The following is a 64,432-nucleotide window of genomic DNA, read 5'->3' as shown; positions in this document are numbered from 1 at the left end:
AGATGCAGTTTTTTTAGATAATGGTGAAACTCTCCGCTTCTGAGAAACTTTATAGCTAAGATGCCTTTTCATACCTATTGTTGCAAAATTTTCCTTGAGCTGTTTCCATTCAGTAATGATTATTTGTCCACTCCTTTGTTGTCCCATGTTTCCACTTCTTGAGATAAGTTCATGTAATCAAATTCAAAATTAGCTATTACTTTACATCATTTTTATTTACACTTTGCACAGCTCTTTCTCTACTGGAATCACAGACCCAGCCCATTAATTGTGCTGAGTGTGGTGCTAACCTCACATCTTTCTCTACAAAGAAATTCGGATATGACACAGATAGGAATGCCTGTCAAAAATGCAAGACATTTCTTCTCAACTGAGACATTGGTCTCATTTTATCTTTCATTTCTTATTTAATGTCTTTTCCTGAAATGCTAAGGAAAGAACTGGCAATCGAAAACTAAACTGGACCGGGACCACCTACTAATAAAAGAACACTCAATAAGTTATGAAAAGGATGCATTTGGAATAAGTTAGAAAACAGAAAGAAAGAACTGGAAATGAGAGACAGAATACTTGCATCAACCCCAAGAGCTCAGGTGGTCTAATGATGAAAAATTCTCATTATGAGTACTGTGAGAGCAAAATGTCAGAAATTCTTTTAGATTTTTATAATAACACTGATTATTTAATGTCCATGATCTCATCTTGATGCATGCTCAATCATCCAGGAAAGTAAATCTCCAAAAGTTGATTCTGTTCATCTGGACGTAGCATTTTGTGGGAGAAACGTTTCGTCACTCATCCAAATGACTTCTTCAGTCTCAGCTGACTGCAGGTTTCCCCAAATCTTATAAACAGTACATTTGCATAATGACTGAAACCAGCCCACTGAAGGAACAATGGGCTAGGAGCAATGTTCCCTCTAAGCTGCGCACGTGCACAATTGCGCACTGCTGGCACGGTCTCGGCGCACAGAAAATCTGCGTTGCGCACAAAAAAAAAAATCTAACCTGAATTGAAATTAAAATTGATACTTTAACAATTCTGTTTTGCAGTGTTAGTCAGCAAGTGACTGGCTGCTCCCGTATAGGATTAGAACGATGCCACCTTATCCCATAGTCCAACCAATAATGTGATTCACATTCGTATATACGCAGCTAATCAACGTTGTTGACAGGCTATGGCAGCGTAATCAACGTTGTTGACAGGCTATGGCAGCGTCCTTATGTGCAGACACCGGTGTTTTAGCTAGCAAAGCGGCGTGGCTGATGTGGAGTGAAGCCACGGTAATGACAACGTGTACAACCATTAGAGATGTGAGCAGGACAGACGGAACAACTGACGGAAAAAGTGTGGACTTTATACCAGTTTTTAAATTGTGTTGATAGGCCACGTAAAACCAGAGTTATGATAAAATATGCAATGTTTGGTTTTCTTGCAGAATACTATCGTTGTTTATATTTACTGCGGGAAGAAACAGTAAAAATGGTGTTTTATAAGAAAAAAGGCTTGAAAGCGCTCTCTGCCTGTGAGCAAAAACAAACTCCACCCCCCTCTCCCTTTCCTATTCTTCCAAAAAAGTACCATGTTGACCAATCAAAAAATGATATGGCAACGTGGCATCTAGTTATTAAGAAACGGGGGGAAGTTTTAGGAGTGACGGCGGTGTTTTGAGATGTGGGAGATTTGCGACGTTTAGCGCAAATCTTGTGTAGTTAGTGTGTAGTGTAGTCAATAGTTTTGTTGTGAACAGCTGATTGTTCTGTAAATAGTTTGAAATGTTTATTTAAAAACGCCTTGGCTGCATTTAAAAAAAAATAGCTGCAAAAAACCTTGTTGTTTGCCAAACTGAGTTACTTTTTTGAAGAAATAACTATATAATTAACTGCCCAGCATTGGTCTTTATATGCTGTATTTTACAGACAGAGAGTTACAGGACTCTCTCCCAGACCACAGACTCATAATACAAGTCAGAGCTTTATAAAAAAACAAAAAGAAGAAGAAAAAAGTAAGTTGTGTTTTCGAAATTGGAGTTCAAATTATTTTTACTTCCAATAGTGTTAACATAACACACAGGACAATGACTAGATTTTTTTAAATTTTCATTGTGAGTGGGCTAAAGCAGTTAATCAAAAGTAGTCTAACATAAATGTAAATGCTGTAATTTGATTATTTAAATAAACCATGTAACTTGGATGGATTCCATGCTGGTGTGACCACAGTCCACATGTCTGATGTCGCTCACAGTGGTCCAAGGGATTGCTCAGGGAGTTTGTGTGTTTGCTCAGACATGTGAAAAATTAGAGGGAACATTGGCTGGGAGGTCACTTCCTTAATCTTAATTATGCAAATTCTCATGACCATTGAACAACAACCACTGATCAATGGCCCTGAGTACCATTCACAGAGAGTTGGGGAATGGCTGCAATCACAGCATTGTAAGATGGTGAAAGATGTACCCTTAGGCCCCCTCCTCGATTCAGAGATGGTCTTTCCCTTTTCACGTAAATGGCCTCCTTGACTCTGCGCTCAAACCAGCGTTCCTCCCTGTCCAGGATGTGTACATCCTCATCATTGAATGAGTGTCCACTGGCCTGTAGCTGTAAATAGACTGCTGAGTCCTGGCCTGATGAGGTGGCTCTTCTGTGTTGTGCCATCCGTTTCGCCAGAGGTTGTTTGGTTTCCACCGATGTATAAATCCTGGCAATCCTCCTGGCACTATGTTACTCTGTTTGTGTCGGGGGACCCGATCCCTGGGGTGGACCAATTTTTGGCGCAGCGTGTTTTGGGGTTTTAAAAGCCACAGAGACCTGGTGTTTAGAAAAAATGCGTCTCAACTGCTCCGATACTCCTGACACATATGGGATCACTACAGATTTTCGCTTGGGCAGAATTTGCATAATTATGATTAAGGTACTGACCTCCCAGCCCATTGTCCCTTCAGTGGGCTGGTTTCAGTCATTATGCAAATGTACTGTTTATACGATTTGGGGAAAGTCACTTGGATGAGTGACGAAACGTTTCTCCCCCAAACGCTACGTCCAGATGAGCAGAATCAGCTTTTGGAGGTCCAGCTTCTCCTTTGTTTTATGGGGGTTTTTTTGTCCCGAAAATACATTCTTATATATATATATATAAAATGTTCTCCATTTATACTATGAAGTGTTGACCAGTGTTTGACTAGTTGTTGACTAGTAAAATTAAGTGGGCAGCTGGAAGAAGTAGTCAGCATTTGGCAATAATTTTGGTTTTGGTTGAGAAAGAAAGAAGTGCAGTAAAAGTCTGGCCAGCATGAAATACATAATACACGTGTCATTTTTTTTCAATGTTAGTTCCCTGTTTTGAAACTACAAAGAGACAGAATATAAGACTACACGCCTTTGGAACAGAGGATCACAAGTTCGATTCCTGCCTGGGGTGTCTGTATCCAGTAAGGGTCCTAAGGCTAGACCCCCTATGCTAAGCAAGCCTACCGCAGACATGAGCGAGACAGATAAATATGAAGGCATGCCGGCTCGGACGTCGCCCAGATCAACAAGGTCCGCGTCAGGTGTTGAGGAACCAGGGCACCCTGATGAAAAGTGGGCTACTGGAACAAGAAGGCATCGGTGGGCAAGAGACGAAAACAGGGCGTTGTTGGAATGCTACTACGCAAGTAACCCCGGCGGAAGGGGCTACATGAATAGGCTGAGGGACCTATGGATTCTTCGATACCCAACATCCACAATGACGGCGAAACAACTAGTAGCTCAGTGTTCCAACATTCGAAAGAAGGGACTGCTCTCACAGCTAGAGATTGACGAGGTACAACACAAATGCTACGGCAAGGAGGAGTCAGGACGCCAGGTCAGGGGGGAGATATCATCACCCCCACCCGAGATTGGGTACATAGCCCCAAGTGCGATAGGAGAAGGATCGTTGAGTGCGAGAGGAACTGACCTGAAAAATAGGATCATGGCCAAGCTTGAAACCTGGATCCCCCGTAGCCGGTTACCAAGATTACGTGAAGTACCCTCAGAAGGTCTGCTAGATGATGTTAATGCAGCACTACGGGAAATACCTACAACCACGATTACCGACACTAACAAGCTGATCTACAATACGGCAGCAGTGATCAGTGAGATGCTTGGCTACAAGTTGAACAGCGCCAAGGGGCGGTACCCTCCATGGAGAAGGAGGCTAGAGGGCAAGATCAAAGTAGCACGGAGGGAGGTTAGCCAACTAACGGAGTTGCAGAAAGGTGCGACAAATAAGGTGCCTAAGAAATACAGCAAGCTGTCCATACCTGAGGCCTTGGAAACTGCCAAGCAAAGACTCACAGCCTTGGCCAGCCGCTTGAGGAGGTACACCAGAGAGATCGAAGGCAGGAGAATAAACCAGCTGTTCTCCACAGAACCAGCAAAGGTGTACTCTCAGTGGCAAGGGAACAATAAGAGAACAGCACCACCAAGGCTGGAGACGGAGCAATACTGGAAGAGCATATGGGAGAAGGACGCAACCCATAACGGCAATGCTCAGTGGCTAGTGGATCTGAGGGCAGACCACAGCGACCTCCCTGAACAGGGTCCAGTAACCATCACAGTGGCAGATGTATGAAGAGTTGGACAGCACCAGGGCCCGACATGGTTCACGCCTACTGGCTGAAGAAGCTGACTGCACTCCACGAGCGTCTGGCAGCACAAATGAACCAGCTGCTAGTTAACGAGAGACACCCGGAATGGCTAACCGAAGGCCGGACAGTTCTGATCCCCAAGGACCCCAAGAAGGGACCAGTCCCGTCCAACTACCGACCAGTAACCTGCCTCAGTACTACATGGAAGCTCCTGTCAGGCATCATATCGGCTAAGATGAACAGGCACATGGGTCAATACATGAGCAGGACACAGAAAGGAATTGGCAAGAATACCAGAGGCGCAAAACACCAGCTACTGGTAGACAGAACAATCAGCCGAGACTGCAAGACCAGACTGACCAACCTGTGCACTGCCTGGATTGATTACAAGAAGGCCTATGACTCAATGCCCCACAGCTGGATCCTGGAATGCCTAGAATTGTACAAGATCAATGGGACCCTAAGAGCCTTCATCAGGAACTCAATGGGGATGTGGCGTACAACACTAGAGGCCAACTCCAAGCCCATAGCACAAGTCACCATCAAGTGCGGGATCTACCAAGGAGATGCTCTGTCCCCACTGCTGTTCTGCATAGGCCTGAACCCCCTCAGTGAGATCATTAACAAGACTGGCTACGGATACCGACTACGGAATGGAGCAGTTGTCAGCCACCTCCTGTACATGGATGACATCAAGCTGTATGCCAAGAGTGAACGAGACATCGATTCACTGATCCACACTACCAGGCTATACAGCAATGACATTGGAATGTCGTTCGGACTGGAGAAGTGTAGTCGGATGGTAACAAAGAGAGGGAAGGTATTCAGAACTGAGGGGATTGAACTACCAGAAGGCAACATTGCAGACATAGAGGACAGTTACAAGTACCTGGGGATCCCGCAGGCGAATGGGAACCATGAAGAGGCCGCTAGAAAAGCTGCAACCACCAAGTACCTGCAGAGGGTCAGGCAAGTCCTGAGGAGTCAGCTGAATGGTAAGAACAAGATCCGGGCCATCAACACGTACGCCCTGCCCGTGATCAGGTACCCTGCTGGGGTAATAGGCTGGCCAAAGGAGGAGATAGAAGCCACTGACATAAAGACAAGAAAGCTCCTTACCATGCATGGAGGGTTTCACCCCAAGTCCAGCACCCTGAGGCTGTACGCTAAGTGGAAGGAAGGGGGCCGTGGACTGGTGAGTGTCAGCACCACAGTCCAGGATGAGCCAACGAGCATCCAAGAATACATTGGTAAGATGGCCCCAACTGACCGAGTGCCCAGTGAATACCTCAGGCAGCAGAAACCCAAGAAAGAGGAGGGAGACGAGGAACCATCATGGAAGGACAGGGCCCTGCACGGTATGTACCACCGGCAGATAGAGGAGGTGGCTGATATCCAGAAATCCTACCAGTGGCTGGACAAAGCTGGACTGAAAGACAGCACAGAGGCACTAATCATGGCAGCACAAGAACAAGCTCTGAGCACAAGATCCATAGAGGCTGGGGTCTACCACACCAGGCAAGACCCCAGGTGCAGGCTGTGTAAAGATGCTCCAGAGACAATGCAGTACATAACAGCAGGGTGCAAGATGCTAGCAGGCAAGGCATACATGGAACGCCATAACCAAGTGGCCGGCATAGTGTACAGGAACATCTGTGCCGAGTATAACCTGGAAGTCCTGAGGTCAAAATGGGAGATGCCCCCAAGGGTGGTGGAGAATGACCGAGCTAAGATCCTGTGGGACTTCCAGATACAGATGGACAAAATGTTGGTGGCTAACCAACCGGACATAGTGGTGGTAGACAAACAGAAGAAGACGGCCGTAGTGATCGATGTAGCGGTTCCGAATGACAGCAATATCAGGAAGAAGGAACACGAGAAGCTGGAGAAATACCAAGGACTCAGAGAAGAGCTCGAGAGGATGTGGAGGGTGAAGGTAACGGTGGTCCCCGTGGTAATCGGAGCACTAGGTGCGGTGACTCCCAAGCTAGGCGAGTGGCTCCAGCAGATCCCGGGAACAACATCAGAGATCTCTGTCCAGAAGAGCGCAGTCCTGGGAACAGCTAAGATACTGCGCAGGACCCTCAAGCTCCCAGGCCTCTGGTAGAGGACCCGAGCTTGAAGGATAAACCGCCCACAGGGGCGTGCTGGGTGTTTTTTTTATATGTGTGTGTGTGTGTGTGTGTGTGTGTGTGTGTGTGTGTGTGTGTGTGTGTGTGTGTGTGTGTGTGTGTTTGGGGGGGTATAAAAGTTTAAGCATATACATGGTTTGAAAGACAATTACTTTTTTGTAAATAGCAAAGATAATTGATGTTTGAGTATCTAAGTATTCTTTGCTTGTCCTCAGGAGAGCATCTTGTTGAGAAGAGATCTCCATGTTTTAGGAGCATCGGGGGTTGGACTAGATATGGAAACCGATACTTTCACTTCTTTCCCCATCAACTGACTTGGGCTCAGGCACAGGTAAGAACAATGATTTCGATTTAGCATTTCTCTCTGCTTTAATACTTTTCATATCAAACTTGGTTTGAACTAGACCTTTTGTCCTATAGAGACACTGTCAGTCCCTGAATGCAAATCTGGCGTCTGTGCGCAACCTCGGAGAGTACCAAGCGATTCAGAGTGTCATTTTTAATGGTGCTCGTAATCATGTCCCTACATGGATTGGAGGCTCAGATGCTCAAGAGGTACACTACTCAATATTAGACATTAGTTCTGACACTAGAAGATATGCCTGCCTATCGACATTATTCTCTGTTATTTTTGTGTGTTTTCTAGGAGCGTTATTGGTTTTGGATCGATGGAACCCGTTTCACATATGCAAACTGGTGTCATGGAGAGCCTAACAATGTCGGGGGCAGAGAGAACTGCCTGCATATGAATTGGATAGGTAAAACTTAAAAGAAAGTGTATGAATTCATTTTGAGGGGAACAAAAACTGTTACAGTATCCACATTTTCTCAAAAATGCTTATCATTTGGTGTGATAAATAGCAGTGACTTACAGGAAAATAAAATGAATTCTAAATTTTATTTTTAACAGAGAAAAACTTTGTGTTTTACCATAATGAATAAAATAGATTGCTGTATTTCACGTCTTTAAATTTAAAGTAAATTTACATAGTGCTGTGAAAGTAGAGTCAAAAATGAATATTGACAGGTGCTCCTGCTATTATGCAAACTAAATATTTGTGTCAGTACAGACATCCATGTGATCATGGCTTCACTTAATGTTCATTTTTGGTGCTTACAGGAAACCTCTGTATGAATGACATACCCTGTGACGCCAGATACGCATTTGTCTGCGCCAGGAAAGTCAGACGATCTCTGGAATGAAGGCTTGGTTCACCGGTCTTTAGAGCAAATAATCTCATAAATCCAGCTTAAAATGTTTCTCTTCTTACATCTTTACTTCTTTTAGTTCACCGCAACGCTACATAAGGAATGAGTTGAAAAATGATGCAACCTGTAGTTGGATTGTCTCTTTTAATAAGAACAAACTGAGTGTGTAATGGAAAGAATGCTTTAAGCTTTCACTTTACTTCCCTGAATGAACATCATCATCATTATTAAACCTTTAAGCATTGAATCAAACTGGTCTCTGAGTCTTTGTCACATTTTCATAGGAATGCTCCAAAAATTTCATCTTTTGTTTTTTATGATGAGGTGATGGGAAAGGAAGAATTTGAAAAGAATAGATGTATCATGGTGTGCTGTGTGGCAGGCAGGATGGAGAACCCAAATGCAGGACTCTGAAACAGAAGGTTAAACTTAAAGCGGCAGCGTTTATTAGTGGGAGAATTTTCATAAAATTAAACCTCACAAAAAAACAAAGCACAAAACCACAAACTGGAAAAATAGAAACTAAACACTCAGAAACGAACACAAGCACGACAGAAACACAAAGCATGAAGAGGATACGACACAACAGTGACTGAGAGAAACACAGGGCGTAAATACACTGAGGGAAAACGAGGTTTGAGACTCAGGAGGGAAGCACAGGTGGAAGAATCTAGACTTAATGAGACAAGGGTAATTACAACTAGACTCACTGCACGTAGAACTGGGACTATCAAAATAAAACAGGAAACAAGAGACAATTCACAAAGATGCAGACTTGACACAGAGAAACAGACTGAAAGAATGTGACACATGGAACACAAGGAAGACAGTGTCTGAAACTAGACGCCAGAACAACAACTAATAATAATAATAAAGAGCACAAAACCGTGAATAACCAATAATCAAGAAAAAGAACTCAAACACAAAACACTGGTTAACACACAGGACCATGACAAGATGTAATATTTTATAAAGGGGTGCATTTTATTTAGGCCTTCATCAAGAGGCCTTTATTATTCATGGTGTTCAGTAACATTATTTAGTTATGTTTCCTTAGTTGTTGTTTTTTTGCCCATATAGAAAGTATTACACGTATTTTTGGTCAAGTAACTAACAATTTCGAAATAATATGATGCCACATGTTTCTTTTCTAGCAAATAGCTAAAAAAGAAAGTGCCGCCACAACAATATAAAATGAGGTTGCCATGGTCTGATGTAATGCATTGCTTTTTATGCTAGGTGTGAGCCTGTTGTCTAAGAAGTGTGAAAAGCGTCTGGACTTCTTTAACTTGCTTGAAGACGTTTCACCTCTCATCCGAGAAGCTTCTTCAGTTCTAGGGTCAAATGGTGGCGAGTTCCAAATTTAAGCCCTGTGGGAGTTTCCCCAGAGAGAGACAATGGACCCCCTCATGATCCTCTACCTAATCACATGAGCTCATTGTGAAATTTAGCCCCACCCTATCATGTGATTTCTTGAGGTCAGATGGCCCAGGATGTGAGTGGGCATTAAGGCGTCTGGGAAGGGATCTCAAAACTGGATTATAGATGGCAGACAGTTGGTGTCGTAAACCACCACCTCTTTTCAAAGATGGTCGCTCACAGTGAACATAGATTGCTTATTTCACTCCTCTTTTAAACCATCTGTCTTCTCTGTCCAAAATTGGGGACAACTTTAATATTTTTTGGGAACGCAGACATCTGTTCAAAGCAAATGGATTTAATTTTAACAAGTCAGGGGTGAAACTGTTCACCTCCAACTTGTTTTATTCCATACGTCATCCATCTGTGCTTGGTGCCAAGGCTGAGATAAACGAGGAGTTATCTCATAAAGGGGAACAAACAGTACTCCAAGAACAGACAAAGCCCAGCAGAAACCTTGAGGAGGAGCTCCATTTGCCCCCACCCGGGAAGAGCCTCAGAAAGGAGAGACATCTAAGGCATCTGAGGAAGAGCCTCAGAAAGGAGAGACATCTAAGGCAAGAAGAGGGGTCCCTATTTGCCTCAAACTCTCTCAACAACACCAACGACCAGGACAAGGGACCACGACCTTCCCCAGTCCCCCAAACCCCTGACAGGCCATCACCCTCCTCCCCCTCCCTTTCTCCCTCCTCCCCACACCTGAAATTCACTGAGGAGATGATGGAGCGGGTCAATGCTGGACTCAGATCTACCCCCCGTCCCAATCCCTTTTTGTCCCCCATAAACCCCCCACCAGAGCGGCCAAAGGTTCGCCATCGAGCCCCACCCTCAACAGAGCAATCGAAGTCACATTGCCCAGCCTCGCCCCCCTTAGTTCCTCTTCATGCCCTGTCTCCGCAGTCTGATGTGTGATGTGTGAAGGGTCCGGGCTGTGAGGATTATGGCAGTGGTGACTTTTCCCAGGAGAAGCTGGGACCCTGTTTACTAGAAGGTTTTAAAATTTCTGTACTTTTAGGTGACAGGAGACATGTGGCCTGGTCAAAACACAGAGAGCTGCACTCTAAAAGATCTTTAAACATAGTAAACATACCTTGTGTGCCACAGACTGCTCCCAAACACGAGGGGACAAGTAATACCTCTAAAACACTTAAGTTGGCTTTATTAAACGTTAGATCTTTAGCTGGGAAAACATTTTTAATTAATGATTTAATCACTGAGCACAGCCTTGATTTTATGTTTTTAACTGAAACTTGGTTGGACCAAAGTAACAGTGGAGCTGTTCTCATCGAGACGACCCCTCCTAACTACAGTTTTATCAGTGAGGCCAGGGTGAGCAGGAGAGGAGGAGGGGTTGCTGTCTTATTTAATGAATCATTTCAATGTAAGCAGCTATCTCCTGGAAGTTTTCAGTCTTTTGAATATGTGGCTTTACAGCTGAGGGCCCCATCCAAAGTTGTGTTTCTTAATATTTACAGGCCTCCCAAATACTGCACAGACTTTTTTAATGACCTCAGTGAACTGCTGTCTGTGATCTGTGTTGATTTTGACTGTGTAATTATTGTTGGGGATTTTAACATCCATGTGGACAACCCTCAGGACAAAGGGACTAAAGACCTGAGTAACACTCTGGGCAACTTTGGGCTGACTCAGCATGTAACAGAGGCCACACATAATAGAGGACACACTCTTGACCTACTGATCTCCAAAGGCCTGAGCATTTCAAAGGTTACTGTGTCTGATGTGGGCGTGTCTGATCATTACTGTGTTTTCTTTGAAAGTAAAATCTCAGCCCACACAAATATATCAACAACAGTGATCACAAAACGGTGTATAACTGAACACAGTAGTGCAATTTTTAACCAGGTCTTCCCATTAACACCTGACCTGCCCAGAGGGTCAGTCAATGAGCTCGTCAATAGCTTCAATGCTAACATGTTAAATGTAATGGACACTATTGCTCCCATTAAGGTGAAGGTTATCTCTGGAAGGAAAAAGTCTCCATGGAGAAACTCCACACTAGTGAAAAATGAAAAAAGAGAGTGTAGGAAAGCTGAGCGCAGATGGAGAAAAACAAACCTCCAGGTTCATTATGACATTTATAAAGAGAAACTTCACAATTATAATTTACAACTGAGGAATGCAAGGAGGTCCTACTTCTCTGACATCATCACTAAAAACAGCCATAATGCTCGGGTCTTATTTTCTACAGTTGACAGGCTAACAAACCCTCCTGTGTCAGTGGCAGCTGAACTTCATTCGACCATGGCCTGCAATGACTTTGCCAAATTCTTCACAGAAAAAATCCAAAAAATTAGACAAGCAATTGGTACATCAACAGCAGATCCAGGATATGTACTGTGTCCACCAAAAAACTGTTTAAACACCATGAAACAGTTTCAACCTATTAACAGCAAAGACCTGGAGGACATCTTAGGTAAACTGAACTCCTCCTCCTGCTGTTTAGATGTCCTGCCAACAAGTTTTTTCAAAAACGTCTCAAAGACTTTAGAGTCAGACCTGTTACAGATCGTCAACTTTTCTTTATTATCAGGTGTGTTTCCAGAATCACTAAAAACTGCTGTAATCAAACCTATACTGAAAAAGGACAATCTTGACAAGACACAAATGAACAACTACAGGCCGATCTCAAATCTCCCATTTTTAAGTAAGATCATTGAAAAAGCAGTTTCTCAACAGCTCAGTTACTTCTTAAAACAGAATAACTGCTACGATGCCTTCCAGTCAGGTTTTAGACAGAACCACAGCACTGAAACCGCTCTGACCAAAGTGTTTAATGACACATGTCTGAATACAGACAGTGGAAAAATGTCAGTCCTAGTTTTACTGGATCTCAGTGCAGCATTTGATACAGTTGACCACAACATATTACTCAAATGACTGGAGAACTGGGCAGGTCTTTCAGGAACTGTACTAAACTGGTTCAAAACATACTTAGAAAACAGGAAATACTTTGTATCAATAGGTAACTTCACATCTGAGCAGACAAGTATCACATGTGGAGTTCCCCAAGGTTCCATCTTGGGACCCCTTCTGTTTAACATTTACATGCTCCCACTGGCACAGATTATAAAAAACAACAAAATAAACTATCACAGCTATGCAGATGACACACAAATATATATCACAATGTCACCAGGAGACTGAGGCCCTGTACAGGCTCTTGGTAAATGCATTGAGGAAATCAATGACTGGTTGTGCCACAATTTTCTCCAGCTAAACAAAAACAAAACTGAAGTAATAGTCTTTGGCGCCAAAGAAAAACAATTACAGGTCACCAGAGAACTTCAATCTATACATCTAAAAACCACAAACCAGGCGAGAAATTTGGGTGTAGTGATGGATGCAGACCTAAACTTAGAAAAACACATTAAGACAATAACAAAGTCAGCTTACTATCACCTCAAGAATATTTCAAGGATAAAAGATCTGATGTCTCAACAGGACCTGGAAAAACTAGTCCATGCATTCATCTTTAGTAGGCTTGATTACTGTAACAGCATCTTTACAGGTCTACCTAAAAAATCAGTCAGACAACTACAGCTCATTCAGAACTCTGCTGCTCGAGTCCTCACTAAGACCAAAAAAGTGGACCACATCAGTCCAGCTCTGAGGTCTTTACACTGGCTGCCTGTCCGTCAGAGGATAGACTTTAAAGTTCTGATGCTGGTCTATAAAGCTCTGAATGGTTTAGGACCAAAATACATCAATGACCTCCTGACCCAGTATGAACCTTCCAGATCCCTCAGGTCATCTGGATCCGGTCTTTTATCAGTTCCCAGAGTCAGAACCAGACACGGAGAAGCTGCATTCAGCTTTTATGCTCCTTATATCTGGAACAAACTCCCAGAAAGCCCCAGATCAGCTGAAACACTCAGTTTATTTAAATCCAGGTTGAAGACTCACCTGTTCTCAGCTGCATTTGAATAAAGCACCAAATCCACACTTTTAAGCTTAAATTTCAAAACTTACATTTAACTACTGATTTTATCTACTGTTCTGATTTTATCTGTTTTGATTTTATATACTGTTTTGTTTGTTTGCTTGTTTTAATCAATTTTAAATCATGCTTTTTATTTGTTCTTGTTTCTAATGTCTCTGTAAAGCACTTTGAATCACCTTGTTGTTGAATTGTGCTATGCAAATAAACTTGCCTTGCCTTGCCTTGCCATTGGCATCCTCAAAAGAATGATCTTTGTCCTTTAGATGCAGATGGACCACTGAGTCTTGTCCCATTGAGCTGACTCTTCTATGTTGTACCATGTGCTTGTGAAGTGGCTTTTTGGTCTCTCCAGTGTAGAGGAGTTCTGTCTTTGGGATGAACCATTTTTTTGTCTGAGTGTGTTGCTGGGTCCTTCACTGCTCACATTAATGCTGTGGATAAAAACATCAAGTTCACCAGGGAAGACACAAAGGATAACAGCACGATGACCTGGATGACTAAGAGCCTTCACAGACACCTCATGTACATTGATGTCTTTTGTTTAGAAAACCTTAAGTTGTAAAACAGTTAGCTGCAGTCCATCTTACCAAAAAAGAGTAACCTCCCTGGCAGTTCACAGAGTTTTATATGAGCATCTATAAAACTTGTTGAAACTGGTGGGGAGAAGCTGCTTGTTTTGCAGGCCCTGAGCTAAGAGGTGGCCATGATGGATATCAGGCACCAGTTATCATATCTACTACTGCTGCTGCACATTCCTTTATACTGATATATCTGAAGGTTTCTAAGTAATTATTCAATCAGTAAACTAAAGATTCTATTAATCCCAAATAAAAATAAAAGCCAACAAGCCCATCCAGACTGTAACCACCAGTCATTATCCCATATGTGAATCTTGGGTCAGCTGGAAGGAGATATTTACTTAATTTCCAGATGTGTAACAATGATATGTTAAGACCCTGTGGGTAAATCTTTAACTCTGTTCAACAGTTCAATTTAATTTTATTCATCAAGTGCCAAATTACAATTGTGCTGGGTTAAACTTTTAGATGTTTTTCTTGTGTGTTCACAGACTTTCCAAAAATATTTGCACTGAAGTATTTGGCCATATGATGGGGCTGTTGATGTCAAAATTATATACTCATCTGCACCACAACACAAAACATCCAACTATGCATGACACAATGATTACCACAATACTAGACATAAAAGTTTTAGTAACATTTGTCTACAAAGGTTTTCAGCTTTCAATGCTGCTTGTCACAGAATGAAAAGATAAATGGATTTGTAAATGTAGGTTTCTTTTTTTAAGTACAAAGACAAAAGGGTCGGAAAATTAGCAGTGATGGCGAAATTGTCACGGTCCGGGTCAGCGGCCGTGTGATGTGTGGAAGGAGGACTCAAATGCAGCACTTATTCAGATGTGAGGGTGATTTATTAAGAATACCGAACATAAAGTGGGGATGGCAAAACAGAACTAAGGATGAACTAAACTGGGAGAAACTAAACCAAAGAGTAGCAAACCTGAACATGAAGGGAGGACAGCAGGGGATTCACGGAGAAATGCAGAGTACGCAGGGTAACACAGAGGATGAACACAGACGACGCGACGAGGAGCAGAGGAAAACACACACTATATGTACACAAAGAGACACTGGGAAATCACACACAGGTGGGGGAAACAGCTGGACCTGATTAACCTGACGAGACAGGGGAACACTAACACCAGGAACCAATAGAGGGAGCACAAACCCAGAACCCAGTGTCTAAAATCCCAAACACAAACCATCCCAAAACAGCCATGAATAATAATGAAAGTAATAACAATAAAGAACATAAACACAAAGTCACTGAGTCATGGCCACAGGACCATGACAGTACCCCCCCCCCCAAGGGCTGGCCCCCGACAGCCACAGAAACACACCACCAGATCCGGGCGGGCGGCAGGGGGCCCAGGACGGAGGGACCGGGCCATGACCAAAGATGGAGGCCCCAGAGTCCCAAAAAAAAGCACACAAAACTCACAGGGGAGCAGAGTCCGAAACACAGTTCAGGCGGCCGGCCTGGGGCCCGATAACACAGGAGGCCAGGATGGAACAGTTCAGGAGGCCGGCCGTGCGGAAGGCAACGGCGGCCGCTCAGGCAATGGCGGTCCGGGGGCCGGCCGTGCGGAAGGCAACGGCGGCCGCTCAGGCAATGGCGGTCCGGGGGCCGGCCGTGCGGAAGGCAACGGCGGCCAGTCAGGCGACGGCGCCCGGCCAGTAGCCTAGCCAGCGGTCCAGAAAACGGCCGTTTAGCTCCAGACCCAAACGAGGCTGGGCCAGGCGAGGCGGAAGGCACGGAAGCCGGGGCCGCAGCGGGCGAAGATGCTGAAGACGCCGCTGCAGGCGATGATGCGGATGCTGAAGACGCCGCTGCAGGCGATGATGCGGATGCTGACACGAAGGCTGGACCAGACGAAGATGCGGGTGCTGACACGAAGGCTGGACCAGACGAAGATGCGGGTGCTGACACGAAGGCTGGACCAGACGAGGATGCAGACACGAAGGCTGGACCAGACGAGGATGCAGACACGAAGGCTGGACCAGGCGAGGCTGCAGACACAAAGGCTGGACCAGGCGAGGCTGAAGCTGGACCAGGCGAGGCTGAAGCTGAAGCTGGACCAGGCGAGGTTGAAGCTGAGGATGAAACCGGGCCAGGCGTGGATGGAACCGGGCCAGGCGTGGATGGAACCGGGCCAGGCGAGGCTGAAGCCGGGCCAGGCGAGGATGAAGCCGGACCAGGCGAGGCTGAAGCCGGGCCGGGCGAGGACGAAGCTGTAGCTGCAGCTGGGCCAGGCGAAGCTGACGCTGAAGCTGGGCCAGGTGAGGATGAAGCTGGACCAGAACCAGGCGAGGCTGAAGCCGGGCCAGGCGAGGATGAAGCCGGGCCAGGCGAGGATGAAGCTTCAGGCTGAGGCGTGGCAGTAGCAGGTGGTAGCGCTGCAGGTGATGGTACTGCAGGAGGCGGCGCTGCAGCCACAGGTGGTGAAGCAGCCACAGGTGGAGAAGCAGCCACAGGTGGAGAAGCAGCCACAGGTGGCCGGACGGGATCCTCGGGCCCCCCAGCTGATGTGGCAGCCGGTGTGGCATGAGGCTGGACGGGCTCCTCGGGCCCCCCAGCTAGCGAAGCAGGAGGCTGGACGGGCTCCTCGGGCCCCCCGGCAGGCGAAACAGGAGGCTGGACGGGCTCCTCGGGCCCCCCAGCCGACGTGGCAGCCAGTGTGGCATGAGGCTGGACGGGCTCCTCGGGCCCCCCAGCAGGCGAAGCAGGAGGCTGGACGGGCTCCTCGGGCCCCCCAGCTAGCGAAACAGGAGGCTGGACGGGCTCCTCGGGCCCCCCAGCGAAAACAGCCGCAGAACCAGTGGGCACCGGGGCCCCCGGCACACATGAAACAAAACCAGTAGGCACGTGGGCCTCTGGCACACATGAAACAAAACCAGTAGGCACGTGGGCCTCTGGCACACATAAGGAGGGCTGCAGCTGCGCAGAGCACTGACCCTGCTCAGGCAGTGACAGCCCGGTGCAGTTCACAGCTGGCATCTTGGCCTCCAGGGGTCCAGAGTAAGCTGAGGGCAGTAACCCAGCCTCTGGGGAAGCCCCGGAGTGAGCAATAGTCTCTAATGGTGCCAGCTTTTGAGGAACAGGTCCGTAGTGAAACAGTTTGTCTCCCTGCTCAGAAACAGCGGTAGAAAAGCAGTGTGAAAATTGTGACTCAGCCATTAACTGAACTATGGGTTGCGGCGATGCTAGCGGTGGTGGTGACTGAGTGGCTAACTGGAGCGGCGGCGGAACAGATAATTGTGTCCGTAGGGAGGCTAACGGTTGAGCTGCAGACCTGAAAGCTTGTGGCTGGACACAGAACTGAGCTGGAGAATGGCGATACAGTCCTGGCTCGGAGGGAGCGGCAGAGACAGAGCCTGTCGGTTTTCCAGAGGGTTTGTACACGCCCACTTGGGAAGGATCTGTTACCACGAAGGTAGGTAAGCGACCCGTACAGTCTCCCATCCCGCTCTGAATAGCCCCAGAAAACAAAGTCCCGGAATCTGGGGAAGCCAATGCCTCCCGCTCACTCACCGCATCGGGCTGCTCGAAAGTAAATGCAGACGGGGGGTGAAGTCCAAGGTCCAAAAGGAGAAACTCCCGCTCCCACGAACAAAGCGAGCCCAGAAGCCATGGGAGACCGGTCACCAGACGCTGTAGCCGCCTCTCTATAGCGCGCTGGGACGTGCCACCCGGGTTTTCCAGCCACAGGTCGATGAGCTCCTGTGTGGCATCGATGAGATTCTCCCGTAGCTCCCTGGACGGATTAAGCGCTGCTGGGTCCATCTTGTGGTCGCGTCGTACTGTCACGGTCCGGGTCAGCGGCCGTATGATGTGTGGAAGGAGGACTCAAATGCAGCACTTATTCAGATGTGAGGGTGATTTATTAAGAATACCGAACATAAAGTGGGGATGGCAAAACAGAACTAAGGATGAACTAAACTGGGAGAAACTAAACCAAAGAGTAGCAAACCTGAACATGAAGGGAGGACAGCAGGGGATTCACGGAGAAATGCAGAGTACGCAGGGTAACACAGAGGATGAACACAGACGACGCGACGAGGAGCAGAGGAAAACATACACTATAAGTACACAAAGAGACACTGGGAAATCACACACAGGTGGGGGAAACAGCTGGACCTGATTAACCTGACGAGACAGGGGAACACTAACACCAGGGACCAATAGAGGGAGCACAAACCCAGAACCCAGTGTCTAAAATCCCAAACACAAACCATCCCAAAACAGCCATGAATAATAATGAAAGTAATAACAATAAAGAACATAAACACAAAGTCACGGAGTCATGGCCACAGGACCATGACAGAAATGCATGATGAAGTGCCAAATAACTGAGGCTAAAATCACATGTCAGATGTAAAATTCACCATTCATTGGGGCGACCGTGGCTCAGGGGGTTGGGAAGCGCATCTGTAACCGGAAGGTCGCCAGTTTGATCCCTGGGCGCTCTGTCCTGGTCGTTGTGTCCTTGGGAAAGACACTTTACCCTACCGCCTACTGAGGGGCCGATGGCACGATATGGCAGCCTCGCTTCTGTCAGTCTGCCCCAGGGCAGCTGTGGCTGCAACCGTAGCTTGCCTCCACCAGTGTGTGAATGTGAGAGTGAATGAATAGTGGCATTGTAAAGCCCTTTGGGTGACTTGAAAAGCGCTATATAAATCCAATCCATTATTATTATTTTTAGAGAGAATGTAGAAGTGAACGTTTACCACTTCTCAAAGTGTTTGAACTAGGGATGGGTACCGGTGTCCGGTGCCATGATGGCACCGGTTCTGACATAAATGGTAGTAACCAGACCGAAAAGCAGCGCACATTTCGGTGCTTTTTTTTCCTGAGCTGTGATACACTTCTAGCCAATCATTTTACGTTTCCGAGGATAGTAGGCGGGTCCAGGTACGTACGTTCTTTTATGCAGAGCTACAGATTAAAAATGCCCAAGGCGAAGCAAAATATACAATCTCAGCAGCCTGCAACAAGTGCGTTAAGCTGATACTGTAATACTGTCAAAGGAGGTAACACCTCGAATCCGATGAAACACCTGGCGACGCATAGCGGTTTTTTTTAAAAGCCGAGAAATGCGCCGTATTTGATGGCAGCAGCAGCCGTTCTTCTCTGCGTGAGTAGCTTAATGTTGTTCGTGTGTAATTTACGTTGAGTAGGCTAACCACGTTATTACATTAATGCATGTAAGGTGAACTAGCAAACATCATCATAGCTACATGCGGCTGTCTTCTTGTTTGATGGCAGATGCTCCCTTCACCCTGGCCAAAAAGGCTAAAATGACCAAAGAAAAAGAGGGAAACAGCTAAACATGAGAGGTTTTTGGACAAAGTTTGTTTTTTATCCATTGTTTAAGCACTGCTTCCAGCTAAGAGTGATACCATATATGCCCCATAGCTGCAGAAAAGGCTAACATTGTTATCTTTTTACAAAAAACCAGCTGAATATGAGAGGTTTTTGGACCAATTTTGTGTTCTCCATTCTTTAAGCACCGGTTTGAGCACCGTTTGAGCACCGGCACCGTTTCAAAAGTACCGATTTGGCACCGGTATCGGATAAAACCTAAACGATACCCATCCCTAGTTTGAACTGTGACTTGCTTGGCCTACTGGTACTCATCAACTGCCTGTCAAGTCCTACAAGCCAGCCAAGCTTTCTTCTTTTTCAGCTTGATGTCTCCCTTTGTATCTTTTGCCCACTGTTTGAGTTGACTCCATCCCCAATTGTGAGGTGTCATTTCATATCCCTAAAGCAAGTTTAACCAACAAGGGTTTGGAATGAATTAAAAAAAACTGCACACAGTACAGTATGTGTCCATATGTGTTATTAGTGGGTGATCATGTGTCAGTGAGTGAAAGGGCTGTATCTGGGGCCTTACTGAGCTTTGGCCCCTGTGCTACATGGTCAAGAGGGTGGGGTACACTTCCTATTACTCTGCATGGACCCTGTTATCACTCCCTGGCATGTGGGTACTTGTTGGTTTGGGGAGTGTGGCTGGATGTTCTGGTGTGATCGTTGACCCCCTCTCTCGAGGGCCTCTTCTAAAATGTGTGCAGCTGTTATTGTTCTGAGAATTTATTGTAAATCAGAATCAGAATCAGAATCAGAATACTTTATTGATCCCTGGGGGAAATTATTTTTTGTGATGTTATACACCCATGAAGAATGGATGGCATTGCAAAACTGGATTTGCTCTTATTCTGAATTCCATCTTTATTCTGGTACAAAGATAACAGCACACAATTGTCATCAACTGCCTCGCCTCTGTCAGTGCGCCCCAGGGCGGCTGTGGCTGTAGCTTGCCATCACCAGTGTGTGAATGTGTGTGTGAATGGGTGGATGACAGGTTGTGTAAAGCGCTTTGGGGTCCTTAGGGACTAGAAAAGCGCTATACAAATACAGGCCATTTACCATTTACCATCAACAGTGTGTCATGCAACTGCAATATTCAGGTCTGTTAACTAGGATTAGAACAGTTACAATCTAATGCAAAACATTAGAACTAGGGGCAAGCCAGAAAGCTAACCAAAAATGCTACTTGTGAGTGAAGTTACTGATCAACACATTCTCACTCCCAAATTTTAATATTTTATGCTAGGTGACAAATCGCCAACATATTACGCTTCCAACACCCTGAATGACGAGATTGGAAAAATTAGGAAACATGAGAACCGTTCGGGATCAATCTTCACATGTTCGTTCATTTTACTTAATAAATCGCTTTGAAAAACACTATTTAATGTCATTAAAGTGCTGGTTAAGGTTAAGGATAAGGTTATGGTCAGGGTTGGAAAACATGCCTGGAACGTGCATTACCCTGGGACCGTAATTCCACTGGATTTCACCCATAACCCAGCACGTAGCATAAGAACATGGAAGGTCACCTTTCACGTTCCTCAGGAACGCTGCGGGACGTGACAAATCATCAAGATGGTACGCCTAGTGAGAACGGGCTGTACTGATAATGCACCAATATGCCTGTAACTTGCAGGGTACATGCCAGTACTGCTTGTAATAAAAAATACATATTAACAATTATGGCTCTCTTAAGATCTCACTGTTGGGTTACTCCTAAATTTTTATCTTGTTCAAAGAGAAGATATAAAACAAAGTTCCAAGCTAATCGACCTGTGTGTTCTCCTTTTTTAAAAACAAGAATTAATAGGAGAATCGATAAAGAATCGAATGGTTAAATAGAATTGAAAATGGAATCGGAATCGTGAAAATTTTATTAATTCCCATCCCTAGTCATGATGAGGCAGTTATTTTGGTGCTGGTTGAGAAATAAAAATGTGCAATGAATGTCTGGCTGACATAGGGCAGTCAATTTTTTTCAATGTCATATCCTTAGTTTGAAATTTCAAAAACAGTATATAATCACTGATCTTGGAGCTGTTCAGCACCTTCTCACTGGAAGGCTAAAGCTAGTTTGTGCTGAAAATAAATAAAACAAGATATTCTGCAAAAGGTGGGCTTCAAGCTCAGATTATCTTCTGCCCTTTCTTTAATGAACTACATGTCACTTTGGGTCTTTTGTTTTTCACAGATACTAGACATCACCATGAAGTTGCTAACTGTGTCTGCACTACTTTGTGCAATGCTGGGTCTGACCACTGCTGCTGGTGAGTATTGCAGTATATATACTTTTAGTAATTGCAAATGACTAAATATTGCAATATACAGCATGTGTGGAAACATAATAAATAGAAAATTAAGTATCTGCCAACATCTGATGTTTTAATTTGTCTGCCTCATCCAGAAAGGGGCAGCAACTATGGCGTTATTTTTGTGCCACTATTCTGAGCGCATGTAAAAAAAAAATTGAGCGCACATAAATAAAAATGCAGGTGCAAGTGTTGCATTTTGAGGAGAAATTTATTTTGCGCGAAGAAAAGCTAAATTTGAGTGAACAAACTTCATTGCTGCGTGCAAAAAAATGTATTTCAGTGTTTGCTATTGTCCACACACATGCACAATAGCAGCCCCTCTCGCTCAGTTTTTGCATTTGTGCTTGCTCGCAATGTGTTGCTCATGCTCTCAACATTTCTGCCTGTGCGCGCTCAACTCTTTCTCTACACCGTCATATTTGTGCCACAAAACCACAGACTTAGACACAATCACAGACTTACACTCAACAAAAATATAAACGCAACACCTTTGTTACTGCTCCCATTCCCCATGGGATGGACGTAGAGACCTAAAATTCATTCCAGATACACAATATAACCATCCCTCCCAAACAGTGGTCACAAATCAGTCCAAATGTGTGGTAGTGGGCACATCTGCTATATTGAGATAATCCATCCCACCTCACAGGTGTGCCACATCAGGATGCTGATCTGACATCATGAGTAGTGCACAGGTGTACCTCAGACTGCCCACAACAAAAGGCCACCCTGGAATGTGCAGTTTTTTGCGCTATTGGGGGTCTGGGGACCCAGAACCGGTCAGTATCTGGTGTGACCACCATTTGCCTCATGCAGTGCAACACATCGTCGCATGGAGTCTATCAGATTGTCAATTGTGGCCTGTGGAATGTTGGTCCACTCCACTTCAATGGCTGTGCGAGGTTGTTGGATATTCGTGGGAACTGGTACACGCTGTCGTATACGCCGGTCAAGCACATCCCGAACATGCTCAATGGGTGACATGTCCGGTGAGTATGCTGGCCATGCAAGAACTGGGACATTCTCAGCTGCCATCTGCCCTGAACAATGTGAACCATGATTCATCCGTGAAGCGCACACCTCTCCAACGTGCCAGACGCCATCGAATGTGAGCATTTGCCCACACAAGTCTGTTACGGCGACGAGCTGGAGTCAGGTCAAGACCCCGATGAGGACGACGGGCATGCAGTTGAGCATCCCTGAGATGGTTTCTGACAGTTTGTGCAGAAATTGTTTGGTTGTGCAAACCAATTGTTCCAGCAGCTGTCTGGGTGGCTGGTCTCAGACGATCTTGGAGGTGAACCTGCTGGATGTGGAGGTCCTGGGCTGGTGTGGTTACACGAGGTCTGCGGTTGTGAGGCCGGTTGGATGTGCTGCCATATTCTCTGAAACGCCTGTGGAGACGGCTTATGGTTGAGAAATGAACATTCAATGCACGGGCGACAGATCTGGTTGACATTCCTGCTGTCAGCATGCCAATTGCACGCTCCCTCATTGCTTGTGGCATCTGTGGCATTTTGCTGTGAGACAAAACTGCACATTCCAGGGTGGCCTTTTGTTGTGGGCAGTCTGAGGTACACCTGTGCACTACTCATGATGTCAGCTCAGCATCCTGATGTGGCACACCTGTGAGGTGGGATGGATTATCTCAATATAGCAGATGTGCCCACTACCACACATTTGGACTGATTTGTGACCACTGTTTGGGAGGGATGGTTATATTGTGTATCTGGAATGAATTTTAGGTCTCTACGTCCATCCCATGGGGAATGGGAGCAGTAACAAAGGTGTTGCGTTTATATTTTTGTTGAGTGTAGATGCAAAAAAAATCTGATTGGCTGTTTTGGTCTCCAATCAGCTCGAAATGATGAAATGCAATATCCCAGAATCCATTTCATCCAAAACTCAAGCGAGGCAGTGACGGAAGAACACAGAGTGGCGGAGTTTGAAATATTACTCTTTCTGGGTCACAAAATAAACTTTTAAGATATTTTCATGAGAGAATGGTGCTGTGTAAACTTCTAATATCTAATAATCTTCATCAAGACATCACATATTTGCATAAGTGCTCTAACGTTTTCGGAGATGCCTGTTACCCACCAGCTGACCGGGTGGTCACTCGGGTTAAACATAATATATAATGCTGAACTGACAAAAAAAACGTCCGACTACACCACCAGGTATTATAGGAAAAACCATAAAGCCTTTGAACTACAACAAACGCTGTTGTGACAGTGATGTACACTGTCTTGTTGGTATATATGTATGATTTGTATCACCTTCATGTTTCCCTCTCACCACCAGTGTTGGTCAAGTTACTTGAAAAAAGTAATCAGTAACTAATTACTGATTACTTCCCCAAAAAAGTAATCCCGTTACTTTACTGATTACTTATTTTCAAAAGTAATTAATTACTTAGTTACTTTTTAAAAACACGATTTACAACCTGAATAGGTGATAAAGCGATAGATCTTTCAGCCCAATTCTACTTTTTCTACATAATCCATCATACAAAATGTAATCAAATGGAAAAGTCCCTTTTTAAAACTTGTTTTATTAGTTTTAATCTTTTAACTTTATGCATCAAGCAAAAATTTAATTATATGTAACATTCTCTGACTTGAATAATTTGGTTTAACATTTAAACCTATTTTCTGCACATTCCAGCACATAAAATAAAATATTTTTTTGTGTTTACACTCACTCTTTCAAATAGATGCAAGTAAAACACAGCAGAAAATAAATAAAGTCAAAGACTCAGCGGTCCTGTTGCTCTATTTTCACCTGTAAAGCAGGACTGCGGTAGGCGGAGGTTTACCCTGGTGCAGGTGTGCCGCGGTCAGTTGAAGAATCCGCGAGTTTCTCTGTGAGTTCCCCATTACGTCGTTGCGCACTCGGTGCTTGCTTGGAAGTTTAGGGGTTTTTTTCGCTGTAAAAAGAAGTTTTCTTCCCACGCACAACGGACACTAATGTTTTTGTCACATTTTATGGAATCAAACTCAAAGTAAGGTCAGTACTTCCACACTTTAACCGCTGCACGCTCATACTCTCTCCCACAATCGATATGTGATCCATTGTTGATCTGCACACAGCTGTTGTCACTAACGGCGCATTCGCTTACGTCACTGTCATGACACATTCTCGCAAAAAAATCACGGTTTTAGAAACGCAGTAACGCAGCGTTCCTACCGGAAAGTAACGGTAATCTAATTATCGTTTTTGCAATAGTAATCCCTTACTTTACTCGTTACTTGAAAAAAGTAATCAGATTACAGTAACGCGTTACAAGTAACGCAAAGAAAACAAAAATAGAAGTAGCTCAGCAGAGTATTGTGCTGTAAAATCAACTTACTTCCAGACACATACAGACACATAGACATTTGCGTGCTAATTTTGTCACAAAGTAATTTCAGCTACCTCTAAAACTGGTCAAAACACAGTTCCTTTTGGCGAACTTAAACCTATTTTATCACATTTCTTTAAACCTTTGTGGCCGTTTTATATACCAAAATAGTGTTTCTCCCCCTCCGACTTCTCACTGGTGGTTCAGATCATCGGACTGAATCCCACCGCCGTGGACCAGATTAAAAACACCGGCCCAGACCCGAATGCACGTCCTGGGGCTCTCTCCTCGTCTAAGAGGGCTGTGCACTAGTTCATGCATTTATTACTTCCAGGCTGGACTACTGTAATTCATTATTATCAGGATGTCCAAAAAACTCTCTGAAAAGCCTTCAGCTAATCCAAAATGCTGCAGCAAGAGTACTGACAGGGACTAGAAAGAGAGAGCATATTTATCCTGTTTTGGCTTCTCTTCATTGGCTTCCTGTTAAATCCAGAATTGAATTCAAAATCCTGCTCCTCACATACAAGGTCTTAAATAATCAGGCCCCATCTTATCTTAATGACCTTGTAGTACCATATCACCCTATTAGAGCACTTTGCTCTCACTCTGCAGGCCTACTTGTTGTTCCTAGAGTATTTAAAAGTAGAATGGGAGGCAGAGCCTTCAGTTTTCAGGCCCCTCTTCTATGGAACCAGCTTCCAGTTTGGATTCGGGAGACAGACACTATCTCTACTTTTAAGATTAGGCTTAAAACTTTCCTTTTTGCTAAAGCATATAGTTAGGGCTGGACCAGGTGACCCTGAATCCTCCCTTAGTTATGCTGCAATAGACATAGGCTGCCGGGGGATTCCCATGATGCATTGAGTTTTTCCTTTCCAGTCACCTTTTTCACTCACTATGTATTAATAGACCTCTCTGCATTGAATCATATCTGTTATTAACCTCTGTCTCTCTTCCACAGCGTGTATTTTATCCTGTCTTCCTTCTCTCACCCCAACCGGTCGCAGCAGATGGCCGCCCCTCCCTGAGCCTGGTTCTGCCGGAGGTTTCTTCCTGTTAAAAGGGAGTTTTTCCTTCCCACTGTTTTTTTTTTTTTTTTGCCTGTCCCATTTGGTTCTTTAGCCATCAGAATTTTTGTCTGAAGACCAACAAGGATACCCAATGGATTTACTTTGCCAAATGGATCATCGTGGCATTGCCGTATTGGTCCATTTGGTCGATCTTTGTTTTTATTATTTATTATATTTTATTTTCAGATGTTACAGACAGGACAGACATGAGTGAGGGATAGGAAAGGGAGAAAGAAAGAGGAAGGAAAGGAAAAACAGAAGGGGAGAGGGACAGTGAGAAAGGGGGGGAGAAAAAAAAAATCTCCTGGATCACCTGTTGAGAGAAGAATAGAAAACAAGCAGAAAAACAAAAAAAAAAACAAAGCAACATACTAAACACAACACCATCGCATTAATCTAGCTAAGTGTAAACAGCAGTAAATACTAAATATTCAATGTTGTTGTGCAGCACGCAGGACAGATGTGCTTCGAAGTAGCAGCCAAGAAACACCCGAGAAACACACGGGTGTTCACTGCTCGTGAACACCCGTGTGCATACCTGTGTGGATCAGCGCGCTTGTATTCCAAAGGTTTCTCCATGTAACGATCTGCTAGGGAGTGTGGGGAGCCACAGCCCCGTCCTCCAGGGTGTGAAGCGGGTATGGAGGAGATCAAAACTCCAGACATCCAGAGGCCCCCAGAACACAAGAGACCATGGAAGACCAACAGAGGGGCAGCCGCGCCACTGTCCCAGTAAGAGCTGAGGAGAGTCCCAGATGAGGGTTCACTCAGCAGCCGCGGAGCAGAAGCCAGGGGGAGTTGCAGTGACGCGCCCGTGAGCTCCGCCGGCAGCCAGCTGTGCCTGAGTGACCGAGCCCCAGGCCGAGAGGCCGGGGGCACCCCACCTCCGAAGTGGTCCGAGCGAGCCCCAGGTTCCAGGCCCCGATAAGCGGCCGCCAAGGAGTGAGTCGGTGTGTACCTGGACGCCCACCCCCAGACACAAAGAACCACCAACGCACCGACACCTGAGGGAGTCCGCCACTGGCAGGGGAAGTGGTGGTGGGTGGAGATAGGCCTCCAAACCTGAGGTTTCCTTCCCACTGTTGCCAAAGTGCTTGCTCATAGGGGGTCATATGATTGTTGAGTTTTTCTCTGTATCTATGAAGCGCCTTGAGGCAACTTTTGTTGTGATTTGGTGCTATATAAATAAAATTGAATTGAATTGAACTACTTCTCTGGGTTACAAATAGTAATAAATGTTGACTGAATATTTCATATGAATGACAGGAAAGTGCATATATAAGTGTCCATGTGATTTCAATGAATGCTGATTTTTGGTGCTTTCAGGACAGGACTGCTGGGATGATCAGCACTGTGGCATCAGACACCCATACGTCTGTGTCAAGAACATGCTTTCGTTCTTAGGCTGACATGAAGGCATCTGGCAAAGAAGCAACTTTTACATCTTGACTTATTTTCTTTCGCTAAACTTTGTTTCCCAGAACAAATTGTTCTCTCTCTGCTTCTGAAATAAACTATTAAGCTTTGAATCAAAGCTGTGAGTCTTTGCTCTGTTTGACGTCACTTTCATTGCATTGTTCGCTCTGGCTCTTTGTGTTTCAGTGTCCCAGGCAGTTCTGTCTGTACCTACTAGTTTTCAGGTTACTCCATAAAATGACTGGCCAAAGTGTTACTTTAATTTAGGACTCATGGAAAACTGTTATTTTGGCTTGGGTGGCTTGAGTACAAGGTGACTACTGGGAAAGCAAGGATCTGTGAGACCCTGTGAGACACTGTGATTTTTAAAGTTTTTGTGCCCAAATTGTATTGATGCTTCAAAACAAACTGAAACCCATGTCCACTGTGCCACCTTCTGGCTAATTTGGCTATTGCCACATCTTGATAGCTATTTCACAAAAAATGACAGATGTTTTGGGGAAATCCCAGAAAAGAAAAAAATCAATCAATCAACAAAAGAAAAATATTGAGACTGTTAAAGACCACAAAGCTTTGGCTGTCATGAAACGTGCTTCAGCGAAATGCACGCCTCTGTTAACATTCATGAGGTCCTTTGAGGCAACTCTTTAGTTGCTTCGTAACCCAGTGCAACACACAATAAACCAGTTTTGCAAAATACAATCTATTGAAAACAGACTGCTATCTTTATTGTGATAACCACACAAGTTCTCAGCTGTTTTTGGGCACAACCAGCTTTTTGCTTGCAGCTTTTGCCTGTCCTGGGGGAAAAGAGCCCTCAAAGTTCGAATGTGTTTTGTACATGGCAAGCTTCCTGGGAGTTCATGTCATCATGTTTATTCTACAAGCAAAACAAGAAGCTGGAGTAACAAGGTTTATTTTCATTATAATTCAACAATAAATACATAAAATTAAAAAAGACTGAATCTGTGTCCCTTCTTTAAAAAAAACATTTTCACACATCAGCACCTTTTAATTTATTACTAAGTTTTTTATTGATAAAAAATAATAATAAAAATATCATGGATTTTATTAATTAATTTTTACAGTATGAAAACTGCTTTCTGGCTGTGGCTTATGCAGCATTGGCATTATATAATGGTCTTGAGGGTCCAGGCTTCCCTTGCAAAGTCAGCATGCCCTGTCAGCTGAATTATACTGATACACTTCAATTACAAGTTGCACAAATTCATATACTTTGGTAATAAAAAAAAAACTTAAACACCCATGTCACTGATAAGTTATTGGAGAATGAGCTCAGGTTCCCAGTACTTTAACTTGCTTCTGCAGCAATTATGGTAACCGGAATGACTGATGAGCACAGTGACCTGATGGTCATTTTAGTGCGTCTGTGCAGTAAATTTCTAGCATGATGCTAATAGAAATTGCAAAACAAATGGAAACAAGTGTTGAGGATTTGTACTTCAAGTCAGTCACCCTGGGAGTGGTGAGTTCAGTGATTCATTTCTGCATTGAGAGTAAATGTGTGTCCTGCTTTGACTCTGTTAATCTAATAACAGAAAAATGGCTTCAACATTTTTATTTTAAGTAAGTAGTTTAATTCTGATGCAATATTGATTCAGACATAAAGTCACAAAGCGTTGTATAATCCAAATAATAAAAATGAAGAATAATCAAATTGAAATGAAATAGAAAATTAAAAATAGAGTTAAAAACAATATAAGAATCAGTTCAAATACAGCATTAAAATATGAATAAAGAAAAACAAAATTTAAAACATTTGCTAAAAATAATCTTAACGGAAAGCCTTATTAAACAAGAAAATGTTTCAACTAAATGCTCAACCAATCAGAAATACCAAACTATGGTGTGACTTCATTACGGAAAAACTAAATATATGGATTAAGTTTTTAGTTAACAGTAATGACTCTCAGCTGCCTAGCTTAACATTAAGCTAGTGATATCAGTTAAGCTTACACCATTTAACACTGCTACCTTTAGCTGTGGTGGTTTCAAAGATGAAAGAAGTGTCACCAGTTTATTGTGTTAATGGTAGTTTCTATGAGTAATCTAATCAAATGACCAACAAAAGAACGTGCTCGCTGTTTAACATAATGAACCAACTACCGTGCAGGTTTATTCACCCTGACTGGCCACTGCAGCAATTGTTCAGTTGTAAGGCTAATCTCAAAAGTGGAGAGGGTTTCTGTGAACTGGTGGCTGCTTCCACATTAAATCAAGGAATATGATGTCTGGGCACAAAATTGGAAATACCAACAAATTCAAACAGGACAGCAGATAATAATAATAGGCTGTGTGTGAGAATATTGAAGTAACGTGGGAGACTATCTGAAGCAACTTCAAGTTATTGCTGCTAAAGGGGATTTTACAAGCTATTGAATCATGGCCTGAACTTTTTTTTCACAAACTTCATTTTGGCTTAGCCTTTGTTAACAAAATAATAATATGGTGTTATGTGTCATGCATTGTTGTTCATCTGAGGTTATATTTACCTCAGTTTAAGACTCAGTCCTGATACCTAAAACCTTAGATATTAAAAAAAGGTGTACTTCTTTGCTTTTACCTGCGTCTTTAGGCCTTGTATGCCCAGTTTCCTTTCTCACACTGTTGTAATCATGATGAGTTTTAGGTTACATCACCTTCATTGCATTGTTTGCTGATACTCTTTGTGTTTCAGCTTCACAGCCACAGCCAGTTCTGTCTGGACCTTCTAAATTTCAGGTTACCCATAACTTCAACTTCAAAAGCAATGTTTTTTTAAAAAAAAAAAACTTTGTTAAAGCTCTTATTGTACAAATCTGGGTTGAAGATTTGTTGCAGGGGGTGGACAGGTGTGAACTATATCATGTTATCCTGCACAGTGTGGAATATTTTGTGCTTTATCAAAATATCACACATAAAACTGAATCCCTCACCTGTTTTCCATACAACATTTTTGCATTGTTGTTGTTGTATTAATTACATCAGTATTGTTGCTAGTAGGTAACTCCATGCCCTCCTGGGTTTTAAACGCACCTTAGAACACACATGCATCAACACTACATATGAGCGGGCGGAGGGAGGTTTAGAGTCTTCACACAACCCCATTTTGTTGTTTTTTGTTTTTTGCCCTTTATCCCCGTCCCTCTTCCCCGCTGTTTTTCTTTCCGTCTTTCTTTCTCCCCTTTCTTTTCCCCAGTCCCAAATCTGTCCCATATTGAAAAAAAAAGTATTGTTGCTAGTGAGGAACTGAGTCCACTCAGTTACAATTTTAAGTAAAAAACAAATTAGGTTACGCTGAAATAAGAGTGATATAACAAAACTTTTTTTTCATGGTGTTTAATAGCATTTATTGTGAAAAGATGTATTATACTGTGAAAAAACAGATTTGTTAGAATTAAATCTTTTTTCTCCCCAAATTTCAAGCCAGTTCTACCTTGAACCAAATACTACAGAATATTTTCGGGTACCAAAAACAGATACATGTTTTGTGCAAAACCTGATATCGTGTTATTGATAGACTGCCATGTGTTGCCCAGCACATATTTTAATGACAAAACAAAAGTAACTTATGCGTTACAACTACTTCTCAGAAGTGCAAAAGATTGTTTTGACAAATTTTACCTGCCTGATCACACACCTTGGACACACATTTGACTTGAACTTGATTTAAGCAGATGCATATTCTTTGTGATATGACCATATGGGAAACAAATGATCATTTAGCCATTTATTTTTAGCTCAAAATGACAACATTAACACAGTAAAACAGGTCTCTTTCTTAAACAGAAGCCTGTTATGCTTAACTTTTGAGAATATAAGTAAATCTTTCTTTAAAAGAACTCTGTCCTGCTTAACTTAAAATTATATAAATTAATAGAAATCAATAGAACAAAAATATTCTTGTAACAGTGCACATATAGTGCATTTAGTACAATTGGCTTCAGTTGAGGTATTATTTCAGCTTTTCTAATGCTAATCAGCTGCTCCCGTTTGAAAACCCGCTTGTTCCCATGATTATGCATCATAACTCATCATCATTATTCATCTATGTATTACTTTTATGTATTAGTGATCTATTTGTTGTAATCATCTATCCTTGCAGTTGTTTATTACACAAAATAAATTATATTATTACACTTCTGGCCACATAGCGCTGATATTCACTGCACATGCCCATATTAACCTTAACCAGAGGGTTTAAACAACAAACCAGTGTTTACATACCATATCTGCTTCTGCCGTGGCCTGGTGGACAAGAAATTGGTTAAGGGTTCCCCGAGCTTTCACGCCCCTCGTGTTTTTCATGTGCCCAACATTAGAAGCATGTCTATGGAAAAAGTGCGCCGGCACACAGTGCAGTGAGCTTTAAAGGTGTTATCGTGCACTTTTCCAGCCAGGTGTTTTCCTTTTTCCATTCCTCCCTGTACTTTTGCAGCCTTTTTTTTCTTTCTCTGAGCGAACAAACATTGCTGCTCTAATGCTGGGCTTACACTGTGCGATTTTTGGCCCATTTTGAGACGATTTTTGAGTCGTGCGACCGATTTGGTGATCGGCCCGATTTTGGCCTTCATCGTGCATCGTGTAGTATACGTGGGGTAACGAGAAGTGATTAACACCACACGACCAGCTCCCGATCATCAATCGCTCGTGAGGGTGTCACCACAGGCGCTCACATTGCTCACGCGCAAACACGTAAACGTCGGTGAAAAAGATGCACGGCTGTGCAGCGTGTGATCTGGACACAAGCAATGGAGGCACAACTTGTAGAACTTTGGAAAGCTCATCCGAGCCTTTTCCATGTGGCATCACACAATTATCACGACCACAACAACCGTGAAAATATTTGGATTTACATTGCTGCTCAATCACAGCTGCCTGATCAATGTTTTTCATTAGCAATTTAGCAAAGTTGATGGTGGTGGTGTGTGTGTGTGAGTGAAAGACAGAGAGAGCGAGAGAGAGCGCGACAGATTTTCTGTTATAACCTTCATTTTATGGAGGCACAGTGTGAGCACTCAGGTCGCATCAGAGCATCGGGCGGTATAGTGTGAGACCCTGCATCGTGACCTACCAACTTCTAACCCCTGCGAGTCAATCGTGCAGTTTGAAAATCGCACAGTGTCTGTCCAGCTTTAGGTGTACTGTCGTCCGAGACTTGCACCGCAGTGTCGGCGTTTGTTTCCCTGTTGGCCATGCTTCTTTTTGTGGTCATCTGTTGTCTTCCGGTATTTTCTTCGTAAGCGACCTTTCCTCGACCAATGAGATAAGCGGTAATCTGACTTGTCATACTCGAATTGTCATAAGTGTGCTGTCAGCTCATTGGTCACAAAGCAGGAGAGGGGCTAGGAATTATGTTTTCAAACAAAGTGTTAATTCCATTAAAAGTTATAGACTACTTTTGATTCTCACTGTATTACGGGACAAAGTGCGTCCCTTATTAGCTCAATACGGGACGTGTACTTTTGTTTCGAAATACGGGACGATTCCGTTTTTTAAGGGACGGTTGGCAACCCTACCTTAAAGGCTCCATCCAAAAAACGTCTAGCTTTAAGGGGAGAAACAGAATTTGTTTAAAAAAATGTGTGCTTACTTTTAGTAAATTCAATTTGTAGCAATAATTGAATGTGTTAGAACTTTATTAACAAGCGTCTGTTTCAATGCAGTTCACAGAATGTCCAAAAATAACAAAATGATGGCCCAAAATAGTATTTCTCTCTCAAAAAAATCTAACAATTCCATTTCCATAAAATTTATTCTGACCTCGCATCTGACTAGGCAGATAGATAACCATCATCCCATGTAGAAAAACCACACCGTTGTTCCTTTTTTTGCAGATTTGTTTGATTGGATGCATGATGAAATAAATGAATGGATGAATGAATGGTAAAACTGTAATTAAAACACAAAATAAAACGTGAGAGCTGACATAAGCAAACATTCTTAGAATTAGAAGATGCTATGACCTGTTACTATGCAAAGAGAAGCAGAACTAAACAAGCTAACATTAGCAATTAGCTAGTGCTAATTAGCGTCTAGGCTAGTATCAAATGAAGCACATCATTAGGAGAATTCACTTGCTCAAACTATCACAAGCAACTCACAGCAGTTAGTGCCAAACACACACTGGTAAAACGCAACATTACTGCCAACTTACAGACTGTGTTGGCTTAAGAGGCAGCATAGGTAGGCACAGGAGTAGCTAACTGCCCTTTTCCTGTTAGACACAAAGCAAGTAGGATGTCAAAATAAAATGAACAGTGCCCCAGAAACAAATGAAGACTGCATGAACTTATATAACACCACATAATATGTGGGGCGACTCTTAAGGAGTCAGAACAAAACTCATATAAGTAAATTCTTCTTAAATAATAAATAATTTGAAGAACAATTCCTCATAAAGAGGCAAACAAGGTAGCAGGTAGCATTGAACTATTTTTTCCCCATTTTCACACAACTTTTTCAATTACAAGAAACCAGGCATGTCTGTTACTGCAATATATAAAAAAAAAACCCATAATAATACAACAAGATTATATTAAACGGCAGTATGATCAGCAGGTTGTTTAACCCTCTGGGGTCCAGGGTGTAATATGGGCAGGGATAGCTCAGTAGGTAAAGTGGTCACCCCATGATCGGAAGGTCGGTGGCTCGAATCCACTTAACGGCTACCCTGAGGTACCCCTGAGCAAGGTACCGTCCCTACACACTGCTCCCCGGGCGCCTGCTTAGTGGGCTGCCCACTGCTTCACTGAGTGAATGGGTCAAATGCAGAGAAAAACAAGTAATTTCCCCATGGGGATCAATTAAGTATCTATTATTATAATTGGCCGTTTTTGACTACTTTTGATTTTACCTCTATATTTCACCTTTAAAATATGTTTTTCTTGCCTTGTTTGGTATCATTATTTTCAGCACAACCTCAAATATCTGAAATTTGTTATTTTTTTCATTGTGGTATTATATTAGCACAGTTGATTTAAATTCAGACAAAAAATTCAAAATCCGAGTAGAAAAAAGTTATATTTTTTACTGTAAAACCCACAAACATGTTTAACGAATCATTTTCATAACTTGAAATGCAAATAGAAATTGTACATTTCTAAAAATTATGCACAAGTTTTGCAAACAACAAAGTTATCAGGTACTATTTACCTAAAAAAGCAGCCAAGGCCTCAGGCATTTTTTATATAACCATTTAAATCTATTTACAGAACAATTAGGTGTGCTGCATCAAATAAGAAGGCACACAAACTATTTGTGCCAGTCCAAAAAATGTAGTTTGTGTTCAGTATAAGACAGAGGAGAACACCACAGGCCTAAACCCTGCAGGTCTGACAGCAGGAGGTGCATCAGTCCAGTTTTCCATGTGGGAACAGCGTTTACACTGGAATCTGCCTTTACCGGCTTTTTTAGAGCAAATATGAAATTCAGCAGTATAACTGACACACAATACAAAATAATAACTACTAGAGATGGACCGATCCGATATTACATATCGGTATCGGTCCGATACTGACCTAAATTACTGGATCGGATATCGGAGAAAAATAAAAATGTAATCCGATCCATTAAATATCACGAAAGCACCTCACAAAACTTGCAACACGCCGTAACTCACCTCAGAACGTTAGCACGTCGGAGCAGTATGCATCACGTGATAGAGCGGCTGTGGCATGCGGGACCTGTCGGTAGTCTGGATAGCATGTGGAGCTTCGCTAGCAACCCGGCATTTCATCTCCGACAAAGTTATCCCCGAGAGAAGTAAAGCAAGTGTGTAAGTCCATCTCTGAATGTTTGTAAAGCATTCCTGCGTTAAGCTTAACGAGCGACTGCCTCTCGCTCTCCGGCTGCTACTTCAATCGTGAAACTGCTTAATGATCAGCTGATCGGCTTTTCTGTTGCGAGTCTGTGTCTCTTGTTTGCTTTTGGCCCACTTTGCACCAGAAAGAGGAAACCAGTGGATAAACAACAGCAGCACGTTTAACCTTGATCAGCTGTGGTTAGAATGTATTTAATATTACTTTCTACTCGAGGATCTTTTTCTACGTAGCTGACGGCTGTAACTGTGCAGGGGCGGATCTAGCAAAGTTTAGCCAGGGGGGCCGATAGGGCATTAACAGGGAAAAGGGGGCACAAAGACATACTTTTCTTTCTTATTCTCATTTAAAATGTCTCGCTTTTAATTATTTAATATTTATCTGAATCTTACACCCAAAGTTTTAATCTGATGTAAAATGTATAGAAGTCCATTACTGCATATAGTAACTGTTAAGTCTAATATACCCTAGTAAGCTATAGTACTTTTTCCTTTGGGAAGGTACCATCTGTGCAGTCTGCAATTTTGTTGAAGAAAGATGTTGAATCTATTTAATATTTCTTGAAAAAGAATTGATTTCTGTGCATTTTTTTTCACACTGCATCAAATTAAGGTTGATTACGTCGATTAAGCATCATGAGGTGGAGCGTGAGGGGTGGTTCCCTATTTTTTATTTATTTATTTTTGTTGTTGCTGGGAGTTGGAACCCTATTAGTTAGGTTGCTTAATATTTATGCTAAGTACTCTTTAAAATACCAGAATAGGGAGGATGGTGTAGGTTCAAGTTTATTAGATTGATCAGTATTGCTGAACTATGAAATATTTTTTTTTTGCATACAGGTATAACAGAATAGCTTTAGTGTAGTTGTTGTTTTAAACTTGAGTATGAACTTATACAAAATGAAGCAAGATATTTAAAAAACAGTTTTGTTGATTAAAAAACACTATATCGGATTCATATCGGTATCGGCAGATATCCAAATTTATGATATCGGTATCGGTATCGGACATAAAAAAGTGGTATCGTGCCATCTCTAATAACTACACAACACACTAACTATAGCCTCCAAACACGCTAAACGTCACTAATGTCTCACATATGAAAACTCTCTCTCTCTCTGTCTTTCGCTCGCCCACTTTCCGTTGCAGGTGTCACTCCTAAAAACTTCCCCTTCTCCCTAAACAACCAAATGTCACATATTGCCATATCATTTTTTTTGATTGGCTGACATGGTAAACTCTAACACCAATGGGAAAGGGGTGTCTTTTCTTCGCAGTGTTTGCTAGCGGTGTCTGTAGAAAACGCCGTTTTTACCGTTCTTCCCGCTGTAAACACCACTGTTTTGTTCAGAAAAATACATCGCGCTTTTTATCATAACTCTGGTTTTACGTGGCCCATCGACACAATTCAAAAACTGGTATAAAGTTTAGATGTATAAAGTCCGCACTTTCGACCCAAGTTGAAATGGAGACTCTGACGTGCTGCATCTTGTAGCTGTGTCGTCTTAAATTGGTCATGTGATTTTGCACGTCCAGCGACCCCAGAGGGTTATTTAGATTGAAGTGGGATAATAAAAATGTATGATGCATTTCTAAGGTGTTTTATATTTACCTGCAAAAACTGTCTGTAACCCAGATTAACACAATACAAGGTTGTAACTAAAGTTACCTGTGATCTAAACAGACTGTATGGGAACTCAAGACTCAATGAGTCTCTGTGAATACCAAGAAGTGATGTAACACAAAACTCATCATGACTTAACATTCTGAGAAAAGAATAAATACACTCACAATGGCTCATTTTCTGATACACAATGAGTAAAAAAAGGAGTAAGATGAAGTGCTGCATGATGAAAAGGGCAATTAATGCATCATGTGAAATCGTGATCCAGTGCTTCTGTGGGAAATCATATCATGACAAAGCAGAATCTGCAGAATAAAGGAAGAAGACACAGCAGACGCTTTCAGACCTGACACTGAGCAGAGTGAGTACACTTTTTTTTCTTTTATGAAAATTAATATTAAAATTAAAGTGCAAATGCTTATTGCATAAAAAAAATCAACAAGTCAGATTTTTAAGTATCTGAAGACATTTGTAGTAATTCAAACAATAATTTTTGCAAACAAAAACTGAATTATAAATTATAAAAATCTCTCACAACTATGACAATTTTTTGAGAAAGAATCATCTCTCGTGGATGAAATGTGACTTTTCTTAATCTATTATTTATTTTTTGGAAACTGTATTGGGGGGGAAAAAGTAAAACAACCAAATGTGAAAATTAGATTATTTGTAAATTTAAATTTTTTGTATATTTAACTCAAGTTTTCTTAACTGCGTTATCATTTTCCAAAGCCACTGTTTTAAATAAGAATATTTTCTTACAATGCTCCTACTTCCACTTGTTTTACCTAAGCCTAACCTTTCACTCTTTCTTTTGTCCCTTTTTAAATTTCCTTCTTCACTTTTTCCTAAATCTAACTCTAAACTCTCTACTTGTTCTTCAGTCCTTGTTCCTTACATCCCTTTCCTCTGCTTTGATGCAAACATTGTCTTTCCTTATTTTTTTTCTTTTCCTTTATTCTCTTCTGCTCTCATTCCCTAAACCTTATCAAAACTCTCCCTCTGCCTTTGTTCCTTCTCCTTCATTTCACACTCCACCTCTACCCATCCCTTTTCTCAATCTTGGCTTAGCTATTTGTTATTTTATGTTATTTTATTTTTTTGTAAAAACATCTTTTGCATGGAAAAGAGGAATTTAGAGGTTCTATTCATTTTACATATTTTTTAGATTATTCCAGTATAGATCAAGTTAAAATATATTTTAGAACCTATTAATGAATATAGGATACTATATTTACATCTAAATAATTGAAATACTGTACAAAAAAACATTATGGAAAAATTACAAGTGAGCTTTGGCTAAAACGTGGTATTAGTTATTCTAAAAAGAAGAAGAATATTAATATCATTAATATATTAATATCACTCTGACACAGATTAAACATATAAATGTATTTATAACAGCTGACTAAAAACAAAATAAGAAACACATTTTTAATAAATTATTGTAAAAGTAGATTTTATCGCATATTTCATATCAGCATTAGGGATCAGAAATCAGAATACTTTATTCATCCCGAAGGAAATTAGGGTTACAGCAGGCAGCACGCTAATGGCACATGCGCACTTACAAAGAAACCTTCTGACCAACTTTACACAAACATCACATTGGGGAGACATGTCAGAAGGTAGGCTGATAGGAAAAAAACAACAAAAGTACATAACATGAGGTAAAAGGAGGAGAAAAAAAACTCCACTCAGACTGAGGTCCTAGTGGGAGAACAGTTTGATAACAGAAAAAACACCTCAGTACAAAAAGCACATGACTATCAATACACCATAGAAACACAAGACAAGCAACAGGGGCGGGTAAAGGGTAAGAGAGAGCCGGTGTAGACAGCGCATCCGGTCCTGCAGCATCTGTGCTGGTCCAGTTGACTGCTATCTTCCCCGGTAGGGCACAAGCATCGAAGGCGTTGGAAAGGGAGGGGGGATGAGTGAGTGCTTATCAGTGTAAGTGTGTGTGTGTGCATGTCCATAGTTTAGCTGAGACAGTGTCCTTCGGCCTATCAGGCTAAGTAAACAGTCCTCCAGCCAATCCAGGTGTCCTTGCATGGGACGGGAAGAATAGCCGTAACACAGTCGTTATCAGGGAGTGATTGTTCGGCTCCAGCCTTGGGCCTGCAGCTGGCGCCGTTATGGGGGTCCGCAATCTCAATGTTGATTTTGTAAATTTCCATGCGAGCAGCCCAGGAGAATTTTAGGCTGCCCTAACACTCCGACCCTGGCCTCTCGATCTCCCGTTGGAGAGCCGCGAGCCTCCCCATGATGGTATCAAACTTCTGTTCCATGGTGTTGCCATTCTTTTGATTCTGAGACCTCACAGCTGCAGTGATCCGTTCCGTGATGTCGTTAAACTGTCGCTCAAGGGTCTCATTTTGAGCAGGCCTCTCTCTGATGTATCCCCCCATACGCTCAATGTTGTTGCTTTGAGCCTTCACAGCAGCTGTAAGCATCTCCAAGGTGTTGACCATATTACGTTCGTTGTGAGAGGTCGCGCCTCGTCCCATCAATGGGTACCATTATGGCACCGGTTCTGACATAAACGGTAGTAACCGAAAAGCAGCGCACATTTCGGTGCTTTATTTTCCTGAGATGTCAAACACTTTGGATTCCAGCCAATAATTTTTCAAGTGTAGTAGGCGGGCCCAGGTACGTACGTTCTTTTAGAGCAGAGCTACAGATTAAAAATGCCCAAGGCGAAGCGGTCAAAAGTCTGGCTGTACTTCACAGCAAAAGATGCAAACTCAGCAGCCTGCAACAAGTGCTTTAAGGTGATACTGTACAAAGGAGGTAACACCTCGAATCCGATGAAACACCTGGTGACGCTCAGTGTTTTTTTAAAAGCCGAAAAATGCACCGTATTTGATAGCTTGCTGCGAGACCTCACACCGAGCACATCTACTGCGGGTGTGGTGCCTGTTATCGGACCCGGAGTTAGCAACATCCCCTAAAAACCCGAAGAGGAGAGTCCTGGCCCCTAGCCCTGCCAGTGTAGCAGAAATGATGAGGATGATGATGGCAGCAGCAGCCGTTCTTCTCTGCGTGAGTAGCTTAATGTTGTCCGTGTGTAATTTACGTTGAGTAGGCTAACCACGTTATTACATTAATGCACGTAAGGTGAACTAGCAAACACCATCATAGTTACATGCAGCTGTCTTCTTGTTTGATGGCAGGTACTCCCTTCACCCTGGCTAAAAAGGCTAAAATGACCAAAGAAAAAGTGGAAAACAACTAAACATGAGAGGTTTTTGGACAAAGTTGGTGGCTTTTTCTGTTTTTTTTTTCCCATTGTTTAAGCACTGCTTCCAGCCAAGAGTGATACCATAAATCCCCTATAGCTGCAGAAAAGGCTAACATTGTTATCTTTTTACAAAAAACAGCTAAACATGAGAGGTTTTTGGACAAAGTTTGTGTTCCTCATTCTTTAAGTACGGTGGCCCCTAGAGACAAAGCACGTACAAACTCCAAAACACTTGCAAACTCCAAAACACATGCAAATTCCAAAACACACGCAAACTCCAAAACACTTGCAAACTAAAAAACACATGCAAACTCCAAAACACTTGCAAAATCCAAAACACTTGCAAACTAAAAAACACGTACAAACTCCAAAACACTTGCAAAATCCAAAACACTTGCAAACTCCAAAACACTTGCAAAATCCAAAACACTTGCAAACTAAAAAACACGTACAAACTCCAAAACACTTGCAAAATCCAAAACACTTGCAAACTCAAAAACACATGCAAATTCCAAAACACAACGGAAGTGCTCCAGGACGCTAGGGGCAGTGTTGAGCTTTTGTTACCTAGTAACTACACAAGCCAGGAAGTACCAATGACGGGATTTGGGGTTTGCAGCCTTAAAGGCCGCATTTTAAGGCCGATTACCTCACAGCGACAAGAGAAGGCTTTCCCAATTCAAAGGCTGCCCGAAATGCGGCCCTGAAATGCGTCCTTAATTTCCCTGAATTTTAAGGATGGGTCGGTGTAGCCTTCATGGCCCAACATATCCCAGACTTCATAGTGCGGTGGTGGTGTGGATAATTTTGCCGAAAAAAAAACAGTGGAAGCGGAGCGGAGGAAGAGTAAACTTTCAGAAGTAAGTACTGAATATTATGTCACTTATTTATGCGCAAATATTTTTTTAATGAAGAACATTAAACCATTATTGTTGGCCACATGTCGGGAAAGTTGACATTAGCGATGTCTGTACTTTCAGAATTAACTTGGTTTTAAAGCCTTTACTTTAATAAATATATATATAGTCGACCTTAATCTTACAGAGATTGTGATGATTTTGTGGATAATTAAAGTCAGTCATATATCCACAAACACAACAAGCTGAAAGTCAGTGATGCTGCTCGGTTCGCAGTCATGAATATCACGGCACAAGCAGGATTCACTGCACTGTTAATGTTAGCTATGTTATATTGCTGCCTCTGTTCGGTGGTGTCGAGCCAAACCGACTTTAACGTGTGTTTGAACGAGCTGACGGTTCACTCGTTAAGCTGAAAGAAAGATGCTTTAATCACAGCAGTCACACATGTGTCCACTGTACCATCTGGGAACTCTTCTTGTTTCGTAATAACACAAACACTAAATCCTCCTGTTTGTAGCAGTGTATACACCTGAGACTGCCACCCGTCTGTCTGTCCTGCACTCTCTCTCTGTTTCTTTCTCTCTGATTGTGGAATAAAAGTATGAACATGTGTTTATAAGTCACACTTGTGTTTGAATCCTGCAGCTTATCACACATTTGATTTCCATGTGTGACAACTGCAAGTGTCCAGAGTGAGGACAGACTGAGGGACCCACTGCTGCACATCATCTGTGAGGCTTTGCATCGCTGATGATCCACCGAACTCAACAGTGTGTGAGGAAGAGGAAGAGCCAGCAGCAGCTGACAGATGGAGAGAATAGACAGACTAACTGTCTGTCCTGAATCAGTCTTATTAGGTAATGTTCAAATAATTTTATCCTCCCAGTGTTTTCAGTGTGGGAGAAAGTACTCAGGGCCTTCAAGTTACACACTATGAAAGGCAGCTGTCAGCCGGTGATCGGCTGTGATCAGCTGATCACGGGGCCGGGGTTAAAAGAGAGACGCCACCCACCTGTTCGCCGCTCAGACATCATTCTCTTCGTGTCAGGAGCTCCGAAACTCTGCCGACGTCAGTCTCCGCCTGATTCAGCAACCGTGAGTGATTATCCCTTTCAATCCTTTTTCTCTTCCCGGCTCCGCTCGCTCTCTGTCTGTAACAACAGTTCCGAAGCCACGCTTCGTGCACTGATCGTTACTAGAATAACTGCGTGTCTGCTCCAAACCCACCGCTAGCCTTCGCCGCGCTTGGGTCTAGCCAGCACGCCACACGGGCACGCCGAATTACTGTGTGTGATCCGCCCGACCGTGACAGGCAGCAACAAGTGTAATATTCAGAAACCTGAAGTATGTATCAGCAGCAGAATGGACCTAAAAATAAATGTTTGTTCCAGTTCTATGAAGCTTTGAGTATTTTGGATCAGTAGCACTGCTGTGTTTGTTGCATCATATTGCTGTAATTGTTTATATGCTTTATATATTCTGAGGTAAGTTGATCTATAGTGTTACATCATATTCTATAAGGATGTTATGTGTTTGTATACTTTCTGCCCAGTTTGACCCATTTAGCAGAAGTCAGCCTGTTTAAGGCTCTGATATCTATTCTGTATGACTTAAAGCAGTTATGACATGGTCTGATTTTCTCACCCAATAAAGGAATATTTCATATATCAGTCTACTCTTCATTCTATCAGAAACAGTTATCACAGCTTGTACATTTTCTTTTTATAAATATATGTAAGCAATGAGCCAAATTTAGTAATGCCAACATACTGAAGGAACAACATTTGTCTCTTATATATGATACACGTATATATGCACTGTCAAAGATACTTGTCTTTGAGTGAAGATTTAAGGTGATAAGACATATAAATAACTGCAACTTGAATCTGTACTGAAGCTCAGTATTTGACACAGAGTTCATGTTCACTGCTGTAATAGCTAATAATGATTAATATAATAACTATAATATTGGCCATGTTATATTTACATTACCAAAGTGATATGACTTTAGTCTCATGAACAACATCAGCTAATTCTTATTTACTAACTAATCTTAAATAACTGTTCAGTACAGAAATGAAGCCCAAAAATCATGTTTTACTGTCCTGTGGTCTCAGCCTCAGATACTTATCAAATCACACAAAGCTCTTGTAGAAAGAAACAAACAAACGAACAAAATATATTCTCCCTCATTTCTGTCAAACCAAGCTGCATGACACGTTTCCAGCGGTTAGTATCATGGTTGCTAGGCAACCTGGGAAGCGCGACAGAGACTAGACCGTCCCATACAGACAAACTTGCCGTTTATTTTGCAAATAGAGCTCAACACTGCCCCTAGCGTCCTGGAGCACTTCCGTTGTGTTTTTGATTTTGCAAGTGTTTTGGAGTTTGTACGTGTTTTGGAGTTTGCATGTGCTTTTTAGTTTGCAAGTGTTTTGGATTTTGCAAGCGTTTTGGAGTTTGTACGTGTTTTGGAGTTTGCAAGTGTTTTTTAGTTTGCATGTGTTTTGGAATTTGCATGTGTTTTGGAGTTTGCAAGTGTTTTGGAGTTTGTACGTGATTTGTCTCTATAGGGGCCACCGTATTTAAGCACCGGTTCGAGCACCGTTTAAGCACCGGCACCGTTTCAAAAGTACCGGTTTGGTACTGGTATCGGATAAAACCTAAACGATACCCATCCCTAGTCAGCATGCAACCTCTCTCTCATCCACCATTCACACTGCTCCGTCTCAGTCTGCTTTCCTTTTTCAGACCTGAAACCTGTCTGATTGAGCAGCTCTACTCTGGATTTAACTCTTAATTTGCTCTGACTAGTTCTCCACACTTTGGACTCTGCTCAGTTCAGCTCCGGTTTCCCTGTTGCTCCACGCAGCCAAACCCACCCAGTTCTCCAGGTCGCTCTGTCACAGCTCAGTATTCCATCCTTGAACCATTAAGCTGTCAATAATTATTTATCTTTTATCTATCCACAGTCCATTTGACTAATTGGTAATAGTTAAATGTCTAATGTTAGTTTTTGCATTCATCGGGTAAACATTAATAATGAAAATATATCAGTGTCTGTGAAACAGGAACTTTCACCACTGAAATTCCTCTTAAAGCTGTGCTGTGTGAAATTCTGTGTCAGCTAAAGAAGGAAACCAAGATGGCATTTTTGATATTAATATTGTTGCAAATAAGTATTTTACATGATATTAATTTTAGTATTGATTACTATCTGAATATCATTTTTTGACAACAGTAAGACTAGAAAGTGTTATACAATTTTGAATAAAATAAACAACAGAATTCATGCGAAACAAATAGATTACTTGTTCGTGACTGTTCTGTTTTTTGCCTATCTTATGTTTTTCGAGATCATGCTTAGCCCTCTAGTCACTTACTACAGTAAGGGGGGTGGGGGTGCACACAACTAGTCAGTTTTAACAGCTGTGAAATTAACATAAGAAATATTTTTCACCACCAAATTCAGTTAAGCGGGTGGGTCAATGTGCTGTTCAGTGGGCCATTCAGTGGGTTGTTCAGTAGGTCGTAAAAGTGGGTCTTTCATTTGGGGGGGGGGGATTCCCATTCATTTCCTATGGCGGTCAATTTTGAGTGGGAACACCACAGAACAAAGTTCATTAAAACACTCAAAATTAAACGAAAAACGGGCTCATCACTTTCATATGTTCAAGTGTGTGTAGTGTGTAGGAAATCGCAGGGCCGTGAGGCAATCGGATGTAAAACACAATATTTACTTATTTATTTATTTATTTATTTATTAATATTTGTAATCGGTCAGATTTGACCCAAACACAACAGGAAGCTTGGTGATATAGTGCTAGAGTTAGGGTTAGGTTAACATCTGTTCCTTTTTAGAGAATTTTTGTAAGCCTGGAAACTTACAAAGTAAAATCTCTTAATAGAAAAAAAAAAAGTAAAAATAGGTTTCACTTAAAATTCAGCATATTCCAATATTCAGAGCACGGTTAAAACAAAATCCCCCTCAAGACTTTAACATTTTGATGTGTTGTCTGAAGGTCAACTTCCTCCATCATCATCATCTTCATGATCACCATGAAGATGCTTGCTGTGTCACTTACACTCTGCACTGTCCTGGCGATGAGCCAAGCCGTTCCGATCAAGCCCACCATGTCCTGGGATAAAGGCCGTTGTTACCATGAAACAATGAATTGCTCAAACCTCATTGGATCATTCTGCCCTAAGTGTGATGATGATGGAAACTTCCTTCCAAGGCAGTGCTCGGGGTCTACCGGGTACTGTTGGTGCGTTGACATCATGAGTGGAAAGAAGATACCGAATACAACAACACCACCTGATACCCCACCTGTTAACTGCAGTGAGTGGCTTTAGCAATGTGTACCCACATTACACTAAGTCATTCAAAAGCAGAAACCTGTACAAGACAAGTAAAAACATGTACAATATAATGAACAGATCTAGCACACAAAATGTTAAAACATAAGTATAACTGTGCTTTTTTAATTTTGTTGATTTGGACTTTGTTTCTTTTTAAAAAATTGTTTGTTTTTTAAGTGATAGGGGACTCAGACTGCCCAGATGGCTGGTCTCGATTTGGTGACCAGTGTTTCAACTATATCAGCACCCCAAAGACATGGACTGAAGCTCAGGTGAGCTCTCATAGAGATGATGAATACAACATACTATTCATTCAATTGTTCATATGTATTGTAATGAATACAAAATGGCTCCCACCAGATTTTTTGTCAGTTCGATGGCGGCAACCTGGCATCCATTCACAGTTATGAGGAAAACCACTTTGTCCAGTCTTTGACCAGAGGGGACACCGACAACTTCCCAGAAACCTGGGCTGGTGCCACTAGCGCCGTCCATGTATGGATATATTTTTTTTAAATCAGTGTTATATAATCCATGCCTGTACACTTAGTCAGGATTGAAATCTGACAACTTCAGTGGAAATTAAATAGTTGCAAACTTAAACACTACCAAAATCCCACCTAAGATATAACTATGCAAGTTAACTATCTGTATTTATGTATGTTTGTGTCTGTCCATAGCCTGGTTTTTGGATGTGGATTGATGGCTCCAAGTTTTACTATGAAGACTGGTGCGATGATGACGATCATGATGATACGAGTGAAGAAGACAGCCATGACAACACAAGTGAACAAGACAGCCATGGTAAATCCAGTAAGAAGCACAGTCATGACGATACAAGTAAGGAAGACAGCCATGGCAAATCCAGCAAGAAAGACAGCCATGACGATACAAGTGAGGAAGACAGCCATGGCAAATCCAGTAAGAAGGACAGCCATGACGATACCAGTGAGCAGGACAGTGAAGATGACGATGATGACGACCATGACAACACCAAGAAGACAGCTAGCATCTGCATGAAGATAAATTGTCATTGTAATGCTATAAACACACATAAATACACAGACATGTACACATACCAACAAACTAATACGAATACAGATAAAGTTAGCCTGCTGTTATTCTTACTTATGTTCTAAGTGGAGATAAAAATGTCAAGGTGGGTTTTACATTACTTTACAAACTACAGTTTACAAAAGAGTGTAACTAGATAAAGGTGTTCATTTAGTACACCTATATTGGGGGAAAACTAGCCAGTAAGTACACATGCATTGCTGGGACAGTTAGCACACATATATTATGAGTAGACTAGTCAAAAAGCACATCTGTATTATAGTGACACGAGTTAGCACATGTGGTCAGTTAAGATATCTACATCTCAAATACACTGATCACTTAGAACATATACACAGCAAGGACAATATATGGATTGGCTTTACCATTAATGTATTTTATTTACACACTTTTTGTACTTTAATATCCTAAAGGAAAATCAAAGCCATTCACATCCTTTGAGTAGGTCTAAGGTTGAAGTTTTTAGAAACATTTGGAAAATAGCTCGGTCAGATTCACCTTTGCCAATGTATTGACATAAGAGCAGCCACATATTCAGTCACAAAGAGTCTACAAAATGAGCCTGACTGATAGTAGGATCAGCTAAAACACACAATTTATAATTCCAGTTTGAAATTCTTAAATTCACATGTGTTTTTCTTGTTTTTGCAGATAATCTGAAGTGGTGCACTGCAACCTGCAATGACGCCTTCCCATTTGTTTGTTCGAAAAGGATCTGAACTCAGACCAGATTATGAAAAAACCAAGAGTCTTGACTATACACACTACACGTGACAGCCCCACAAAATTTGTTTCTTACTCGTTTTATGTTTTTAAACGTAATCAATAGGTATTAAAAACATCTTTAGGGTAGTTTTTGTTGTTCAACCAGTTGTTTACTGAATTTGGCTCAGTTCTAGATATAAATCCAAATCATTTGTGCATGTGAACTTGGATCAAATTCTTCTAATAATCTATTTTTGTATAATCAAGCATGTTTCAATTACTCTAAGTATAAAAAACACAATAAAAACAAAGCAACACAAATGAATTGTATTTATTGTCACACAATAGAAATTTGGTCCAACTAAACCTAATGTCTTTGAAAACCTACATTTTAGGGACATACATTGATCAGAAAATCTGCACTCTGAGGACACTATTTGATTGACATTCCTACATCATACATACACTGATTACACCTATATTGTGTCAGAAAAAATCTTTTCATACAGTGATATGTTACCATATTTGTTTATTTGGTTAAGACACAAACCATTCAGTTAACACACTAACATCATGGAGATATCTATTAATTCCCAAGCCTACTGTGTGGGGATGCTGATCAGTCTCACCCAGCAGCTACTATAAAACCACCTGTTTACAATAATAATAACTTTAAAATAACTTAGATTTCTATAGCACCTTTCAAGAAACCCAAGGATTCTTTGCACAAGAGTATCTAGTAGTTAAAAAGGCTCGAGGTTAAGTTTTGTTTTGATGAAGAGGTGAGTTTTGAGAAGTTTCTTGAACGACTCCAGTGAGTCTTCCAAGAAAGGTATTGTGACTCTTATATGGGAGAGTTGCAGTGGGTGGGGGCTGCCACACTTTAGTACAAAGTAACTACTACTAAAAATTAGGTTAAAGAACAAAGGTTTTTAATACATTATACTTTGTCCAGCAGCACACATTTGTGCACGCATGACTCTGTGTTGATTTTAGTGATTTCATAACATTGTACAATGTACCCTTTTGGATTTAAACAAATATCAGTTGTTTCAACATCCTAACCTCCAATCAATGCATGACTCACTGCAGGTTCTTCGGGAAAACCGTAAAACTGTTCTCACTGTACATTTTCTGCATTTTCCTAATGAAAACAACAAAAGTAAACAGGAATCAAGGAGCGCTGGAGACAGTTCCCAACACTAAACACTCTTCACACTTCAAAGAATACGTTATATAATTTCTCCTCTTTAATATTATGTTTTTGATATTAAAGGACAGTTAAGGCCACTACGTTTCTAACCAATCTGCCACTCCTGAAACTAAGAATTTCAAATGTTATTTTAAAGCAATGATGCTTTTGCTGCTATCATAACATTGTTCTGAAAAAGTTTCACTAGATAGAAACAGCTTTTTAAAAACACAAGTTACCACATTTTGTGGCATTCTGCCTTTCGGCCCCTTTGCCCTTTTGTTCATTGACATTCCCCAGACTTACCTAGTGTGGCAGTGACTAAGATTGGGTAAACTGTCCCAACAGTTACGGAACAGATCAATACAAGTGGGGGAGGACGCCTACGCATGTGCAGAGATGGAGGATAAATATGTGGTAAAATCAAATGTCTGGGAGAGAAAAGGCAGTTTGGACAGTGTGTGACAAGACTAACTTCATAAAGTACACCATGAAGATACTGCTGTTGGTTTATCTGTGTGTGTATGTCGCCTGGGCACAGGACCTTGAGTTTGATAACGAAGAGGATGATGACTTGGTGAGTATGTGTCTAAAGCGGAAACGTTTTTATATCACACATTTTTTTGATTAATTCCTTTGATGAAAGGACATAGTCAATAAAATATATTAAACTTACTTTCATGGTGTATCAGTTAGTTTTTAAAAGAGTGTACACTGTGTAAAGAACTATGTTTAAAATTTCAGCTGTGTTATTATCAAAATATCTACCTGTCTATCTGTTATGTTATTTTATGAAATACATTTCTTCACAGATTGGGTCTATTTTTACTGAGAAATGCTAGACTTGAAAAAAATGCATTGCTTGTTTTGTTTTATTTTTATTCATGTATCTATTTTGATTGGGTTTATCTTTTATTTGATTTGCACATATGAGAACTTCTCAATTCTAATTCTCAATGGACAAATGGTGCTAAAACATAGATTACACATAATTTAAAAAAAATAAGATCTACGTTAGGAGCTAAATTTGTTTGGGAGAAATTGAAACATGTTTTTGAAATAATTTCAAGTTTTACTTTTTAAATACAGTTCTTACCAAATTTGTCTGACCACCACCGAATGTTTTGAGGTTTTATGCCAGTTCTGCCCTAAATTAAGAGTAGTAGTACTGGTAATTACCAGAATCAGAATTTTTATGTTTATCGTATGATTAATCCACCAGTATGCGTAAAATCTCTAATCAAAATTGTGTTGTTAATGCTAAGATATATATTTTTGGAAAACAATATTGTCGATAGTAATATTGACATCCATGAGTTTTCCAATTTACTGTTTTAGAAAACAAAATATAAGGCACACTGTTATTTTATGATCAAGGTGACAAGTTACATTTATATACTTACAATACTGAAAAGAGAGCACTCTATATGCCATAAAAAGAATGGCATAAACAAGTTTTTGATGTATTTATAAAATATTTTGGTCAGAGGGCCCGGTGGCGCCAGTGTCCAGCAGCCTCGCCTCTCTCAGTGCGCCCCAGGGCGACTGTAGCTACACTGTAGCTTGCCATCACCAGTGTGTGAATGTAGTAAAGCGTTATAAAAATACAGACCATTTATTTGTGCTTCCTCATTTTTGTGACGTGGTCTAATAAATGTAGCATTTTTTTTAACATGATTTAATTAGCACGGTGGCACGGTGGTTAGCACTGTTGCCGCACAGCAAGAAGGTCCTGAGTTCAATTCCTCCATCAGGCCTGGGTCTTTCTGTGTGGAGTTTGTATGTTCTCCCCGTGTTTGCGTGGGTTCCCTCCGGGTACTCCGGCTTCCTCCCACCGTCCAAAGACATGCAGCTTGTGGGGATAGGTTAATTGATTAATCTAAATTGTCACTAGGTGTGAATGTGAGTGTGAATGGTTGTCTGTCCCTATGTGTTAGCCCTGCGACAGACTGGCGACCTGTCCAGGGTGTACCCCGCCTTTCGCCCTATGACAGCTGGGATAGGCTCCAGCGCCCCCCACGACCCTGAAAAGGATAAGCGGAAGCGAATGGATGGATGGTTTAATTAACCCAGATCTGTAACAATTTGAAATAAATAATCATATATGTTTATGGAATACATTGTTTCTTTAATTTTAATATTTTGGTTGTCCAGCATAGTTTTATAGTATTCTCACTGCCATGATTTAATTTGAAATATGTCTTTAAAACAACATTTATGAAATGAGAGGAAATTTGTTACTCACAGCAGTTTCTTAAAATCTTCCACAGGCAACACCGGAATCAAATGGAACAGCTGTAGATGCTCGTGGTCACCGCCCACTACAAAAAGGCAGGGAGACCTTCACTGGAAATAGATATGCCCCTCCTCCTGTCAGCAGTGGTAGCAGGTAAGGCTTTTTTTTTTTAATAAATGAAATAAAAACAGTGAAAAGAAACAAAATCTAACGCAGCCATCCTTATGATATAGATGAAATGAAATGAAATCTTATAGTATAAAATTGGCAATAAAATTTCGTTAATAATAAAATTTTGTGAAATACAGCAAAGTGTCATGATGTGGTCTGCGGTGCCACTGTAGGGGATACAAATAACAAATAATCGCCGGTATATTTGTGTGTGTTTTTTAAATTATTTTTTTCATTAAGGTATCGTGGGCGCCCCACTCCTGCTCCAGTTGGTGGCCGACAGATGCAGGAGAAAGTTGAGCAGCCCGAGGCAGGAGGATGTACACATGCTTCAGAGGAGATGGTAAAAAAAAAAAAAAAAAAAAAAAAGATAATAGTAACACACATACAATTAAATACAGGCCAGTGGTCTTAGGTGATGTCAGGACCAGAATACTTTCCAAGAGGAAATTATGTGGTCACAGTTGCTCCAGTACAGCAAGAAAAGTTCCTAACTAAACACAATTGATTAACACAATATATTGCGTAGTTACAAAATGTAACAAAATAGGTTTAATGGATACAAATAGCTCTAATATGAATATCCCAGTATATTGCACAACTATATAGACATTAAATCAAATCAAATTCAAATTTTATTTGTCACGTACACAGTCATACACAGTACGATATGTAGTGAAATGCTTGGACAACTGCTCGTGACCTAAAGAAAACAAAAAAGGAAAGGCTATGAATAAGATAGGAAATAAATATGAAAAATTAAAAAGGGTAAAGGGTAAATTAAAAAGGGTAAATAAGGTGCCCTTATTATTTTACTGTCATACTGTACTTTGATATTTTCTCTGTAGAGGATGTGCAGATAGTGAGGATATGCAACTATTTGGTCCAACTAGTTACTACAATGAAAAGTAAAATGAAAAGTAAAAAGTGCAAATTTTAGTGTTCAGTTTATTATGAATGTACAAATAAAATGCAAAGTCTGCCACAATTAGTTGATCAATGTTTGCTTCCATGCAAGCTATGGGATAACCGCAGAAAGAAAGCACCATATGCCTATTTGTGACCAGGTTCACCTAGCTGAAAACAAGCAGTTTCCATCAAAATCAATTGGTCTGTGACTGGGGTGTTCTTGGGAAACCTTTAATTGCTGATGTTAACTGTAGTTTTTTATTGCCTTTAAGTTACATTAATAAGCTACTTTGAAGTCAGAAAATTAGAACAAAGTCAAAGAACATGTATTTTAGTGACACAAGATAAGTTAGCTTAACTTGTTTTGCTTTTGTCCATCAGGGTGTTTTGTGTCCCACTGGCTGCGATCTAAAGACCACGTTGCTGAAGCAAGAGAGAAATGTCAAGAGGGTAAATCAAACTTGTGCAATCATTTAAAGGGCGGTAGTCATCATCTTTGAGATCTTTCCAAGCAAACATTAGCAAAAATGTTTGCTGCTATGATTAGCAGAATAAGGTTTGGTTTGGATATGAGTTTAAACCAACTATGGGAAATCATTACTTTGTGAAAAGACTAAGTTCAACCTCCTGTATTTGTTTTATTTTTTGCAACTGTTTTACACAGAGCATTGACGAACTCAAGCCTCAGGTGAATGATTTGTCCCAGTCCTCCAACACTGTCTTCAACTACGTCAATGGCATTTCCAACTCGCTGAGGGAGAGGCAAAGACTATCCAACGGTGCGAAAGAAATTTGCAATATAACACTGAAAATGTAAAAAAAAAACCAACCCAAAGATTATTTATAACTATGGCCTGATTAAATTTATTTGTACTGACATTACAATATATCAATTATAACTAATTGCCAGTAATTCTGTGAGTGTTACAAGTTAATAAATAAAACAAATACAATGAAATACAGTGAATCACATCTAATTAAATACAAAATTTTTAGAAAGCAAGCAAAAAAAGTTTCTATGGTAACCATTAAACACTGTTGGTTTATAATAGTTGTTTCATTAAAAACGCCTGCCTTAAAATAATATCTGAAAATGTGAAATGCTGAACATGTTTTTTCTGTTTTCTTGTGCTCTTAGACAACAGTAGGGTAGTTAGTCAGTACACCGACCGAGTGGAGGAGCAGCACACCTACATCAAAGAGATAGTGGATACTGTGTTCCCTTCCAATATCAGATTATTGCAGGTAAATACAAAGTGACATAGTAGTATACATATAATAGTATAATTATAATGATACAGTGTGTCTTTCAAGTTTAGGAACCATGTAGAATTTATATGATAGAAAATGAGAACAAAAACAGTACAATCAGCCTTGTTCTAATTTATAACATGTCATGACTCCAGGGGGTCCTGGACAAGATCAAGCTGAAGATACAGAAGCTGGAGAAGGCCATCCAGGCCCAGAGGGATGAGTGCAAGACGCCATGCAAGACTAAATGTCCCATACCAGTAGTTTCTGGTAAGAAATGACAAAAAAAGCTAGAGAGAGGCTACTTGCTGTGAACTCAAACACTTAAGACTATCATGACCTGAATGACTTAGAAGCTCCACAGATGTTAAAGCTTTTTCTTTTGTTTGTTTTAGGTAAAGAGTGTGAGGACATCTTCCGTCGGGGAGGAGTAGATTCCCAGATGTATATGATCCAGCCTGATGCCTTTTACCCTCCATACAAGGTTTTCTGTGATCAGGCCTCCCAGAATGGAGGTGAGACTTTTCTTTGATCATTACTGTGATTTAATGGTTTTCAGTTAAGGTTTGTCTTTTTTACATTTCCTTTTTAAATTTGTTCCCAGGATGGCTTCTTATCCAGAATAGGCTTGATGGCAGTGTTGACTTTGGTCGACGCTGGGACGAATATCGCCGTGGATTTGGAAATATTGCCTTTGATTCTGGCAAGGGTCACTGTGCGACTCCTGGTAAGAGAGTTAAAACACAAGACAAAAATGTACTGTAACCCTTTCTTAATGGTTACACTTATTTCTGGTCAGCTACTGTAATATACCTTCTTACATGCCTACAGGTGAATACTGGCTGGGTAATGACCGTATCAGTCAGCTGACTAAGATGGGCCCAACTGAGGTTCTCATCGAGATGGAGGACTGGACAGGAGCCAAGGTGAGTTTTTAAAGGGATTGGCAGGTCCAAGAAATTATCATAGGACTAGTGAAAAAGTTTAAGCTTGATAATTGTAGACTCCTGTGAATTTTAAATGTAGAAATTTGTTTATTTGATAATAAAGCAAATTGTGTACAGTTTTGAATAGTTGATCTAAAAAAAAGAAGCAATTTCAAAAAAAGTTTTTTTGAATTTAGGAAATTGTAATTTGCATTAATGGTTAGGGTCTAATAGTTAATTATCAGGAAGACATGAATGCAATATTACAGTGTTTTCACCTACTCCTTCTAATGACTATGTCAGTTAGGAATTCAATTAAAACTGGTTTCTGCTTTTAATCAGGTCCATGCCCAGTACAACCAGTTCACTGTCCAATCAGAGACATCCAACTACGTGCTTGCTGTTGGTGGTTATTCTGGTAATGCTGGCAACTGTTTCCTGGAAGGATCTCTTGAGCTCTTTGGTGAAAACCGTACTATGACCATTCACAATGGCATGATGTTCAGTACCTACGACAGAGACAACGACAACTGGTAGGTATCCTAAAAAAAGTAAATAATAAATTATTACTTAAAATATAAATACTAGAATACTAGCTGTAACAGCTAATTATCATGTTACTAAAATGTAAAGAAATCAAGCCCATCTTAGCATTTTGGATGACCCACAAGTTTACTCAGTCTGTTAAATATGTTCAAAAGGATTTTGACTTTGGCTTTAACACCCCTCTATAAACTAAATGTGGCAGTAGTTAATACATCTACCAGCATCTAAATGTAATGTTATGTAATAAATGTAAATGGTAATAACTCAGATTTAGAATTTTTCAGAAATTTCACATTTTAACTTTACTCTTCTTGTCCGTACCAATCAGGACCCCTGGTAATCCCACCAAACAGTGCTCCAAGGAGGATGGAGGTGGCTGGTGGTACAATCGCTGCCACTCAGCCAATCCCAATGGGCGGTACTACATTGGAGGAGCCTACACACGACAGATGGCCAAGCATGGCACAGATGATGGTGTGGTGTGGATGAACTGGAAGGGCAGCTGGTACTCGCTCAAGGCTATTAGCATGAAGATCAGGCCTTACTTTGCCTCCAGATAATCCAAGAGTGTCGATGCACATAACATATAAAAGAAGGTGCCAAACTAAATGGTATATGACATGCAGATTTACAAATAACTAACACTAAGTGTCAACAAACTGTAACGAGAACTAAAAAAACAAGGCTAAAGTAATGCAGGAGCAATGCAAGTATTAAAAATATGTTGGGGATGTCAGATAAACTTGTTACCAACAAAAGTAAGAGAAAAAAACCTAATTAGTTGTGAGTAAATATGCTGCGATCTGTCCTTTTTTGTTATGTGTGACAACTATAAGGATGAGTTGATGCAAACTGTCCTCGACTACTCAATAAACACATTGAGGAACATATTATATTGTTTGTGTTGGTTATTTCACCTAAGAAACAAAAATGTCTTTGCTATTTAAATGTTCTTTTGCTTAAACACTATGAGCACTTCTGTGACATAAATAAGACAAATCTGGTACCACTGGAATCACCTGTTCATTTTTGCTGCATACCAAGAAAACTATTAAAGGATTTATGTGACAATGAATTAAATGTAAAAACATTGATTATTTAATTTTTTGCAAGTTTTGGAGTTTAAAGTTTTGATTATAATTGACAGGGATGATATCCAGTCATCCAGTAAACTCAAGTAAACATAAATATAAAACAAAATTGGTTATCAGAAACTATTTAATAAAACAGAATAAGGATACAATGGATAGCAACTTGTAACCATTCAGACAGCATTTTCACTTACACAAATAAAATTTAGTAAGTTGCATAAAGCAATGACTGCACAGCGAGGGTAAAGTAATAGTTTTATTGCCTAATCATGGAGTTTGTGAGGTAAATAACAGATGACCAAACAGGAGTGCATTGTCTGGATAATGAATGGAGGTAACAGGAGAATTTCTCAGGTGCATTGATAAGGCACAGAATTAGTAATACTGTCTACTCCCATCATCCTTTGAAAAAAGCACAGTCCACCTCTTCAATGTAATAACACAAGCTAGCTTTTGCTTGTGGGGTCTATTCTCTTGCCTGACAAAGCAGATGCTGTAAGGCAGTTCCACTGCCAAAAGTGGGAGTGTACTGTGGGTGTGTTTAGGGAGATGTCACAGTAACATCCACTAATACCTTGACTCAAAGTTTCCCAGCAGAACACAGACTGCATCATTAACGTTAGTAGTTTAACTATATTTAAATTCACCAAAAGGCTTTTTCCCCCCATTGTTTTTAATCAAAAATGCCCCTGGATTGAACTGTAAAACAGCATGTCATAAATCAGAGTTATTCTTCATGTTATCTCATCTATTCAAATGACATACCACCGAAAAATATGGAAAAGACTAGCCCACAAACTACTCACATTGCTGATCCAAATATAAACTGAAACGATAGCTAAACTTTGCAGATGAAACAAAATAATGGTTATTTAAGTAACAAGATTACAATGTGCTTCCTTGTTTTCTGTCAGCCCCATATTTAATTAAACCTTTCTACATGATTGTGATCATTTACATCCTCTAACTCCTCCAGTGGCTCCTCCAAAATGATCTGATTCTGTTCAATGTCCTCAAATTGGGTCAGTAGTTCTTTCTGGACTGTCGGGATCGTCTTGTATCCTTCAGCTGGTTCTGGGACTATGTCTATAGGCTGGAGCTTAATATGTGGGATGCCTGCAGGAGGTAAAGGTGCTTTGGCTCTTCTGTTTAGAGTCTTGTCCATGTCTTCCATGTGAGTTCGAAGGATGTGATAGTCGGGATGATCAATTTCAAATGGCAGCACAGACTGGCAAGACCCACGACAGGCTCGTAGCTTCATGTCAATGTCCACCTGGCAACAAAAACAAGTTGAATAAGCAGTTATTCAAGCAACAAACACCATAAAGAACAAAAAACAAAGTAAGAAAAAGTATTACAAAAAATATAAATGTATCAGGTTGAACATAACTTGTCTGAAATGTGTTTCTTTGCAATAGAGGACAATAACGCCATTTATGAAATGGCATTCCATAAATACTAACTACACTGAGTTGTTTAACGTGTCAAATATAAAATAAAATGTTTTAGGGCATTAATTTAAAACATTGCAGCAATCAGTGTCAGAAGAATAAGGTAATCAACAAGTCTTAAATGTAAATACAGTCAAACAATTGCACAATCGACCAATCAATAGTATTTGTTTATGTCTTACCTCTGTTCGATATAGCTCCTCTGTCTGTTTCTGCAGTTTGCTAATCAGTTTTTTTATCTGTTGGGACAGACTGCTTGATCGTTTCTGTAGCGTTGTGAAATTTCTGCCCAATTCTTCTGCTTGTTCCACGAATTTCAGCTTAAACACTAGAGATGAAATTCTGCATTAGTAACTCAGCATTACTTTAGTAAGTATTTACGAATTATTTTATCCACAACCACAAATCCAAACATCCCCAAAGAGTCTTAACTGTATCTGTTGATGATGACTCGCCGGTTAAAGTTGTATATGTGAGTCATTGTAGTCATGGACTTCTCTGTTGCATCTTCATACATCTCTGCTGTTTTACACACCTCCCGCAGTTTTCTTTCCACTTTGTTTTCCATCTGTGAGATCAAACCTTGGAGTCTGCAGCCAGACGGGCATTTAGAAAACTTTGGAGAAGGACAAGAGAACAGGTCAGGTTGGCAGTGCATCATAGTAACAGGTCATTCTGAGTTATCATGCATCATAACAACAAAAAAACCCCATCTTATTTACACTTTGCGTTTTAGATTTTTCAGAGTAATGCTAGTAAAGTGGTAGCACGGTGCTGGGTTGAAATAATTCAAATAATTAGACAACTGCTAATTAAGCCATGTTGTAGGACTGTCCTTCATAACAATCAATTGTTATCAGTGGTGCCAGAGTATTCATGAATTATACTGATAACACTTAGTTCACGAGTAACTATTTATTTTAAGACAGATTACAAAGAAAAAATTGAAACGTTAAAGAAATCTTTCCAAATTCTTTACCAACTTTGAAATTTAGTCTACATCTTGCCAGCTGTTGGATGTGTGTCAGTGCATGGGTTACAGATAAAATAAACTGGAATTGATTGAAACAATTACATTATTGACATTTTTCTCAAATTAACTGGCTTAATGGTTAATGTGGTTATGTCCTTTTTTGGGAAGAAGAGGGGGTGTTTTGTTTTTATTCTAGGATGTGTAACTGTAATGATAACCCCACTGATCTCAAACAGGGAAGGATATCAGAACAGATGTAGTTACTGCTTAAACAGCTTAAACCTTTTGACTGATGTATTTTAGATTGCGATCCCTGACAAATAAAAGCAAGATAAAAAGTACTTTAGGTGTGCTAGTTTAAGTTTTCAAGCAATTGTGTAATAATACGTAAGTCGACTGAAAATGTTTAAATTCTACCAGTTATCAAGAGCAAATCCTGGATTCAATTCAAAGTTTTTGTAGATGTCATCTGTGCGCTTTGCACTTCAGCTAAAGGTGGCTGCTTGTGTAAGGTGATTTTCTGCCTATTGGTTTATGAGACTGAGCAAGTCAATAAATGCTGGTTTGCTGGTTTTCTAACATAGTGACCTCTTTCAGTATGGCTGGTCACCTTTGGCTAAAGCTGACGTGTGGTGGTCAAGAGTACTGGACACCAAAACCCAAGTGCCCTCTTCCTCTCAAAGAGAGCACTTAAGTTGGTTTCCCTCATGTTTTCTGTGAATTTCTTTTAATTTAAGCTCAAGAAACTCAAATTATTTTCACATCCTGATATTACAATGGTTTAAACTAGCAAATGATTTTCTTTATAGTACTCATCAATAGAGTTGTATTTATGTGCTTGGATGCTTCTTACCCAGTCATCATCTAAACACAGCGGGGTCTCTAGTTTTGCTTCACATTGCTGCTTCCTGTACATCTGGGTTGCACTGGGGGACGGTCGGCCATCTTCATTCTGCTGTTTGAACCTGATACACACTGCAGAGAGGGAAAAAAAAGTCCACCTTCAACTGTGCTCTAATTCAAATAGGACAGTACAAACGAAATGTGATTTGCGTGCACTGTCTTGTGTTTATTTTGTGTCACTGATGGAACTTGTGGACTGTACAAAGATCAGTAACTTCGGGGTTGTTATTTAACATTTCCACATGAAAAACAAGCACAAAATCAATAATAGTTATGAAACTGTGAGGTGAAAATGGGCTCTATGGATAAAAAGCATAAAAGATAACTTTCCAATGTCCTTATCACCAGGCCAGAGATAAAAACAATGACCATAAAAACTTATTACATAAAAAACACAAGGATGTTACAGTTAAAATGTAATCTTTATGTAGATCCTGTTGTTATGTTGCATACTAATCTGCGCTAGACCACATTGGTGCTTTTATTTTTAATGCCCTCTATGGGTTATATACAGTATCACAGGTATTGCTAGTCACAGTTGGTATTTAAATAGTTGATTCTTATAGAGAGCTTTTCTACTCTCTTGGAGCACTCAAAGCACATTTTCATTTAAATCAATTCAAATAAATTGTATCCTAAGAGTGCCTTGGTAACTTTTACAGTTGTATGTCTCATTTAATTGTTATTTATAGGCAAATAAACTGAATGTGCCATTTTTATACTGAAATTTGAGCTTTCACACTGAACAAAAACGAATTAACTGACATTGAAGAACCATTTTTTTTTTTTTTGTTCATGTTCGTAAGTAAAATAACTGCTATCTGGCATCTTAATCATAATCTAAAGATGCGCTTTATTATATGGTAAAAAATACATTTTAATAAATAATAAAATGCATTTTAAAATGATGGATAATAATAGTTATATTTTAGCATTAGAAATATAATTTTGATTAGAGTTTGCACACACTGATGGATTAACCATTAAAGATTCTCGTTATTATAAATACTTTTAATTTAGGACAGCTTTACCTTACAATGTGAAGTGCCTTGAGGCAACTGCTGTGTTATTTGGTGTTATATATATATTATATATAAATAAAACTGAACTGAATTGAATTTAACAAAAAAAATACATTAAGTGACAGCCTAATAAATGTATTAGGTCATCTATATGTGAGATTTTTTGTTATTTCTTTTAAATGAAAACAACGACTTTGTTCCTTTAGAAATCTGAGGACTCTTAACTCAGTATTTTGAAGCACAGATCAAAGAATGTGATACTGTTATAAGTTTCAGGGTTTAAAACAAAGGGATACTCAGATCTCCTTTATAGAATGACTTGTGCATAACATTTTAATGCCTTCTGAATACTTTTTCTTATTTTCGGTAATAATACTTAATCACTATCTTGTTTTCATGTTTTCACATTCATGTTTTTTAATCTTGTAATCTTTATGTAGTTCCTGTTGTTTTGATGCCTAAATTCAGCAATGCACATATAAATTTTTAAAGTTTTGAATTATTATTACCATTAGTAGTAGTAGTATTTCTTGCACTATATCATATTGTGTAAGAACTTTTTGTCACCAGTTCCTTGTGTACACACATTCGACAATACTTGCTTTGGCTACTTCTTGCGCGGAGTTCAATTTGCATGTTATGTGTGCTAACACGTCATCATCAACCCAGCAACTCTAAGAAGGAAGGAAGACAACATAACAATAAATACAATTCATCAAACACAGAATGACTTAGCATGGTTAACTGCTTTACTTTTCAGCGGCAATCTTTGACACTACAAACTAGATATACCCATTCAGAATATTTTAACATATATTTTGTATTACTCACATTATGAAATAATATATCCTTATATTGCGCTTTATTTTTAAAATATTAATAGCAAAGTGAGTGCCAGTTATACATACAGTCTATAAGACCATATAAATACTCCTAATACCCAGTTATTTTACATGTGGTTTATTACTCTGCAACCATGTGGTTTAATATTTTGATAGATTTTGTACATATTTTCTATCTTTAAGTTTCAATTCAAGTCAATAAGATTAAATTCAAGTTATTTATTTAGCGGGAAATGAGAACACAAACCACAGTGAGTAAAGTGAAGACTGAGTCTTTATTGATTGAGCAGAGTTCAGTGGTTGAGAAACACGAAAAACATTGGGTCACTGCAAGAACATTGGACTGGTAGTGCTAACAAAAGAATCAATACTGTTTACACAGCATGCTCACAAACAGAAAGTACTTATTGCACAGATAGATTGATTCTACCTTTGGTTTTTGTCCTCTGGTTGTTATCTATTCACCTGTTTTTTCAAGTTAAAAAGCAGTTGGTCGGATAAACATCCGAACAGTTTTCAGGCTGTAATTTGCTGGTTTGTATGTCACCCACACAACTCCATTCTCGGTTCCATGTGGGATGTTTGTTTTGGGGTCATATGTGCCTTTATAATAAATACCGTTTAAATTAGCTGACTGGCAGTTGTTGTACCACCACCCACCCCCATAAATCTCTGCACAATTATGCTCCGATCTATCGTTATCTTTGTCGAAGGTGCTGAATTTCATTCCGTTGTGGGATAAATCAGATGCTTTTGGCATTAATAGAGCATCCCCAGCATCCCCGCTGTATGTGGAGACATGCAGCGGGTACCCCTCCGCCTCTGATCCTACCCGTATAGTGTACTCTGCACTGGCTACAGCACCTTCCCAGTCCTCTAGTTCAACTTTCAGCATAGTCTCACTTTCATTACTTAGCAAGTGGAGGTTATGGTTGCCTAACCAAAACTCGCCTTTGCCCTGAGTGTCCACTGATCCAAACCCATTGCGGTATTCAACCCAGCTGTGGTTGAAGCTGAGTGCACCACTCTCTCGCTGCTGGACTAACAACCACCCTCCCATAATACCCTCCTGCTGGCAGTAAACATCCACTACTGCCTCAGAGTCGGTGCCGCCAGGTTTGATCTTAAACAGGCCATTTGTTTCCCCATTCAGATGGTTCTGGTAGATTTCAACGCAATCTGTAAACAGAGAGGGGCATACCGCAAACCGCGAGTTAGCGTGGACTGGCTAAAATGGACACTTCATCGACAAAAGCTAAACTTGCTGGCAGTCGATTCTTCGTCTCCTGATCTCTATGTTAAACACTCTTTTGTGGCAAATAAGTCTGTGGCTAGCAGGACGGATGTGGGTGGTGATATTTGCAGGATTTTTGGAGAGTTTGGTTAATCGCTAATCAGGAATTTGTTGATTGGTAAACTATCAATGAGAAATATGTTTTTATCAAATGTATTATATGGGAAATCTTAAAATATTTAAACTCCAGAAACAAACAACAAAAAATGCTGTATTCACTTATCATTTTGGTACATAGGGCTAGCTAGCAAGCTATCTGATGCTAATGCATGCTATCTAGCTAATCATTTTCTTCTTGGCTTTGTATATTTTACTCCAGGTCAGTTTCAGTACCTTTTCCTACATAATCCGCCTGGCGTTCGATTCGTGATGTGACCTTCACACTCCTGGCGTGAAAATCAGGAACATCATCTTCTGTATTGTCAGTCAGAAACGCGCCAAGGTCGAGCCCGACATCAGAGTCGAATGGATCGCTAAACCCAGTTTTGGTATTTCCAGAGACGCTGCCCTTAGTGCTGCTGAGATGTACGGTCTTGGTGGAGCCAGTAGAAGAGGATGAAGATGTATGGCTGAGAGAGGGGAACAAGGAGCTTATCCCACCCTTGGTGAAGTCTCCTGTCACCTGGCATCCGGGTCCTCCTTCTATCACCTCCTCTGTCCTTTCCACTGGCCCATCGCTTGTATGAACCACAGTTGTTCGGGTTCTCTTGGTGCAGGTGATGGTTTTGGTGGACACATGACTTGTACTGGGTTGGCCGAGGCTATGCGACCCTCCACCCAAACCAAACGTGTCCGCGTCGCCACGACCACTAATCTCAGTGATTGATCTAGATGATGTGGAAGAGGTGGACGATGAAGATGAGGAGGATGAGGATGTAGACGAAGAGAAGGAAGTACCTGGGACCTTGGAAACAGTTGCTGGGGATGAGCTAGAGCCTTCCTCTTCCAGGACCAAATGGACAGTCCTCACCTAGAAAAAGAAAAGAGAAAAAAACTCTTAAGGAATATTGGTTCAGTGAAAGTACTTTTTTATACAAATATAGAGCAATATTAACAGAATTTGATGAAATGATAGATCCTGCTCAAGAGGGAGAATGGTTTCCAACTTCCGGAAGGTCAGTAACTCAATAGCTGCTTCTTGCTTGAGAAGTCCCTGACATTTTTTTCATGGTGCCATAACAATTCCCAATAAATGTTTGTGTAACATAAAAGCCTAAAGTTTCCAAACATACAGTACAGTTAACCAAATAAGAACCACAAACCAAAAGGAATCAAATTTTAGGGTATTTAAAATTAAATTGAATTGAACTAAATGCTGTCAAACGTTTTAAAAAGACTAAACTGTCAATAACAAATGTCAGTTGATATCAAAATTTGATATGTCTGCTTCCTCTGGGTCTTAGAACTCCACTAGTGGGCAATCCAAGGGGACAAAAAGTGCTCCAAAGTAGCATAAAACAATCAAACACTAGCTCACTGGTGCAAGATGTAAACAATGGGAAGCATTTACTTAAGATTTTCATCAATCACTGCATTACCGCTTAGAGTTAAGATTAACATTTTAGCCACATGGTAAAGATGCATAGTTTTAGAAATGAGGCGCTTAGCTTTCAGGAGAATGTCAACTAAAGGCAATTTTGGCCTTATCTCTCTCCTATTGTATGATTTCCATTTGAAGTACATGAAAACGCCATAATAATAGTTATTTTTGAATATACCTCTAAACCTGAAAAGTTACCAGCAACGTAATGCTTGTTAAGAGATGAAATCTAAATGTGACGGCTCTCTTACATCAGGGAACTTGTCTGCAGTCTGCTGTCCTGCTGCTCCTTCAACGGCCCCGGATTTGAAGTTGCTATCCACAACCATATCCCTTAGCGGCCTGCTCTTCATCACGTACAGCGTCCCCACAGTCTCGACATTCTGGGGTGCCTGGGAGTCTAACTGCTGGACCTGGAAAGACAGACAGAAAGAGAAGTTCACAACCTAATGTTGGGAAAAATTCAATTGTCAGAAGAATGACAAACACAAATCTTACACAAAAATATCTTTTTATTAATTCTGAAAAAATTGAATATAAAAATGGTCACAACTAAATATTTTGACTTTTTAACAAATATAACTTTTTCTGTATCTTTGAATTTATTACCTTTCAAAAAACAGCCAATAAAAACTTTCTTTTTGGTTGTTTTATTTCCAATGTTATCTTAAAATAGTGTATTTCTCACTATTTATTCTCATGTTTTGGCTTGGTGGGATGAGCAGGTGACCAAATCCTGTATGATTAGAGTGGCCGACCCGAGTTTGAGTCCGACCTGCAACCCTTTAAACTTTAAACCACTTTTAACAGATGTAAAGTAATAACTTTATTTTGGTGACAAAAGTAATGGCAAACTGCAAATGGGTGAAAACTGTGAAGACTCATTGACAGTTATAGCAAATTATTTAAGTTCTTCATGTCAAGGGTGGCACAAGTTATTAAGTTTTGGGGGCAATTACAGTTCTGCA

General features: G+C 40.8%; 4 protein-coding genes across 4 annotated transcripts in view; 2 read left to right on the top strand and 2 right to left on the bottom strand.

Annotated features, from left to right (window-relative positions):
• Window positions 1-45,004: 45,004 nt before the first annotated feature.
• On the top strand, window positions 45,005-47,432 carry LOC146673653 (uncharacterized). The gene is made up of 5 exons (XM_085402298.1): window positions 45,005-45,318; window positions 45,516-45,610; window positions 45,699-45,833; window positions 46,019-46,373; window positions 47,064-47,432. The coding sequence occupies exons 1-5, from the start codon at window positions 45,027-45,029 to the stop codon at window positions 47,129-47,131; spliced, it is 945 nt and encodes a 314-aa protein (XP_085258424.1). The 5' UTR covers window positions 45,005-45,026; the 3' UTR covers window positions 47,132-47,432.
• Window positions 47,433-48,722: 1,290 nt separating this feature from the next.
• fgb (fibrinogen beta chain) lies at window positions 48,723-55,241 on the top strand. Its single transcript, XM_085391013.1, has 12 exons — window positions 48,723-48,886; window positions 50,580-50,698; window positions 50,957-51,059; window positions 52,007-52,075; window positions 52,290-52,404; window positions 52,764-52,870; window positions 53,032-53,146; window positions 53,272-53,391; window positions 53,481-53,603; window positions 53,708-53,802; window positions 54,145-54,335; window positions 54,677-55,241. The coding sequence occupies exons 1-12, from the start codon at window positions 48,737-48,739 to the stop codon at window positions 54,906-54,908; spliced, it is 1,539 nt and encodes a 512-aa protein (XP_085247139.1). The 5' UTR covers window positions 48,723-48,736; the 3' UTR covers window positions 54,909-55,241.
• A 383-nt stretch (window positions 55,242-55,624) lies between these two features.
• Window positions 55,625-58,946, bottom strand: LOC146673651 (fibrinogen alpha chain). The gene is made up of 4 exons (XM_085402297.1): window positions 58,717-58,946; window positions 57,323-57,506; window positions 57,073-57,218; window positions 55,625-56,712 (listed from the first exon to the last, which is right to left on the bottom strand). Exons 1-4 carry the CDS (start codon window positions 58,777-58,779, stop codon window positions 56,362-56,364), a joined length of 744 nt encoding a protein of 247 aa, XP_085258423.1. The 5' UTR covers window positions 58,780-58,946; the 3' UTR covers window positions 55,625-56,361.
• A 1,940-nt stretch (window positions 58,947-60,886) lies between these two features.
• fga (fibrinogen alpha chain) overlaps window positions 60,887-64,432 on the bottom strand; it is a 7,952-nt gene continuing 4,406 nt past the window's right edge. Inside the window, exons 6-8 of the mRNA XM_085390999.1 lie at window positions 63,716-63,877; window positions 62,258-62,894; window positions 60,887-61,809 (exon numbers count right to left, since the gene is read on the bottom strand). Coding sequence (XP_085247125.1) covers window positions 61,109-61,809; window positions 62,258-62,894; window positions 63,716-63,877 — 1,500 coding nt within the window. The 3' untranslated portion in view covers window positions 60,887-61,108. The remainder of the gene's footprint in view (window positions 61,810-62,257; window positions 62,895-63,715; window positions 63,878-64,432) is intronic.

This window comes from Rhamphochromis longiceps, linkage group LG3 (assembly GCF_057381845.1).
Source record: "Rhamphochromis longiceps isolate RC_006_pf linkage group LG3, R_longiceps_female_GT1.1, whole genome shotgun sequence".
In the NCBI taxonomy this organism is placed as follows: Eukaryota; Metazoa; Chordata; class Actinopteri; order Cichliformes; family Cichlidae; genus Rhamphochromis; species Rhamphochromis longiceps.
The sequence above is the reverse complement of the archived record's forward strand: the minus strand, read 5'-3'. Positions and strand labels throughout refer to the sequence as shown.

Coding starts and splice junctions, on each gene's coding strand:
- fgb (XM_085391013.1), top strand. CDS start 48,737: ATGTCTGGGAGAGAAAAGGCAGTTTGGACAGTGTGTGACAAGACTAAC. Junction 53,803..54,144: donor AGGACTGGACAGGAGCCAAG/GTGAGTTTTTAA, acceptor GCTTTTAATCAG/GTCCATGCCCAGTACAACCA. Junction 54,336..54,676: donor GACAGAGACAACGACAACTG/GTAGGTATCCTA, acceptor CGTACCAATCAG/GACCCCTGGTAATCCCACCA.
- LOC146673651 (XM_085402297.1), bottom strand. CDS start 58,779: ATGTACAGGAAGCAGCAATGTGAAGCAAAACTAGAGACCCCGCTGTGT. Junction 57,507..58,716: donor TGTGTTTAGATGATGACTGG/GTAAGAAGCATC, acceptor CCTTCTCCAAAG/TTTTCTAAATGCCCGTCTGG. Junction 57,219..57,322: donor AGTCATCATCAACAGATACA/GTTAAGACTCTT, acceptor TTTCATCTCTAG/TGTTTAAGCTGAAATTCGTG.
- LOC146673653 (XM_085402298.1), top strand. CDS start 45,027: ATGATCACCATGAAGATGCTTGCTGTGTCACTTACACTCTGCACTGTC. Junction 45,319..45,515: donor TACCCCACCTGTTAACTGCA/GTGAGTGGCTTT, acceptor TTGTTTTTTAAG/TGATAGGGGACTCAGACTGC. Junction 45,611..45,698: donor AGACATGGACTGAAGCTCAG/GTGAGCTCTCAT, acceptor GGCTCCCACCAG/ATTTTTTGTCAGTTCGATGG.